Raw genomic sequence first — 52,316 nt, 5'->3', positions numbered from 1 at the left:
ATATGTGAAAGCCACCACGTTGGTAAATGACGTTAACACGCACACATTTATAGATTCACGACATTCACCACACATTTGACACGAACACAACGATAGGTTCACGACATTCACCACACCTCGCAGCTTGTAGGCAAACGTCAGTTGACCGCCGAGTTTCCAGTCTTGGTATTTTTTGTTTATGCTTCAGTGTTGACACTTGTCAGTCCAAATGAGATAATTTGTAGTGAAAACACTTTTTTGGAAATTTGCTAAATTACCTCATTTGGGCTGTAGTGAAAACAGGCTATTATTTGATTAATTTGTCATTTTTTAAATGCGAATTAATTTTTGTTTTATAAATGAATAAATTTGAAAATATTAAGAAAAGGTTTTTAATAGCCTGTTTTCACTAGAGCAAATGAGATGATTTCGATCAAATTTGCCAAATGAGGTTCGCAATGAGATAATTTCCCATACAAATTTCAAATTTGAAATGAGATAATTATCATCTCATTTCAACGAAATTAGCTAGGAAATTAAGTCAAATCGCCTGAACGCACATAAAACTTCATTGTGAATAGGCCACAATTGTGGCATTTTACGAAACGTCAATCTAAAAAAAAAATCATAGCGGTAAAATTAAATTTAAATTTGTGTATTTCGTGTCGGTAAATAATAAATAAATAAAAAAATATTATAAAGCATAATACTTTGATTTCCATCATTAGTTTCTACCTCTATTTCATTCTATGAAGCAATTAAATGTTAGAGGTATGTTTTTGAATAATAGAAATTTGATGATTGAATAGAATTGACTTTGTTTTTTTTTTTTAGATCTTTGTTAAAAAAGCTGGACGTGACCGAGCAATTACCTAGGAGTCGAGACTATCCAATATCATCCCAAGGATGTAAAACGTGTATATTTGTTTTTCGCGAAATTAAAACAGAAATATTTCATAACGAAAAACTGAAAAAATTGTTTGCCGACAACAGTCCTCAGCTGCAAGTACTGCGCCACGACAAACCACTGAAAGTGATGAAGATTCAGTCCCATTTGTCATATGTACCGAGTATATTATTTCAAAAGCATTGAAGCACTTGGCGTGCAAAACAATGTACAAGTCAACGAAGCTCCAAGCAGTTCAAGGGTTTTCTATCCGTGTTAGATCAACATATGAAACCAGGAGAAACCATTGCTCTGTTTGGATACTGACTACACCAAGAATCGTGTAAAAATAAAATAAAATCTTTTCTTTTAATTAATTTTTTATTAGTTTCAATTTTATTTTGTCAAAAATTATACTACATTTCGTTGGGCCTCGATTATTTTAAAAAGATTATTTTGAGGACATGGGTTCTCCCCTTGGTCATCGCCGTCGTCGAACGTCGCCTCATAAAAGTGATATACCTAGATCTGCTGTATGCTTTTCTTGTGTTTCTTTCGCTTCTTTGTGATTGTTTGTAGATTATCCTTGAGTTGGGTCAGTGAATGTTCGAATACAGCATTACCCACTTCTGTTTGTACTGTCGTCTGGTTGGTGAGCATGGCATATAGATTATATGTAGCTTCGTCTTCATTACCTGATGCGAGTTTCAACTTCAGGAATAGCGATGATGTGTGTCCCACTGACTACGATTAGTTTCTTCGGTGGTGGTTTTTGGGCTGGAGTCTTTTTTTTATTTTTCTTTTTTTATTTTACTTCCAAGGAGTGGTATTTGTTTTTATTCTGAAAAACAATTTGTTTGTATTGCAATTATTTTTAATAGATAATTATTTAACTTACCATTTTTTGCTGGCATTTTGATTTCCGTTTTATTTTAACATTTTTTTTTCATATGATTGACAGGCCTGTCAACAAAACTCATACTTCAGTGTTGACACTTGTCAGTCCAAATGAGATAATTTGTAGTGAAAACACTTTTTTGGAAATTTGCTAAATTACCTCATTTGGGCTGTAGTGAAAACAGGCTATAATATTAAACATTTCCGAAAATAACTAAAAATTTATTAATTTATCAAATAAAGATGAATATTCAAAAATTTGAATAAGAAAAGGAATATACAACATCGGTTCCAATTAGTATACATATTTTATTTGAAAGAAAGTCAGTATATGCATTTCAAAAAATATTTGCGACACTTAAATAAAAAAATTTAGGAAAGTACCAATGTTGAATTACATTATTGAGGTGTATTTTTCTTTAGCCAGCGCATATGCTATAAAAAAAAAAAAAAACAGAATTAGCAGAATTTTTTTGTTCAAATATAATGCTGGCAGAATTTTGAAAAGCAGAATTTTAAAAAGCAGAATTATGAAAAACAGAATAGAAAAAAAGCAGAATTTTGAAAAACAGAATTTTCGCTGAAAAAGCAGAATTTTGAAAAGCAGAATTTTGAAGCCAGAATTTTGACCCGATCCCAAAAAATTCCACATCTGAACGTTGATATGTCAGTTTGGAATTTTTTTCATACAAGTACCGTTACCTCTACCCGTACCGCTACCGCATACCCTCCGGTGTGGCCAAGCCTTCATTCCTTAAAGGCTGACCAATTACCACACTGGAAGGTATGCGGCAGCGGTAAGGGTACGTGTATGTTCCCCTTACACCCCTTAAATTTATTTTGAAAAATGTAGAAAACTTATGGGCGCTTTCATAAATGCATGGTTGCGCAAGTCTGACGAATGCAAAGCTTTCATTAATGCAAATGACAAATGTCAGGTGTTCATAAATGTAAAACGCAAATATTTGCAGCGCAAATGTGCAAATGAAAAAATTCTCATGCGCAATGAATTTAAACTTAAAGAAAGAAAAAACATGACGTAAAAGATGATACAGCTTTTCTTTGTTTCTCAATTCTGTCACAATATTAATTGGAAATTCAAAGTTCAAGTCAAAATAACAAAAATAGCCGCGAATTTCTTGAATATAATAAATTTGTAAATATTGACAGAAATGTTTAAAAAAAAGTTTTTTTTCTTAAAGAATGGAATTAAGATAATATATTGTTAATCTTGGAGAAGAGGCTGAATTGCAACTTAAAAATTTTGACAAATGACGCAAATCAGAAAAAGTGTTCATAAATTCAAAGTAAAATACATGCGCAAATAGTTTTTCTGACATTAGTCTGATCGCAAATGACCGCATGTAAACAAAGCAACCATGCAATTATGAAAGCACCCTATGTGTTTTGATTTCAAAATATAACGGCCACTGTTTTCGAAAAAGTAATCAGTGTGACAAGCCCTACAAAACGTGATATGTATGTGGTTGAAAAAAATGCAATATTTTGTGAATGCAGTTTTTAAAATTTAGCTACACAATTTAATAAAAAGATTGCAATTATTGACTTATATTTGAATTTTGCAATCACCAATCGTTTTTCGTAAAATGATTGCAATTTTTTTAACCATTCGTTAGACTGTATTCAAATTAATGCATTCTTTTGGGAATGCATGCAGTCTTTGCATTCTTTTTGCAGTCTTTACATTCCTTGGCAGTTCCCATTCTTTTGCAATTATTTGTATTCCGTAGCAGTTTTTTTGCATTCTTTTTTAATTCCGAAAGAATGCAAAGACTGGCAAGGACCGCAAATGATTGCAAAAGAATGGGGACTGCCAATAAATGCAAAGTATGCAAAATAATGCAAGGACACCTTTAGGTTAGCAGTCAAGCACTTCACCCACTACATCATGCATTATGCATCATTTTTGATACTTCCGTTGAAATAGCTTTTTTACGTTGTAGGTATGTATGTACACCCGCCATCAAAAATTTGAAAGCACTTTAAAATAATAAGAACCTTTTCATTTTCCTAAACAATAAACAAAAAATTTTACTGTAACAAAAAATATTGTGCATAAAAAAAAAGTTATTGCGTTTTTTGCTGACCTCCAAAGCTTTGAAACAGTTTTTCTCAAAACTACAATTTTGGTTTTGCCTTTGGGCCCACCATATTGAAGCTAATGTTGGGCCATAAGTAGTCAAAGTTGTAAAAAACTCGACGAATATTAAAAAAAATTTTATGCATTAATTTACTTTTTCAATTCCGTTGATTTTGGTCAAAAAACTTTGTTTTCGGTGGTGTTGTACATATCATGTTATTTTGAGTTAAATCTTAACTACATTGGCTCAAAAAGTAAAAAAGTACAAAATTGAAAATTTCCAAAACCATTTTTGTATACTTTTTCAGTTTGGAAAATTGAAACAAATGATTGAGAAAGCTCTTTTTTACAAACTAATTGCGTTAGCAAAAAAAAATATGTTCACTTTTGTATTTTTGCCAAAAGTGGCCAATGCAGTTAAGGCTTTATTCTGAAAAATATTAGAAATACGAAACAAATACAAACCAAACATAAATTTTCGTCAACAATAGCGTTCAACTTACATTTAATACACATGTTTTTCATTTATTTATCATTCTTCTCTATACAAAAACTTAAACAAGACATATTTAATTATATTTTTTTGTTTTTCATTTCTTTTAAATAAAAATCATAAAAATTGTATTTATGAAAAAAAAAAACAATAATATCAACTAAAAAAATTAATAATATATTTAATTTTATACAGTGTCATGTGGTAGTGTGTGTGTGATTTTATTTCGTCATTTTAATGATATACATAGTTATTGTATATATTTTTTATATTAATGATTACTTATACATAAATAATTTAATATCTTTCATTATTTTTTTATTTTATTCAAATACACATTTAGGCTATGTAAATTGTTTACTTTATTTATTTATATATATAAATTTTATTTCCGTACAAAAGAAAAAATACAAAAAAAAAAATAAAGAGTAGAAATGTCACATTTCTTTTTTTAAATTAATAATTATTTTCAAATAAAATTTGTTTTGTTTTTTTTAATATTTACATAAATATTCTCTTATAAAATAAAGAAAATAATAATATATTTGTGTGTTTTATTTTGTTTGTTTGATTTTTTCGATATTTTTAAATTTATTTTAATGTAATTTAAGGCAAATATACAAAATATTGCTGTAAAGTAACAACAATAATTAAAAAAAAATTGGTGATGATTATTGCAACAAAGTAATTAAGGAGGAATAACAACAAGAACAACAACAAAATGTGATATGATTTTTTCTATAATATTTTTTTATGTATGTCGCAATCAGTCACTCAGTTCCATATTTGTTTTTAATTCAATTTTTTTTATATATAATTTTGGATGACTAATGAATCAGGACTTATAAATCCAGAAATTAATTTTTATTTTGGAGAGTTTTCTATTTTTATTGGAGATTTATCTCTTTGTTTTGAAGAGTCTCTTTATTTTAGAGAGATTTCTTTTTGATTTGTAAATCAAATAAAAAATTGCGATGCGTTTGGTTACTGCGGCCTAGAAAATCTTGACGGTATTGCTTTTTGCCGAAAGAAAATCAGAAATTTCGACAAACAATGAAGAACAAAAAACTAAGAAGGCTTCCCAGTTTCGATAGATCCATAAATTGGTCTCATGCGACCAGAAAATTCGGTATATTTGCAAGATTTCAAATTATGTTTCTTTCAAAATAAAATTTTTACAAGCTTGATTAATGACCCAATTAATTCACTCTCCATTAAATTTAAAACCTCTTTTAAAATAGGAAACTTTACAATTTTTATGAGATTTGAAAGACTTGCCATTTTTAATGGCGACTTTATATATTTTGGAGAGTGAATAAATTGAGACAAAAAGCTTTTATGTAAAAGTTTTTTTTTTAATAGCTTTTTAAAAGCTTTATAAATTAATTGAAAAAAAAAATTTATTAAATCAAACACTCTCACTCCGCCGACAAAAGTTTTTCATAAAACCTACATCACCAACTCTCCACTGATCATCCCTCAGACTATATGCACCGCTCACAAATTATTATTTGAATCAGAACCTATCATTTTCTTTTTGTTTTCGTGAATCTTTTCTCGAGATTTCAATTTATTCAAAAAATTCTTTTAATCTCTTCTTAAAACTTTTACTTTTACTCTTCTTGAAAATGTTCGAGCCTTTCAATATAGATTCCATATTCCTTGTCTTCAAATTACTTTCGCTCTTCTCCATTAATCTGGCATCAAATGTATTATAAAACTCTGTACTAGTATCACACACAACATCACCTAGTTCCGTTTTATATCGATTATTAACATAGCCCCGAAACATTGATGTCTCCACAAACCATTCAAGGAAGAGTTTTGTATTTTGAGATTTGTGCGATTGTATAAATTGCTCCTTATCAAAGTATGCAAGTCGATAGTTACCAAATAATTCAATGAAAAAACGCAGGAATGCTTCACTAATTAGAACTGAGGAAAGCATTTTTCCTTTGTCTATTAGATCGACCATGGCTAGAGAAACTTTAAGGGATTTTCTCAGTGATGGTGGTATGATGGTACCCTCGTCACCGCAAGTTTGAATTATTTTCTTTGTGTCCAAATTCACAACAGCACCGTCTTCGATTTCAAATGGAAGAGGATCTAAAATACCAGCTAGCACAGGAAATGGCGCTTGACATATTTCCAACAAATGCGATGGTACAATGGTCACAATAGTATATGGCCACTGAAATGGATATAGCATTGTCTGTAGGGCCAAAATTGCTTTGGACAACAGAGATATATTACAACTTTGCAGGATAACTTTGCGTTCAAGTAGCAGGTTGGAGAAAACATCAATAAGCATTTCGGGACCAAGACAAATAAGCAGCTCACTTAATTCTGTATTTTCCAGACGCAAATCAGTCGGTCGTCGGATAAATATCTCATCATAGCGTGGATCCCTAATTAGACTTCGACTAACTAACGGATCAAATGGCTTCTCACTCCCAACAAGTAAGCTCCTCCGACTATCGTTGAGTGTTGCCGATGAACTAGTATCCGATAGTGATTCCTGCGAAGCCAATAATGAATCTTTAAGACTCTTCGAATTGGCTCCCAAACTCATATGTTTGGACGAATAAAACATCACAGGTCGTGAGAAAAGTGGAATTTTTATGTGTAAGCACTTGCCAGCGGCTGGAATATCAGCTCTTTGTAAATTGCTAAATAGCACATTCATTTCAGTCTCTGTCTGTCCATGTCGGGACTCAACTTCCTTCAACAGCTTCTGATAAAATCCCAGAGCTTTACATTCGCTTATAATACAATAACATAATGGAAGACATGTATCTGAATTTTCGGGCAAAACACGCCTACAATAGCCGTAGATTTTGTAATTTTGATCATCGGTCAGAATGAGACAATATTCTTGATTTTCCTTCCCCGTTCGCACGAGATCAATATGGGGGAAAACCAATTGTTCAATATTATCGGGAATGGCTTCGTTTGGCGGGTATTTCGATTTCAAATATGCAGTATTTGTGCTCATGTTGTAACCAACAAGCATACAGACTTGAAATAATTTCGGACTCTGTTGCGATTCGGCTGCTTCTTTTTCTTTATCCGCAGCTGCAGCTGCAGCTTCAGCGGCTTTTTTAGCCGCTTCCGTTGAATCTAGATGATCTTCTCCAGGTGGTTTGATAATTTGAGGACTATCTGTTGATCGTTTGGGACGCATTTTGATGTTATTATTATTCGTCTTCGTCGTAGTGGTCATCATCGTTGTTGTTGGTGGTGGTAATGTTTGTGTCGTCTTATTATCCTCGATGAGTTTGTTGAAATGTTGAATTCGCTGACTAGTCGCCGCAGACGCTGACGTTGGTAATGGTGGTATCATTGAAGGTTCGTCGTCGTCTTCATCACTGCTTGTATCACTCGAACCGTCATCGTCGTCCTCACCTTCCAATTTAAAAGAACTTAATATTGGAGCTTTTAAAGTTCGATGCAAGGTTCCGTATTTTGAGATTGATGTTAAACTATCGGGAATTTCTGATATCCTTCTCACGTAATCTTTACGTTTTTCGGTTAATGTTCGTGACAGTCTGACTGAAGATTTACCATCTGAATCAGTACTGCGATTGCCCATTTTTTGTTTAGCCTTGATTTTGTTTTGGAAAGCCGCATCGACAAGGATTGTTATCTAGAACAAAACAAAATGACGTGAGCATAAGGAAGTTAGAAGCTTCTAAAAATATACAAATTACCTCATCGTAGGATTTTCCAAGGGATGTATTGGTGCCGTCGGTAGCGGAACCTTCAGAATCTTCAATGCTGTCGTCGATAGCTGTGCACTGTGAATGGAAATAAAAATAAGTAAATTGGTAAATTAGTAGGTCGACGACGTTCATACCGTTGTTGTATACATACAAATATATATTGGAAAAAAGGTATTGGGTTTGGTTTTAGCTATCTATATTTAGATGGTTTAATAGAAGGACATTACAATATGGGTATGGGTGGGAATAAATGGAAAAAATATTGATTTAATTTATGTGGTTTGTAAATCAAAGGTGAAAGAACATTAATTTTTTTTTTTTTTTTTTTTAATTTTGACAGTACATTTTAATCAAAGATTTAAATGGTTGATGTGTAGTAATAAAGATAATCATAATAATCAATATTAATGAAAGGTTTGCCTTTCTTTTGGATTACATGTTAACCTAGATTCTTTGTTAAGGAAGGGTCGACCATGGTCGATAGGTCAAAGTAGGGTAGGTTGATGCACACTAATTATTCTGGAGACACTCCTAGAGGTGAACTAGGTTGAAGCGAAAGAGCGGATGAAAGGAATGAAAGATTGGACTTAAATTAAGGAAACGGCCAACCTCCAACTTTTCTATCACGAACAAAATCATGTCTTATTAAATGGGTCATAGAATATTTACGATTCACATGCTAACGAAACAATTATAAGAATAGATCAGATCTGGATGTGGAATTTTCGAATTGAAACAAACCAGACTTTGTTGTTATCGAGACACCAGGCGTCTCTTTTTAATTCTTTTAGTAGGTAAAAAATCAGCAAAAATAACAATGTAAATAGTGGCATTTTAAATAAAAAGATAGAACTATTAATTTCATAAGGTGAGCAAAATGAAACTTTTGGTTTAATAAAGTAGCTATACGGAGAGGTAATCCATGAAAGAAATTAGTAAGTCAATGCCGTAATCTAGGGCTAAAAGTGCATATAATTAGAAATGGAATAAATAACTATTTATAAATCCATGGCTTATGTCAGCATTCCTCGCAAATTGTGCATAATGCTGCTTTGTCAGAATAGGGAAAAATCGTATTGCCAAATGTCTTGACACTAAGAAAGTTTCATGACCAAAGTGAAACCTAATACACTTGCCAGAGACCAGAGGCATTGAAGTACCCCTGTTCTATTACTTTATCACTGGTGATACACATTTTTGAGTGCTATAGGAATAGCAAAATTTCTTTAAAATTAAGATTGAATGAATTTAGAAAATATGGTTTTGAACGAAATTACTTTTATTTCCATTGGATAAAATGGATTTTAAAGCCATTAAAAAAATACTTGCCAGTGATAAAAGTTTCAGAACAAAGACACAAATCTTTAGTTCTCTCAGACTTGATGGCCAACAAATGTAAAACTGGAGTTTCAATTCCTCAATCCACCAGACCACATTCGAAATCATAAAAATTGTCAGCTACAAAAAAGAAGAAGGACCAGTGACCAGCTACTTGTTGTTGAAAAAGTATTACATATTTGTATACCAAAAATTCTTCTTGGATTAGAAATCAGGATGTGGCTACCATCTACCAAACGGATGGTGTAAGGTTTTATAAAAATGAGCAACACTTGCTGCAAATTGTTCGATATTCTTTTAGAGCCTCTAAAAATGTTTTTGATTATTCGTTAAGTTAAGCTGAGGACCTTCAAGAAGGCCGATTGACTGCACTTACAAATTAACACTATAGGAATATTTCCAACCTGGGGGGTGATTTCATAACTCGATCTCGGGAACTATAACCGAGAGCGTTTCATATCATGTATCAGTCTTAGTAAGAACAATCTCAGGTTAATCACTGGGCTCCTCACGGGCCACTGTAAGTTAAGAAGGCAAATACATATTTTGGGCTTAGTAAATAGTGCAACATGTAGATTCTGTAGCGAAAAAAAAGAAACACCAGATCACATCCTGGGTAGTTGCAATGCACTAATACACCAAAGATTTAAACACATGGGTCGCTACCAAGTTGAAGAGGATAAATTGCACTCTTTGAAAATACCCCAAATAATCAATTTCATGAAAGGAATTAGGTTAGAGGAGGAGCTATAAAATGAGGTACTAACTCATATAGCTTAAAAGGGGGGTACAATAGATCTTACAGGTCGCAGTACATCTTACACCCCAAATATCAATCAATCAATCAATCAATAACCCGATTATCGAAGGAAATTTTCAATTAAATGCTTGAACATTTCGTCAAAACATACATTATGATTAACCAAGTGCCCAAAAGCCTTCTAGGAGCTCAGACTTGTACTTAAGAACAATTTCAACTAGAGAAAGACTTTGAATTTCACCTTAAAAGTTCGTTCAATTTCTGATAATATCGACATCGTTAAGATGAAAAGCTAGTAGTGGTATGCTTGTCAGTATTAAAATGCAAAACCGTGGAAACTGGTTCAACTCCTCCATTAGACCTTAATCATCCCGCTACTGTTTAAGGGTGAATAAGAAGATTAACAAAATGAAGTTGGTGAAAAAACAGATAGTACAACGGCCATGGATATATGGCATATGGATATATGGACATCGAGACATTAGCTGGCAAATCGTTGTTTTTAGCTCTCTGTTTCATAGGTCTGATAATATTTATTTTCTTAACTAAAATAGGTACATATAGAGTGACAAACAAAATATAAAATCGCATTACTAGTGATTCATATCTAATTGTTCAACAAAAAGACAGTGACATTCATTATAGAATGATAATTTGGAACATGTAACCAAGTTTTTAAGTAAATTATACTTTTTTTCTTCGTGATTCATCAACTTGTTGACTATACATATGACACGAAAAATTTAAATAGATGCTACGACTATTTCTCAATAATAAAAAAATACAAAAAATAATTCATTAATATTGTTATTATTATTGCACAATGAATAAAATCGATCACATCAGTCATTTTATCTTTAATAAGTTTTCCTTCATTACAAAATAACATTATATGACCTACTATTTTCAGATAACATTCGAGAGAGAAGGGGAAAACCTTAACCATAGCCAATGTTTCATCGTTCACAGCTTAGTGATTATTATTTATTTGTGTTTATCCCATTTCAAACTCCCATAGCAACTGTTGATAATTTTATTTTTTTTTTAATGAAAATAAAACCGAAAGTAAAATGGATAAATGTGCATGTTTTAAAATACTTTACTGATGTATTTTAGTAGTAGGTAGGTAGATATATACAATTTGTATATATAAGACCTTCATTTAATAGTTTGATTTGACATGCAAAGCTGGCAAAAACTATTTTTGAGGTATTTGTTATTTTTAAAATAATCGATAATATAGACCGTTAATTTTTTTTAATAAAGCACATTCAAAACCGATATACATCTTCTTGTGCCTTCAATTTACGTTGCAATTTGCAAAGTCAGTAGAACAAGGTTTCATAATTTCATATTTAAAAGGTTTTTAAGGCTGACTAGCTGTCTATTGCAATCAATAGCCTCTGAGGGTATGAAAGTATCATTCTATGCGTTCAATGTAGGGTACTTGAACTTAAGATCTGAATTTTCAGATCAGATATCATAAAAAGTTAGGTAAAATTTAGATGACATTTGACTCTGATCAATCAGAGCCTCTAAAAATATAAAACTTAAGTCCAAAAGACCTGTGTTGAACGCGGGCACTTTCATGAAAAAGTTTATCTCTGCTTAGACTTTCGGACTCGGAGGTAAATTTTTGGTCCCTTACATTACTGCAAATTAATTGCACGCAGACAAGAATAGTTTAGAGCTGTTAATCATTAGGAATTGCTCCTTCATGCGACCCCATTTGTCACAAAAGATCAGTCGTTCAGAAATACCAGTTTTAATTTTCAGCATGATTTATTTGGATACATATTTATGAAATTTTTATTCACTTTAACGTTTGTTTAATTTTTTTTTATTTTAAAGGGTGGTCTTTTTTTCAAACCCGGCATCCGGGAACATGATATGCGGAAGAATATTGACTCCCAGTTTTTAAAGTAGTGTACAATATACGTAAATCGTAGAATTAAAGAGGTACTTTTTGACCCAAAGTACACTATTAATCGTGATCATTTATTACGTGAGCCCCTAAATCGCTTAACTATGTAACCAAGGTACCACTCATATAGCTTATGTACAAGTTTATACGACTGATTGTGATATTTTAATTACGTGTATGTGCTTTAGCAATTACATTATTTAGTATTTTTTGTTGTTATTCAAAACATGGTATTAAATAATCGCATCGTATGGCTTTATACTTGTGCAGGGTGTGTTGTATGATCGTTTTCTTTTTGTTTTTGTATTTTATTATTCTCTCAAGCGACAGACACTGAAATATTTATTTATAACTTGATACTGAAGTCGTCGAACTGTAATCGCAATATACAATACAAAATATGTTATCATATATTTTTTGCTTCATTATGGCAATGAGCAAAATAATTGTTAAGTTCTTGGCAATTTACATTGACACAAATATTATTAGCTTTAATACAATATGAATTCAAAGTTTTTGTTTAGTTCTTATGTATTGTCAAGTTACATAATATTGTATAATATTTAGTTTGCAAAATTAAGAAATATGCACACGCACAACCGTGTGATCCAAATGTCACGTTTGCTTTTGGAGTAAAATAACAAAAAACAAAGACCTACTCAATTTTAGCGTCTCATGATAAGTCAAGTAATAACTCCATAATATACTCCCACTTCAACAGGGAAGAAATTTGTGTATGGTCTTAAGGTCGCAATTAGCTGTATTAAGTATATTTTTATGTTGCGACGTTTTTAGAATAAGTTCGTTTTGGAAGTAGTGTAATACTTTTTTGGAATAGTTATTAGGATTTTTATGTGCATCTATAATGTTTTAGTCAAAAATGAAGTGTATTTTTGTTTTACTTCATTTTGGTTTTTTTTTCACTTCAGAATTTCAGATGTATAGTAAGCTTAAGTAAGTTACGTTCAGAGGTTCATCATATTTATTATTCAAATAAATACCTATCCTTTTTTTAAATATTTGTTTGCGCATGAGGGAACTTTAAACATGAAATTTTTTTATTATTGCACAATGCACACCCGCAGTAGTTTCCAACACACAATGAAATTTGTAGTTCCTTCATTTTGATATTTAAATCAATTGATATTATAAAACCAAGGTTTTGTTTAATGAAAAAAGCCATACATGTAGGTATGTACTTTATTTATGTACAATATCAACACAATAACACGATATGACGAGTTTCAACTTTTTTGTGGTTCTACATTTTGGAATGTGATGTTTTGTTTTTTTTTTTTGGCACACGCAGTGCAGTTGATAAGAAAGAATTCCAAACATTTTTGGTGACCATATTTGAGGAGTGACTTTTGAAAAGGTGGATAAAAACACATTTTGTCATTTTTCAGAAAGTCGAAAAAAACCAAAATTGTAATTTTTAATACGATTTTCAGTTTTCACTGTTTTTCAGAGCACGATTTGTAGGATCAATTTGATGTTTTCATTTAATTTGAACTGGTTAAATTAGCATTTTTGAGCTTCACAGTAAAAATGTAAAAATGAAAAACATAGTAACGAAGTTATGAATATCAGAGTTATGCGTGTCAAAGGTATCAAAAAACGAAGTTATGAAAAGCCAGAGTTATGAATACAAATGTTATTAAGCGTGTTTTTTGGGTTGGCAACAACTGAAAGGAACGATATACAGGGTGAAAATTTGATCGTTTTTATTTGTTTGATCGGTATGCATGTTCATCTGATATCATAGCTTCTAAACTACCCATCTCAATTTGACAAATGAAGTATGTTTGGAAGCGTCTTACATGTCCGCTGGTTAAAGGCTATTTGACGTTGCATGAAGCAAGATGTTGCATGAAATGGACTAGGACACCCTCTAGAGGCAAAAAGTCATTCGGTATAATTTTTTAATGTACAAAGACTTTCAAAAAATTGGAACCGTACAAAAATATGTTAAAAAAAGTGTGAAACAAGAAAAAGTAGAAAACAAGAAAATATTTTAACCTACCCGTGATTTAAGAGTAGTCAAATTTAAGTTTTTAAACTTATTTTTTATAAATTATTTTTTTTTTAAATAAATAGTAAAACATCGTTTACCCAATTATAACACCTTTTTATATTGTTAATTTATGTGAAAGTTCGCGGTTTTGAATCATTTTTAGTACTGTATAGGAACGGAATGGTCACCTTAATGGTATCTGGAACGTCATGTATTGTAAAGTATTATTTGTTGATAACGTTTAGCACTTAAATATTTGTACTTTCTTGATGGAATGAAAAAAAAAAAAAACAACTTTCACAAAATATTCGAATATTACTTACAATATCAAAGGAAACTAACATATGTACATATTTGTTTTCACTCGATAAATGTATATTTATTTTTTGTGCAGATTGATTCTGGTGGGGGATTTTTTAAAAATTTTTAATCAAACGCAAACGAGTGCAAAGCGGGATTTTTATTTTATCTGCTTATTTGCATTTGGATATGGATGCCACATTTATTTTGATGTTATGCCAATATGCACAAGATTTTAAGCAATTGAATAAAGACATGCCTTGTGAGTTGTGAGTGATAAAGTTCATATTTATCGCCAAATTAGAATCAACATTTCAAAGATTTTCTTAAAAAATTGTTTATTTGCATTCAGTTGAAATGCAATTCTCTTGGAAAAAAATACATTTTTGATAATTTTTTTTGATTTTATGGTGGCAGCTGATGCTCTTGAACGATTGGAATATTGGTTCTTTTGAGTGCTTTATTGGCACCTTTGTATGAAGTTTAATATTTTACCATTTGCAATAAATTCTCAGAATTGGAGTTATGTATGTTTGAGGGGTATGATAGAAGTCATTTAATGGAAAAGAAGTAGTAAAAAAAAAAAATATATATTTGAATATAGCCGAAATTCGGGGTTTTCTTTTCATCTACAAATTCATTGATTTAAGGCTTCGTTACATAATAACAAAATTAATTTTCCCAGCTTAAGAATTTAAACGAAAAACATAAACAGAATTCTTTCTCATGGATCTTGAAATAAAAAAGAATCATCAAATTGGATCAACCAGTCGAAAATTCTGCTAAACGCTATCAAAAACAATATATCAAAAAAAGCATAACTTTCGATATTTTCTTATGAAATCGTAAAAAATATTTTATTTTTCTTGGGTACCTATGTACCTTTAAATTTGAAAAAAATCTTTATAAAACCCGGTGGAAGGTATGTAGTTAGTCATTCTGTTTTGCATAGAAAGTTCTTCTCTTTTACTTATTTGAAAATTATTACGATTAAGTTTTTCTACTGATTAATTTGAAATATCCATTTTTTTCGAAACTTATCTATCGTAAAACTTAAAAAAAAAGGTTTGTATATTAGGCGCTCATGTGAGCTCTTGGTATAATTGGCTCTAATAGCATTAACATGAGTTAAGTTTAAAAAAAAAACTAAATTCACTTTATCATTCAAAATAATTAAATTGTAAATGATAACATTGATTAAAACTTTTGATGCATTTATTCGTTTTATTTCTTTTCTCTGTTTGATTTGGCATCGATTTATGCATTCTTGTTTATAAATTAGATCATGGGCATGGCAGGGAAAGTTATTCATTTTATTGTTACATTCAGTTTCCCCTTAATACTTTCAAATTTCAATATGCATTAATTGGTTTTGTTTTAAATCAAAGTGCATTTTTTTCGAAAATTTCGATATCGTCACGCTTGGAATTAATTAAATTAATCATTTTCTCTTAAATTACTACAGCAAAGTCAGAGCAAAAAAAATGTGTCACCAGTAAAGTTATATCTTATTAAAGTGTTAATTTAATTCTAATGAAAAAAACACACAAAGTCACAAGCATGTGTTGATTGTTTGCTATTATAAAAAGTTGCTTAGAACTGAAATTTAAAGGTGTTGTAAACTGAAAGGTATAAAAAATAAACATAGTTAAATATTAAGATATCTGGGATAATGCACTTGAGATTTACAAGGAGATACATTTATGTTTAGTGTAGAGAATTGCAACAAATTCGTTTGAATAGCTCTTTAAATTCTGACTTTATCCCCGCTAAATATTTAACTTTAATAATTTTATAGGCTCATAAACCCATTCACTAATGAAGAATAATTAACATTATTATAAGCGCTTATAATAACAATAAGTGGTTTTAACTACTCTTAGATTATGATCCGTAACTCCGAACTTTTAAAATGGGTGACATTGATGTTATCGGAAGACCGAAGCGTTTGCTGGTTTGCTGTCGAAAATGGGTTTTAATATTGCTTCGAGAGAATGATTCTTCGGGTAATGTTCGGTCATTGTGCATCGACGTAGACGAGCTTTACGGGCGACATCGACCTGTTCAACCGTTTTCTTTTAGTTTTCTTTGGAAAAATTCACTTTGTTTCTAAACAATGAAACAGTTCAATCTCAACACTCGCCTATCTTAAAATTCTCAATGTTTACCCTTGGTTCAAATTTTTTAATCTCACTACTTAAATATGAAGAACTCTACTTGAGCGCACCTCTTGAAATCAGACATGATTTTAAGAACTGTGGCAACATTATAAAACAAATTACAAACGAAATATGCTAAATGTAAATCGATATTAAGACGTATGAAAACCGTTGATCTTTTAGTTACGATAAAGATAAAATGTTATGAATCGATATGTCTCTGAAGTTATTCTGCACACCAAATGTGATCAATAACAAAGACATACAAATTACTAAAACAATCTAATCAAAGAATACTAATACAATAAAAAAATGTAGATCAAATAAACAATAATGTCGATAGAGCTTATACTGATAACAGGTATTAATAAAAAGTAGATTTCTGAGTTTTGTTATTTGATGAATGACCAAAGATTAGCTATAAAATATTTTAAATTGCATTATCAAAGAAATAAACTTTTGGGATCATTATATCAAAGGTTATGCAAAAGCTTTTGTTTTGTTGTCTATGACAACCGATCTGGATCTATTATAACGTTATCAAAGTCAATGAAACGCAATCAACCCTTAAACAACTTTGAGACATCACATCAAATTGTAAACAACCATTGTCTTTGTAAATTAATAATAAAAACAAACAACAAATCAAAACTCAAAAGAATGTAATGCTCTCTGAGTGATGATGATAAAACTTTTTTTTGATTTATCAGCAAAGGCTTTTTCATATATGTTTTCTTGGAATTAGAATTTCCAAGACCATTTCATCCATGAATTTATGCACTCAATGAACATTCTTGACATTAACACTGGGTCTTTGATAAATTAAAAAAAAATATATACATACATATTTATATAAAATAAAAAAATGGAACACATTTTTTTCCGTTCATTATTTTTTGTTTTTGTTATTTACATATTATTAATTATAATCTTTAAAACAAACAACTCACGATGAATCAACCTAGATTGCGTGATGAAGTCTGTGAACTGCAATATAATTGTTTTAAACTCTGACGATGAGATGGAAGCGGGGAGGGCAGCTGAGACAAAGTTATTCTTTGTTTCAACTAGAATTTATTATTGATTTATTAATTCATCGTGGATTAACCACTCAAAGCTTATTAGAAGCTTTTTTTGCTTTTGAAGAATGAAATAAATCATTTTCTTCCAGCAAACTTATGTAAGTTCACTTTATGTAGGAGGGAACACGTTATGAGTGTTTATTTTTTTTTTTCATAAAATTGAATTGTTGTAATACCCAATAGAAATTGTCATGAAGATTATTTTAGATTGATAGATCATTTAATAGTCAATAGTGGTCTGAAGTCCGAATGAAGTGAAATGCACTATGCAACTATCAAAAACAATGATACTCTTGGAGGCCTTGCCAACAACTTGCGCAGTACCCTTAACAAAAATATCTGGGTAGTGCAGGCTGGATTTGAACGCAGAACCTCTGACGTGACATTCCATCACACTCACAATGCCCTCACGGGGTACTTCAATAGCCTTAAAAAGAACCAAACATAAAAATGCAATGTTGATGTAGTTTTTGAAATTGCTGATGGTGATCCGAGAGATTTGTTAGAACTTTAAGGACATCAATTTTGAGACATTGCGGCTAACAATTTTTATTTGCATTATAGGTTGATTTGCACTCGAGAAAACAATCAGACATCACATCAGAGTGAATGCAAAAATAATGGGTCCCTCAAGTCTTTCTAGTCGCGTGTGTAACTTTTGTCGTTTATGTTGCTTTTGTATCTCTTATTGCCTCGTTTTCTTAGTCGTTTTAATCGTTCTTTGCATTTTGTCGTATAAATAGCTCTAGCGACGTGTGTCATTTTATCGCTTTTGTCACTCTTGTCACTTTTGTCGCTAAAGACGTTCTAGTCGCGCCAAATATGCACCAACATTTTTTTTTCCTTTTACCACTTTTGTCGTTCCAATTAATTTTCTTGTCGCTTCTGTCGTTCTTGTTGTTTTAATAGGCCTTGTTGCTTTAAAAGCTCTTGTCACTTTAGTCACATTCGTCCTTTAAATCATTCTAGTCACGTATGACACTTTTGTCGTTTTTTCGCTCTTGTTGTTGTTGCCGCTTTTGTCGTTGCTATTGCTTCTGTTACTGTCACTTTTCTCGCTCAAGTCGCTCTATTCGCGTTTTTTACTTTTGTCGCTTTAATCTCCCTTGTCGCTCAAGTCGTTCAAGTCACGTGGGTAGCTTTTGTCAATTTTTAGCTTTTTCGGTCTTGTCGTTGTTATCGCTTTTGTCGCTCAACACGTTACGTATGTCAACTTTGTGTTTTTTGTCGCTCCTTTTGTCGATTTTGTCGTTTTTATCTCTCTTGTTGTTTTAATGGGTCTTGTCACTTTGGTCGTTCTAGTCGTGTATGTCACTTTTTTAGTTTTTTTGTGGTTTTTGTCATTGTTGTCGCTTCTTTCACCCTTGTTGCTCTTATCACCTTTGCCAATTTCGACACTTTTGTCACGTGTGTAACTTTTGCCGTTTTTGTGGCTCAAATTACTGATTCAAATTTTGTCCACGCAAAGCGCTAATTACACTGGCTTTTAAATGCAAATAAAAGTCTGATCTGAAAATTTCACCAATTTCGTTTTTAGTTGAATTTATTTAACAACAAAAATTCAACCAAAAAAATATTTTGTGAACTCAATTCAAACAAAGATTCAAGTCAGAGAGAGAAAAAAAAATAAACAAAAATTCGAACGTGTCCACGTGCAAATGTAGTTTTGCTGACCTACATTAAATTTGTTTAAAAAATTATGATTATTATCAGCAACTGTGCTTTTGCGCAATAAGCTTTAAAAAAGCCTCTTTCTTATTCTATCTGCAACTTGTTTGTATTTTTAAACCATCATTTACCTGTCTTTGATTTACAATCTATAAACTTTTTATTTTCATTTTTTCGCTTTGGATCTTATTGGCCTGTCAATGTCTTTAAAAAAAAAACCAAGTTGTTTCTTGTGTTTTTATACTTGTTGTGAGTTGCATTTGCACAACTTCTTTCAAGTCTCTCTTTGACTCTCTGCGTGACAATTATTATTGAAAAATGATATCCACAGAGCCAGCCAGCCATGCTGGGTAATCGGCGTATAAAACCGGATAGTTTGAGTTTTTATTGGTAAGTGGTTTGAAAAAAAATGTAAAAAAAAAAAAACAAAAACAGAAGAAGTCGCAGACCACAATTCTCGCCAAGTAGTAGTTTTTTAAATTTCTTTTTTTGTTTTATTTTCTGCAAAATTGAATGTAAAGTGGTGTTGTTGATTTGTTTTCTTTGTAGTAATTCGTAGTTTATTTTTTCTTTAAAGTGAGATAGTATTGGCTGCAAAATACGTTACGCTTCATGTTTCTTTTTGCTCGATTTCAGGTTGATGATTCATGAATCATCGCCAACGGCTTGTGATAAATCAATCTTGTATGCTACGAATAATAATTACGTTATAGAATAGAAGAAAGATGGCAGATGATTGTAAATAACATAATAATTACAAAAAAAAAACACGTTAGACCAGCCATTAGTAGTTTTAAAACAACTTCCCAAATTATATACGTCATTATGACGTGTGTATTTTGTTTAGATCACAGTGATATGAATGTTACCCACTACGTACTTGTTCAAGTGCAGTTTTTTTTTTATAAAATAAATAAAATGCATGACTTAATCGCATTTATAAACAAAAAAATGTTTTACCAAATCTAAATCTTGAGCAACTAAATAAGACCGCTTTATCACAATTGATTGGAACTCATTGATAATAGAAAATTATTTTTACGATTGAAAATTTGAAATCAAATATGAGTACATATATATGTGCTATTTAACATCGTTTCATCCAAATTATTTGAATGTACACTTTTGATTGTCATGACAAATATAAATAATCATGCCAATTTTAATCACTGTAGGTACTATTTTTTGCATTGCAAAAAGTCTAGCTTCGTTAAAATTTTCACCAATTTTAATATTTTTGTTTCTGTTTTGGTAAAAAGAGATTTAAATCTTTTCAATAAAGTATAAAACTTGTGATTTGCCTAAACCATCTCGAAATTGAATTTCAAAAATTCAATTTTTGCCAAGTTTTGGGATTGTTTTAAGCGGAAATACGAACGAAAAGTAATAAAAATGGATTTTAGTAAACTAAATACATTGAAACAAAAGCCGTATCCCAAAACCGGCAGAGTTGGTCATGGTCAGGTCCAAACAGCAATTTTAGAAAAAAATTTGTGCAATGGAACATTTGTTTAGATTTACATACAAAATTTAAATGATAAATTGAAGGATTAAAATATATAAAAATAAAACAATTTCAATTGTGTAAATTGAGTGAACCAATTTTGATAATTCATAGCTGGTGTGGTCCCATTTTAATTTCGTTCAGTTCTGGTCATAGGAACTATTAGAAAAACCATAAGACCCAGTTTTAGCCATGGAAGTCGGTTTAGTTTTTTGATAAAAATGATTATCTTTACTTTATTTCAATATGATTTAATGTTTGGAATAGTAAAAAATCTCAATGTTTAGAAATGAAGAACAAACAATAACATTCCATTACTTTGATGTCTTAGGTGTGAACGTGTGTGCGTGATACCAAACGAACAGTTTCAGAATCGTTCGAATGAATTCCGGAGAGTCCCGGACGACCAAACGAAAACGCTATTACTTGAGATTACAATAAAGCGACATTACGATGATAGAAAATGAGAAAAAAGTTGGTTGCAGACCTGTCAGTCTGAAAAAACATATATTTTCAACGATTCAATTGCAAAAAAAGCATCACAAGATTTCAATGCCTGTGGGGAAAATTTTAAAATTTTTAATTGATGCTATTTTTTGGAAGCATGTGTGTTCACAGGCATTGAAATCATTGTGATCCATTTTTGCGACTGAATAGTCGACTAGCCTTAGTCCTTAGCCGTATGCTGCCAAAAAGCAAAATGTTTTTTGTGTACCACTTTCATCCGGCCACTCTTTGTGGCCAAAAGATTGCCATGGTCTGTTATTACAAAAAACAGCACAAGAACATGACCACTTAACTAATTGTATGAAAATTGAAAATAGTCCAAGAAAATCGAAGAATCAGTTGCTACGTTCAGATCAATCTTCCGTTACGCACCGACAAAACTGCATCATTACTTTTCAAATGTTCATAATTCGTCGTTTAAAGTAATTCCCATAGGTTGCATTTGTATATAGCGATTTTAACAGAATTAGGATTACTTTTTCAAGGAAATCAGATATAATAGTTTTAAGTTCTGTGGGTGGGTAGTTTGGCATTCATTCGAATTTTATTATTTGACGCCAACAAGGCCAAGAACTTGAAATTTAACACATTTGTTAAGCTGGCCAAGAGAAAACATCTTTAAATTACTGTGCATGAGTATTTTGGCAGGGGCTGATTGAGGAGTTATTGGCTCCTTTCTAGCTAGGCTCATGTTTTTAAGTCTATTTATTTTCTAATGAATAATAGGTCCGTCCGGATACTGTATCAAAAGTTGACGGATTCTAGTTAAAATTAAACAAATTAGTTAGTCAGTTTCAAATTACAAAAAGTATTAGGTGGTCGGGTACTGGTACCAACGTTAACATTCACTTTCAATATTTAGGTACCTACTTTGTTTTGAAAAGTTAGTAAGCACCTATTTCAACAACTGCTTGATAATTTTTCTAAAGGATTCCTTAAGTTCTCAAAAAAGGAATATTGGTGACGTACCAAAGAACTACTAACACTGGCTGTTCCTACAAGTTATCATTCTGGCGAAATTTTCAAATGTATTGATGTTATAGTTTAAACACAATTTTTATGTGTTAACAAATTTTATAGTTAACTGAAGAATTTATATGAAAGCTCTTTGTAACAAAATAAAATTCACTTTAAAACTCGTCGCTTGACACAACTTATTTGATCGATTTTATTAAAATTTCAATTAAAAGGTCTGGAAACATAAAAACAAAACTTTTTTTTTGGTTTCAAGAGAGCACTTTTCTAACAATTGAACTCAATTTCAGTAGGTAGGTACACTTCCATAAACTTGTTAAAACAACTGAACTGTAGTACTGGTAGGTACCTAGGTAGTTTTTATTATTATAAATTTCATTAAGCTACTGAAAAAAAGAAAAGTCCTTATTGACTTCAAAAAATTAAATTTAGGGCTTTCTGGTTTACGATTTATAGAAATTTATTTACAGCCCACAAAAGGTACCAGTACCGGTACAACCACGACCACAACGACCACGACAATCCCTCATAAACTTTAATGTCATTGTAGGTTCCTATTTTCATCTTCCCATGCCTATCCCAATTTTATTTTTCTTCCTTTGTTTTTATTTAGCAAAAATTCTCTATTTATAAATCTATGTAGGTACTGTCTATAGAATACAAAAAAAAAAAAAATTGTGTATCGTAGGTCCATCGGGTACAACTAGGTTTCATCTAAAGTAGGTTAAACCAAAATAGATTTCAACAAGAAGTGAAAAAGTGATAATCTTTTCCTTTTGCACTTATTTTTAATCAGTACTTCAGTCTAAACTATGTGTACCCACTTTTTTAAGTGTTTTTTTGTTAGGTACAATTAAACAAAAATTAAAAAAAAAAATTCCTTTATTTATTCTTATCATGTACTGATAAATAAATAAAAATAAAGTAAGTATTCGATTTTTCCAAAACCATTCATCATACCTCTTTTAAATTCGAGTTGATTTTTGTATAATTATCCAAATTTTTTAAACAAAAATCATGGGAATTGGAAAATAATAAAAAATTTTCACTTTAAGTAATCCCTTCACGATCGCCCCTTCCGGTATGCAATCGGCATGTAATGACAGTTCGTTCTCTTTTCTCTAGTAGTTACTATATATTACGATCCACAATTCATTATTTCACTTTTACTATATACGAGAAACAAATACGTGGTGGGGAAAATCAATCACAACGTACATTTTAGCACTTCTATAGCTAAGCACTCTAGGTGTACAACAATTATTTCCAATCTTTATTTTTTCTTTATTTCAATGAACACACAAATAAATATATTTGTATTTTTTGTTGAGAGATTGATGGTTTTGATATGAAATTTTCATCAAAGGAAAATTCACAGGGTTTTCTTTTTGTGGGATTTTTTCAAAAAAAAAAAAAAAAAAAAAACACGTTCCACAAATTTACTTATGTCAAACACTGGTTTAGGTCAAGTAAAGGGTTAAATGATTCTTCACTGTAGGTATGTGTAAATTAGAGAGATGACGATGGTCCATTTTATGTACTGTATATATGTATTTACTATTTTCTCAACTCTAAAAATGGTAACCACAAAACAACTTGAAAAAAAAAAGAAAACAAAAACCCAACCAAACTCAACCTCTCGCAACGACAACGAGGCGACTACAATTTTATTAAAAATTCACTGACACTGCGTTTGCTTCTCACTCCATTGGAATATGGATGGAATCATGGGATTCGATTCGACTTTGTCGATTCCGAGCCGAGCAATGTGAAAAGTGAAGACAAAGAGCCCAGGAGAGTGTGAATCGGAGTACAGAAAACTAACGAAAACGATGAACAAAAAAAGAGGTATAGAAACAGTAGAAAAAGTGGATAAAACAAATGAAACGAAGAGGACAAGGAGAAATAATGAAAAAAAAAAAAGATTAAACAAATTGTTTAGATTTTGCAAATTGTACTTTGCCAGATAAATGGCACTTTAGTCATTTTTTTTTCTGGGAGTTTTTTGTATTACCTCTTCTTCGGCGCTGGAAGTGGAAGTCGAGGCCGAGACTGTCGCCATTAAGTTTGTTGTTTTTTTTTTTTGTATTTTTCTTATATTTCAATTTCTACTGTTGCTATTTTTCCAGCCAAAGATGACGACGAGTTGAGTTGAAAAGAAATATAAATTTTATCCAAAGTAAAAAAATTTCCCTTTTTTGAAGGGAAATTTTTTTTTCTTTACGTTCCACAACACAGAATTTGTTGTATTCTGGTGGGTTTGGTTCACTGATAAATTTATTTATTGTATTATTCCCTTGATGATGGTGGAATGGAGTGAAGAAAATAAATTTTTACTTTATTTGATATCTCTGCTGGGAAGATTTTTGTTGTCTGGATAAAATGATGGAAAAACCATTGCAATTGGATTGTTTTTTTTTCTGCACACGGTTTTTATGGATTCACGGAATACGACGGCGGATGGGAACAAAATAAAAGATGCGATGCAAGTGTATCTACGAATCAAACTAAAAATTCATTTTCATTTATCAGGTTTTTCTCCTGTGTGGTGTTCTGCTGATGCGGGAGAAGCATCATCATCGTACAATAATTATTTTCTTTTTTCCCCTTTTTTTTTTTGCTATTGTTATTGGTTACTTTGGGTATTGTTGTTGTTGTTGTCTTTTTGGGGGATGTAAACACATAGTTATGGTTGCCACTATTATTAAAACAAAAATACTCTTAACGCCATAATAACCCAGAGTCAAGTTTTTCTCTTGCAGTTTTTAAAATTAGGGGCTTTGGAATTCTATGAAAAAAAGGAAGTTTTTAAGTTGCAGGTGAGAGATTGAGAGTTCTTCTACTTCTCTTTTTATTTGCAATATAGGAACCATATTTCCAGTTGTGCATTAAAAACAACATAAGATAACAGTTAAACATGAAAAAAGGGTAGTTTTTGAAATTATTTTGGCTATCAAATACCAATTTTGGAAAAGTTTAATACTATCAAAATACGCTCCTAAGATTCTCAAAAAAAATATAAACTCTTCTAAAAAAATTCAATTTTAAAGTTCAAGTGATCTCAACTCCAAAGCGTTTCGCCGAGGTACGACAGTAAATGTATAAATTTCGCAACACTCCTTTTTTCATATTATACCATAAAAATAAATAACCACTCATAGTGGTAAAGTAGCTATCAATTCGATGGCTGAGGACACTATTCACATTAGGCTGTGCCATTTTGAGGCAACTTTCGTTTTTCAAATAAAAAAAAGGCTCAATATTTTCGAAAATATGAAGCAAATAGCCTCTCAAAAAATGAGCTCTTAATATTAATATTTAGAGGTGCCCTTTTCTAATTTTCTATTTTTCATATAAATAACATAGATGCATACATACGGTGACCATATTTCTAAAAGTGAAACCCGGGACCAGTAAAAAATTTGTTGGATCGTTTTGAAAACTTTGTTTTATCAAAAACAAAATAATAAGATAAATAAAATAAAATAAAATAAAATAAAATAAAATAAAATAAAATAAAATAAAATAAAATAAAATAAAATGCTTACTGGTAGACCAGAATGATGTAGCTGTGGCTTGTGTCTTGTGTCGCTGTCAAAGTTAAAAAGTATGAAATTAGTATATTGGTGCCAGAATACGTAGCTGTGGCTGTGGCAAGGAAATTCGCTGTGGTACAAGTCGAGTCGACTTTTACTTCAAGCTACAAGCGGAATGACTTTTGACGTTTCTAATGTGGTTACTCAGTTAAAATTATTTTTTTTTTCAAGGCAATTGACATTTTTGTACGCCACATAATTCTGTTCATCTTTTCTACATTTTGAGCGAATTTATTTGACATCTTGTACCACGACGTTTTTCTTTGCTACAAGCGAATTTTCATTCTGTTCAACCAGTTAAACAAACATTTTCGTTGAAATCATTTTAGTCGTTTACGAGGAAGTCAAAAATCAAGAAAACCATTTTATAATAGGATATGTTAATAACTTCTGGAAAATTTGTTTTATTAAAATTGTTAGAGCTGTTTTTTTAACATTTTAATTTTATTTTAAATGGTTTTGAAATTTTGTAATATGGAATTCAACTGTCCTTAAAAGTTTTGAAATTTAGCTGGGTTCTTTCTCATTCATATGTTGTTCATTATTCGACTTATATTAGTGTAGCTTTCCAAACTGACAAAAACAAGCTGGAATTAAATTATAATTTATGAAGAATTTTTAAAAACTAATGCTTTTATTAGAAAAATTAAAAAAAAACTTTTATTTTTCAACCACTGTTTTCTTGTTTTTCGTATAAAGTAATTAAAATATTGAATACAAAAATCAGAGAATGTTGAAATACGGGACAATCACGGGACACATTACAAAATACGGGACACTGATACGTCCCCGGTTTCCTAAATAAAAACTAGGGACAAGCTATAGAAATACGGGACAGTCCCGGGTAAACCGGGACGGATGGTCACCGTATGCATACATAGCGAAGACATTTGACGAATTCGATTTGTTAGAATCTTCTCCTCAGTCCAAATTTTTTACTTGCTCAATAGGGCAAGTATTGGTTTCGTGTCAAAAAAAAATTTGAGGTTTTAATCAAAACTAACATTACGATCATGGAGAAGTCCGAAAAAGTGGTTTTAGTCATGACGTCCGTCGGTCTGTGCGTCGTCAAAAAAAGCTGTACATGAAGCTGCAGCTTAAACGGGTGGACGGATTTTCTTGAAATTTGGTACAGATGATTTTTTCGTAATTTCCAAGGTTGGTTTTTAAGCTATTGCATAGATTTTAACGCAGGCCTGGGATGGGGTGCTAGCCAAAAAATATAGTAACGCAAAATGAAACGAAAATTTATTACGCCGCACACATGGATGGTTCACTAAACGTGTATGGTATGTGTGTACATGGTACGAATGTACAATTGTACGAAGCTTGCATGTATCGAGACGAACGAGAGCAAGCAAGCGCTGTTTGTGTGAATGGTTTCTTTCTTTTGTTTTGTTTTCTCTTCCCATTCTTCTGCATAGAGGAACAGGAAGCAGGAAGGAATACCTTCCTCTATGTTCTTCTGTTTCTTGTTCAACTTGTTGTGATTTGTGAACGAGTAAAGCGTTGCGTTGCGATTGTAGAGAAAAGAGAAAAAGTATTCTTGTGTTTTCTTATTTTTTGGTCTGGAGAAGTTTATGACATGAGATTGTGTGTATGCATGTTTTCAAATGTGACCTTGTTGTTGTAGGTGTATGAATTGATAGGTAGATACAAAATCAGATCATTGGTTTTGTGTAGGGTAGGTAAACAAATTATAATTGCATAAGTTGACAAAAAATGCAAAGCAATAGCTTAACCGCGGCAGTCCTCGAGTGCCACAAGTCTTTTTTTTTGTTTTTCAATATCTCGCTTAGAACATGTAGGTACCTCCCATACAACGTGTTCGAGGTATTGAAATTTTCTCGAAAACGGCTCTAACGGTTTTGATTAAATTTGACTCACGTTATGTTGAACGTAAATCTAACATAACTGCGTTTTTAGTTTTTCTCAAAAAATACGGAAAGTGGAAATATGATATTAATTTTTTTTTTAAATCGCTGATGTCGGCTCTTCCCGTACACCATTAATGAGTTATTGCAATTTTCTCGAAAACGACTCTAACGATTTTGATTAAATTTAACACACGTTATATTGAACGTAAATCTAACATAACTGCGTTTTTAGTTTTTCTCAAAAAATACGGGTAGCGGAAATATGGCGTAAGAAGTTATAAAAAAAAGATTTGCATATATCTGCATTTCTTATGAAACTCCTCATAAAATCAAATTATAATTAATTGAAAATATTTTTCCTAAAAAGCTTTGACATAAATGCTACTTTTATCATAAGAGCAAGTACGTGCGACCCCAGTCGTGCATTTTATTTAAATAGGGTACCAACCCCTAGGAATTCCAGGCCAGGAATTCTTAAAATCATTTTTTTTTGTTCGTAACATGTGACGTTATCTATCCGTTTCATTGTGCGATATGCTGTGTATAATAAGATGTCACCTACACCTTAAACAAATTTTGATTTACTACAGTATTTTTATATTTATGAAAGTACTAATTATCAAAACCCCTCATCAAAATTATCAGATTCGATTGAATTCCAACAATGTGGTAACCATATATCACATTGAGAGCCAGACAGACGTAGACAAAAGGAAAACTTGGGAAAATGGAGTGTAATGGCGCATGACCGGCTTGAATGACTGTCGGTGAACGGTGACAGAGATAGAATAAGGGATTTTATTGTACAAAGGCAAGGCAATAGCAGTAAGCAGCTGGTATTTAGTATATTACACAGGTAAAGAAGCGGGAGGGCAAAAGGGATGATAGAAATTGCACTCTCGGTGAACCTTGCACCTTGAGATCTAAATTCATTTGTTTGGAATTTCATTTTGATTCGCCTTTCTTTTTTGGTTTTGTTGTTTTTATTTTTTGCTTTTCCGGCGAATAGTGTAGGTATGTATGTATGTATGTAAGTACATAATATAAGTAAAATGAAACAATGTGGATTGGATTGGATTATTGGATGGATAGGCAAGGCATAGGCATAGTAAAAGAATATTACTCAATGAAAATCTTCCAAACTGAGTTTAATTTGTTTGACAGACACATGAGAGTACATAAGTTGGGTTTCAACAGTTTTGTCGTCACTCAACAGGGTTGCCGACTGGTAAAAATATTTTAAACATTAGGCAGATTTAATAAGCAGGTAGTTAAAGTATCTACTTAAAAACTATTTAACAAAGTAGGGTTTGAAAAGGTCAAAAATGTTATGGTATTTTCGTTTGGTAAAAAAATCAATTTATTTTTTTATCTAAATCTGTCAAAAAACTGTTTTTGTGACTACTTAATTGTAGTTGAACAGATCAAAAATTGCTTTTATGACAGATTTAGATCAAAAAAATAAATTGATTTTTTTTTACCAAACGAAAACACCATTAGTTTGAGGTTATGAAAGCTTGTTTTAAAATTTTTTTTCTGATTAAAACCAATTTGACATAACGGGATTACTCAGTTCAAAATAGCGCAAATTTGTGAAACATGATTATTATTGCTTATCGCATTTACAAAGAATTCGGCCCAAGGCGTAATTGTAAGTTGTATGGACTGTCACAACAGAGGTTTAGGGTTCAAATCCAAGGCCCGAACTATGGTATACGATAATGATCATACACGGAGAAAACAGACCACATAGAATTAAGCGGATCGCACTTTAATTTAAGCGGATTTCTGCATGGTTTTTTGCTAAAACGACTTTCACTTCAAATTAATTTCTTGAATGCGCAAATTAAAAAAAAAAACTGGCAGCCACTGGGGATTGAACCTACAATTGTTGGATAACTAGGCGAGTGCCTTACCATCGTGCTTTCTTACTGTAGAAATGATAAACTGCAACGAAAGCTAAAGTGTGGCTATAATTTAGAATTTGTATTTTTTGTCGGTTTTTTAAGATGAAAATTCACATTAAAATAAGATGAATTTCACCTTAAATTTAACTGAGTTTAAGTGGAATCACCTTATTTTAAGCGGATATCCTTTAATTTTAAGGTGGAGAAATTTAATGTGCGCATCATCTTATTTTAAGATGCCCTTATTTTCTCCGTGTACATGCCAAATAATGGTATCTTAGTTTGAGGTTATGAAAACTTTTTTTTTAAATTTTTTCTGATTAAAAATTGTATTTCAGCAAACAAATTTGACATTTACTCAGTTCAAAATAGCGAAGATTTGTGAAACATGACAATTATTACTTATCGCATTAACAAAGAATTCACCCCAAGGCGTATTAGTAACTGCTATAAAATGTTTTCTCATAGCAGGTGTTCAGGATTCAAATCCAGGGCCCGAACTACGGTATACGATAATGATCATAGATACGTTAACGTATTAACGCTTTATGTCTCTATCATTTTTTACTGGATAAATAGAGACAGCAAAAGTCAAAACATGAACGTATGATCGTAATCGTATACCGTTATTCGACTCCAGGTGATAAATGCATCTTGTGAAAAATTTTGTCATGAAAGAGCGCATTTTACTTAAGCGGTTTGAACTCGTCAGAAAATTATAAGGCCCCAGCATTTTTTTAAATTTATTTCAACTATTAATAATGGAAATTATTTTCATTTTTAAATTTTGCAAAAATCCACATACAAAATTAAAAGAGCATTAAAAAATTTATTCGACTCACTGTACTAATTAAAAAGTTCCCCCTTTCAAAGTAAATGAAAAAAAAAATTAGTCACGTCATTTAATGAATGCAAATGAATAAAATTTTATTGCACACATGTATGTACGTAACATTCATAAAGAAAGAAATAAAAATAGTTTTCTTTATTTTTATAAAGAATACCTCTTTAGCTCTATGACTAAGCTTAAGTCTCAAAGGTTAAATGGTAACTACATGAAATAACGTCGTCGCTATCGCTAGACTTTCATTCCTCTTCAAACGCCTACACATTCTGTGTTGTGTTTTTTTTTTTAAGAATTTCAACTCTTGATTGATATGCATTCAAATCTAAACTCATTTGAAAATTTTATCACACAATGGTGACGATCAAATCGATGATGGTTATTGACTTTTACTCGTTCTACTCCAAAAATATAAACAAGCAACGCAACGTTTTGGAGGTGTGACAAAACTGGTTTTGTATTTGCACGAAGGTAGCTGGCAAAACCATGTGACATCTTTTTTTTTCTATTTAAACATTTTAATTGACTTGCTTAACTATTTATTATGTTCAGTAGGTTAAATATTTATTGTGAATTCTAATAAGTAACGTTTTATTTTATTTTTTTTTTTTCTAATAAATATTTATATCTTGTATTTCTTGGTTTGTATTCTTTTTAAGCTTATGGGTAGGTAAAAACAAAGAGAGATTTTATATGAACCTTGCATTTGCGATATTTTGCAATGTAAGTGCACATAGTTGATTATATTTATCAATTGTTGTATTTTAAAATGCTTTATTATGTATTTTTTTTATGACACGAATTAGAAAATACTTTTCTTTTCCTTATTTTATTGCGATTTTATTTGAGTTTTTTTTTTTTATAAAATAAAACAACTTGTGTGTTAGTCCAGTGCATTTATAATTTGACCCAGCAGTTTGTACCACCCCCAAATTTGTTTGATTTTTCGCAGTCGCGAAATTCACCTTTCGGCCGCCATCTTGGATTTTAGTTTTCGTTGAATATCTCGATTTCTATTTATCCTACATAAAAGTTGTATGAACAAAAAACGTAGGCAATTAAATTTCGCTTTTATGTTATGAACATTTTTTCGATATTCTGAATATTAAAAAAGTTACAGGCCAAAAAAGTAAAAAAAAAACGAGAAAAAATACAATTTTAAAGTATTGAGAACTTTTTATCAAAATTATGTAGGATAAATAGAAATCGAGATATTCAACAAAAACTAAAATCCAAGATGGCGACTGAAAGGTGAATTTCGCAAGTGCGAAAAATCAGGGTAATGATATTCAGCCAATGCTCTATCGAATGAGCAAAAAAAAATTGGGGGTGGTACAAACTGCTGGGTCGTCCATATATGAACATCATAAATGCACTGGACTATGTTTTACCACTAAGTTTGAGGCTGGAGTTATAGTTTTTTTTTATGTTCAATTGAATTGAAAAAAAAACTTTTACTAACCTGGGATTTGAACAATTACAATAGCCGTGTTTTATTGGTAACTGATTTCTTAGCTAAGTAAAATTTTGCACGGGAAGAACAACAAATGAAGTTTTTTTATTTGCTTGTTTACAGAGATTTTTTTTTTTCTATACTCTTCAACAATAAAGAATTTTATTAATAATAAATAAAAGTAATCGTTTGTTGTTTACTCAGTTAAATACTGATTACCAATAAAACACAGCTAACAGCCCTATACTGTATTTGATTCCTTCGAATCAAAAGATTTCCTTCCCTTATCACGACAAACTGGCTTTGAAAAACCTCTTACTTTCAACAGCAAAGCGTTATTTCCGTCTGTTTTTGAAATTCTAAAGAAAAAAATTGTTTAAGTTTAATTTTATCGGTGCGGTGCGGGCCCGCAGGTTTCCAAAACACCGCTGGTTACATTTATCAATAAATTGACGCAGAGTCACCGAACTCAATCACTGGTTGAAATTGTTTTTTTTTATGTACGCCTTTTCAAACTCTTAAAATAATCTACAAAAAGCCGATTTTTCTGTAATGGCAGCTTTTTCTCAAGAAAGAATGCGATTAAAAGGTGCTATTGCTTCCATATCCCGACATTTAGAACATCTTTTTTTCTATGAAATGAAGTAATGCGATCAAGATTCAAGAATGAAAAATAAAATTTTATCGTAGAGGTTTTTCTCAAAATTAAAAAAAAACTTTAAAAACGCATTTTATAATTTTATATTAGCGATTCTTAGGCTAACTGACCACAAATACATATATTAAGTTAAATTTATTTTTTTTTTCTGGAAAATAACTTAGGTACCTACTGACTCTACATCCATTAAATTTGATATAAATCTTTTTGGAAAATATTAAAAAGTTGTTCGCCATTATTATTTAAGTTTATTTGATTAAAGTTACAAATTGTACTTTAAAATCAAATTACTTTAGAATTTATAAGGAAATATTTTGAAAGCAATCATCTCAATTTTCTTTAAAACTATTTTTTATCATTTTTTCATTATCGTGTCGAAATAACCTTTCAGAATAAATCATGATTTTAATGATTTTTTTTTTTGTCCATACACATCGTAAGTTTTTTTTTAAATTCATTTTCTATAGCTCAATTATTTTGATATCATACCAGAAGCAAACCAAACAGACCTTTTGTTGATATTTTATATTATTAAAAAATCGTGTTCGTGTTTACTGTCAATCACCATAAAAGAAACTGAGACAATTTTTAATTATCTCAATGAATATGAACTGGCCAATTAAGCCATAATGCTTCCTTCTAATATCAACAAAGAATCATGAAATTGCTTTACATTTTTTTTATTTGCAATTTTTTTTTAAAAGCTTGCAAAACAAAATGTACACAGTCGGTACTGAGAGTAATATCGGTTTTTTTTTTTCGTATATTTGACAAGAATAAAAGGACGCTTTATTTTTAATCAACTCAATACAAACAATTAACACAAGTTCACATGATCGTTTGGTTTATTTATAAATATATTTTTTTTTCTTTTCTCTAAATTAACACCCTTTAACCCAAGCACTTTTCATTAATTTGTGCGATTGACCCAGTTTGTTAACATGTCAGATGCACTATGAAAAGGCAACATTTACACAACAACTAGTTGTAATAAATATTTTAACAACTCTCATAAAAAAGAAAGTAAAATTTTATTTACTTGTAGAAATGTTTTATTATATCAGACTAAGTTATGATGATGCGCATAAAATTAACTAGTAGCGTCGGCGACGCTCCATAAAACATCTTAACCTTGAACTGTCCCTCATAGTTTGTTAACGACTACGTAAACTGTACATCATTCGCAGCCATAATGACGCAATTAAAAACTAAGTTCCACCGCCTAGTTTTCCTATATTTTTGTTTGAATTTTTCTTTATTTATGAGCTAGTTTTCGTTTCTGACCAGCTACTTCAAACGAAAACACAAAGTATGTAATATTTATAGGTAGTTCCATCACTCAAAACGAATTTTGATTGATTAAAAATAATGTTTTTGTTTTTGTTTCAATGCCACCATTTCCATTGAAGGAGAAATCTTATTTTTTTCCAAATAAATAATAATTTTCGTTTGAAGGTTAGTACATTTTAAAGTCTGAAAATTTTTACTAAAATCATAAATAATACACTGCTGGGCAAAATAAGCGTCACGCAGACAACATAAAATAAATTACATGTTTTTAAAAAATACTATTTTGCGAACTGTTCTTCGTGTTAAATGAGAGACCTTTTGGAAAAAATTTTTGTACTGGTTAGCCAAATTAAAAAATTAAATGCACCTTTATTTTTTAATGGAAAATAACTTCTTCGAGGGACTCAATAGGACTATGCTGAATAGCGTTCTGAGCCCCGGTACACATATGTGTTTTTTTTAAATTTCCCTAAAATCCCCAAAAATCAATTCGAGTACTTTACCTATACCAAAAATCATCGTTTGCCTACCCTCCGTTCAGGAGATATTCCAAAAAGAAATTTTCAAAATTTAAAAAAATACGAAATATCATTTTTTCTAAAATCTCAAAAATGCAAACGGCCATTGTTTTTCCACCTCGATAAATTGGTATAAACCAAAAATCGTCGTTTGTCCACCCGACGTTTAGGAGATATTCAAAAAACAAATTTTCAAAATTAAAAAAAAAAGTTACGCATACACCACGGTGTACCTACTGAAATTTTCAAAGTCCTTTAGATCCCCAAAAGTAATTTTTTTTGTTCAAACATTCAAACGACAAAATCATATGTTCACCTTGAGAAATGAATTTAAACCAAATATCAACATTTGTCTACCCTACGTTTAGAAGATTTAGAATTTTGTACTAAAAAATTTAAATTCTCTAAAATACCCAAAAATTTTATTTTTTTTTTAAATTCAAATTTCTGCCGTTTGTCCACCTCGAGTTGTTTACATTTACCAAAAATAGTAGTTTGCTTACTCTACGTTTAGGAGATATTCAAAAAACAAAATTTTGTACTGAAAAATTCAAAGTCTCATAAAAACCCCAATGTTTTCCAAAAATTTTAGAACTAAATCTTTTTCAAAAAGCTTAGGACTCTCATTTCAAGATTAACTTAAACTTATTATATGAATTAAATACAGTAGCCCAAAAAATTATACGAACAAACAAAATTCGTGATTTTTTAGTGATTTTTTAAAAGAAAAATAATAATCGTATCATGACAACATGACAACAAAAAAGTATGTAAAAACTTCATTTTTTTTTTTTTTGTTTTACGATTTTAGAACTTATTTCAAATGGTGAAATAGAAAAATCATTAGAACTATCCCAAAACCAAAGTTTTCCAATTTTTTTACTTGCGATATAGGTACTATAGGGCAAGTTTAGGATTCGTAAAAAAAATCGAACTCGAGATAACAATTTTACATGACATTACGATGATGGAGAATGCCAAAAAAGTGGGTCCGGCAATTCTGTCTGTCTGTCTGTCTGTCTGTCTGTGCGTCTGTCTCTATCTGGAGCTGCAGCCTAAACGAGTGAAGTGATTTTCTTCAAACATGGTAGTTAGCAGTTTTTGGTGATTCCCTAGAGGGGAAATTGAAATTTTTTTTTTATGACCAAAACTAACGGTACCTGCCATATAACGGAAATAGAAAAGGTAATTTTTTTCAAAAACGGCTCTAACGATTTTGATTAAAATTTTTGTGTGTAGTACTACACATAAGAGCCAACTTTTTAAATAAAAAAAATATTTTTTGTACCGTTATTAACGGTACCTGTCATAGAACGGGTTTTTTCATTTCTGAATATCTCGTACAACATTAACCCGATTTAAATGAAACAAACGTGTGTAAGTAAAGATAATATTAAAAATTTAGAAAATTTTCAAAAAACGCATTTTTGGATTTTTAAAAAATATTTCAAAATTTTTTTTTGAAAAATCAATTTTTTGAAAACGGATCAATGAAAAATTTTGAAATTTAGTATTTATGTGTAAATTAATTATTTCTTCAAAATGGCATACAAACTTTTTTTTTGAAAAATGTTAAAAAATTTTTATACATAAAAAATTATTTTTTTAAAAAACGGCTCCTACAATTTTCGAAAATTTTTTTCTGAAAATACCTTTTTATACAAGAAATAAAATGGCATATTTGTTTTTTGTTTTAAGATAATTTAAAACGGAGTTTAATTAATTATAAAAACAGATTTAATTTTTTTATACTACTTATAAAATATCTTCAAAATATCAAATTTTAAATTTCTTGAATAAAAAGCTTTAACATTATAGTTACTTTAAGCATAAGAGCAAGTACGTGCGACCCCAGTCGTGCAATTTATTTCTTTTTGTTCTTATTTTAAGGAAGTGGGAACATTCTTTTTGATAAAATGATTATTATTTTTTGAAAGCCTATTTATTTAGCTTAAAGTTTCAATTTGTTTGTTAAGTCTACATTAAAAAAAAAATTGTTCTTACCGAAAAATTAAAAATTTTCAAAAAAATGTTTCCAAAAAAAATTTTATGAAGAGCCAAAAATTTGTAAAAGAAATCGAGGTGGATAATCGACAGAAACATCAAGAGAAGTTATTTTATTCTTCGAAAAATTAACATTAATTGAACCTATACAAAGGGTATAGTTCTTAATTGCAAGTTTTGCCATTGTTATTTAAATAATTTGAATAACTTATACCAAAACGATTTTTTGAAAGGGATAGATTCTGTACTAAAAAATGTCATTTTGGGGCTTCAGTTTTTCGTACACTCCGTTTACTTTTTCAAATTCCTGTATCCAGCCATAGAGATAGAGTCGCGTAATTTTATTATGTTGAAAAGTATATCTAAAATAAGGTCTAACTAAGGGCTATATTAGGAATCGCGAATCGAACGTTCAACTCAAGTCGAACGACTTGCGAAACTACGAAGATCAGTCCGCAATGCTGTCAAAATAAAGAAAATAATGGGACAGTTTCATTTTTAAAACGCTAAATCGGTAATTATTAATTAATTAATTTTAGCGATTGCTAAATAATAGATAATAATAATAATAGATTTTTAAGACCGTAGGGCAATTTCTTGTTCACTGAAGATCAGGTACAAAATATTTGGCCGAACTATTATAGAAGAACGTCTAGCATTGACAATGAACTACAGGATGTTAAACATGTCTTCAAAATACATTATTATAAATTTTCAATGTCAAACTACCCAATTGATTAAAAATAGAAGCATTTTCTGTGAACAGTATGACGAAAATGTTTTTTTACTCTTTTTAAACTTAAATTGTCTTAGGCACCAAAGTACTTAATTACGAATCCTTAACATTTTGGTTACAACAAAAAACATGATAGTTAATATAATACTCAGAAAAATAAAACAATTTAACACACTTCTTATTTTTCCGATGAATTCAATTGCCCATTTCATCTGAAGACAGCAATAATTGACAAGTTTAAAGACGAATAAATTCGATCAACTATAACCCGGAACAAGAAGATTTCATTATTTCAATTATTGTACAATGTACACCGCCCCAAACTTCTTGTGAATAATTGACTCACCGTACATTAAACACCCATCATACAATTTTACAGTTGAACCTGATACTGGAGCTCGCGAGCAGATGTTCTTTGACAACGCTACCGGTGAAACGTGACGCGAATATTCTTTTCCCTTTATTCTATATTCTCTATTATGTTCCACATGCTCCCCGAGTCTTCACTCCCCATTTTCCGAGCGAGTGTACATTTTAAACTCTCCCCATTCACATTGATGTCTTGTTGATTAATTGCCAAGTATAAATTAGAATTTATGAATACTTCAGCACATCTCCTCTGTTCAGTTTTGTGTACAGAAAAGCGGTCAGCTTCAGCTTCCAGCTTACTTTTTTATTCACAATGGTATTTTTAATCTGATGTGATGATGGTTTTCAAACAAACAATGGCGCCAGAGATGAACAACCAAAACACTATACCACCATCATGTTCATCATCACTTAAGTTTTTTGAACAATTAGTAGAGTTTCTTTATAAGCTATTGAGTTGGCTTCGGAGAAAATAATAAATTTTATTTTCATTTTCAAAAAATTAATAAATTGTTATTAGCTTTATGCAAATTTATTTCTTTTTCTTTATAAATTCATGATCTTGATCAGCTTCAGCTGCTCCATCAAGCATCGAACTGGATCCACTGAATCTATACTATGAAATCTAGATTGGAGCAAGCTTAATTGAATAATCAAGAAAAACTCACTTAACCAAGTGATTGTTCCGTGTAACTATGTTATTAAGTAGAAAAGCAAGTGCAAAGGTCTTGAGATTCTTAGACTAAGTAATTGCAAGCCACTTGTCGTGTTTTGTGAATTAGCACAAGCCGCTTACTTTTTTTTCAAAAAAAAAAAAAATAAACAAAACAAAAAAAAAAAAAAAAAACAGATTTCTGTTTCTTTGTTGACCTTCGATGAAACGAAAAGTGTTAGACTGGTCCACCTCGATGGCTTGTTTAAGAGTGGGACGTGGTCATTAAGTTTCATATAGCATAGCGATAGTCTATATTACATCTATAGGGTAGGTATACTTGATTTGTATTTATTTTACAATTTGCAACGAAGATAAATTATAGAGACTATGTTTTTTTGTCAAACTGATGGGGAGTGTAAAATGGCAGCTCAACAACTGTAAACAAGCTTCTAAAGGCAAGGTCCTACAGTTAATCGTATTCAAAAGCGTTCTTCAAGCACGATTAATGGCAACTGATTTCTTTTCAGAAATTCTTTATTCAGCTTTAAAGAAAGGTTGGATGGGAAAAACCATGTTTAAATATGCTGATTCCTTACTACTTTCCCTCAATTTTCAATTTACATAATAATTTGTTCAAAAAATAAACTTTAAAAATATGTTACTATTCAGAAGCTTTTACTATTCATATATTTTAAGCAAACCAAAGCATTTTATAAATTTAAATTTTCAATTTATTTTTAGGAAAATAGTTCCTAATAAAAATATCATTATTATGTATTATAATAATCAAGAAGATATAAATGAAAGCCAAATTGATTTCTTCAAAAGAAAATATACAACAAAAAATATTTTCACTAAAACTATAAAAACAAAGTATGTAATATATTTAAGTTTCGTATGTTTCCATACTTGCAGTTTGGCTGCAAGTATATATAATATAATGAATATTCAGTTGATTATAATTCGTTTTAAAATGGTATAACTATATGTATTTTTGACATAAGCTTTGCACAAAATCCTCATTTCAAATTGCGAGAAGGGTCACATTACGGAAATGCTTAAAATTCATCTGCTGAGAAAAAACTTCATCATATCACTTTTCTGCTGAGCTTTAGGACTTAGTGAAGATATAACATCATTGCTCGCAACATCACCAAAATTAAAGAAGTAATCGATATTGTTCAAATCATCGTTTACAGAACGAGCTAAAGTTTTAAGTTTCTCCTATTTTTCCGGATCGAGGAGATTTATCAATGCAATGCTAAATCAAGGTTGCGTCCATCGCATCAAAAAAATTTTGGAATCGAGTTAATAAAGAAACTTAAACTTTTCAACTACAGGACCACTAAATTTGAGCCCTTCATTTTTACTTGCTCTATAGGGCAAGTATTGGTTTCGTGTCGAAAAAAAAAATTGAGGTTTTAATCAAAACCAACATTACGATGATGGAGAATTCCGAAAAAGTGGGTCCCGCAATTCCGTCCGTGCGTCTGTACGTCTGTGCGTCTGTGCGGTTGTGCGTCCATCTGTACACATTTCCACAGCCTAAACGGGTGGATGGATTTTCTTCAAATTTGGTACAGATGATTTTTATGGAATTCTGAAAGTTGGTTTTTTTTTGTTTTTTATATCTCGTTTAGAACGTATACCTCCCATACAAAAAAATACGATATTGCGAATTTCTCGAAAACGGCTCTAACGATTTTCATTAAACTTTGTATACGTAATATTTAAAGCAATGGCAATAAAATTGCATTTTCATTTTTTCTCAAAAAAGTCAAATACAAAAAAAAAAAATTTTATATGAAAAAAATTTAGTCTAAATGTCGGCTCTTCCCCAACCTCAACAAAATTTCTTTAAAATTTATTTTAGAGGCAGCTCGCAAAATCTACAAGTAAACTAACATAAAAGTGCTTTGAACTGCAAGAGCAAGTACGTGCGACCACAGTCGTGCATTTTATTTATCAACGATTCAGATTTCTTTTTTACCGTCAAAATAGTTGGCAGGAGATACCTGTAGTGGCAGTTGTTTTCACCTTGCAGAATATCAATAGCTTTAGCCAAAGGGGCAGACCAAGTAAGCTAATCAGCTTTTTATTCCAAATCGCTATTTGCGTAATGAAATCGCGAGGAGCTTATCTTTTAATTCATAAATTTGATTGTTTTTATTTTATAATGAGCAGAAATGTGACCTTTCAAATAACAAAAAACCATTTAGTATATGTACATATATGTTTCATATATTGCAGAGTTATCTCTCTTTTAGTTAGAGCTTGTGAATTGATTTTTCTTCAATTCACAATTCAATCAAAGTTCCTGAGAGCTTATATGTAAATTGAATCATTTTACAATACACAAGTCAAAAGAAGAAAGAATTAAACTTTTGTCTAATTGTGAATGAAATAATTTATAATTCAAAACTACTTTGCTAATAAGATTTGTTTTTTTTTTTTTTAAATCATTAAATTCTAAGTGCTTTCATTTCATTTTAATTCACAAGTCTATTATTTACTATAAAATTGAACCAGAGCCTAAGCTAAGAGCTTTTGCAACTCTGATTTGAAGTAATAGCAAGTACTTCTCGTACTTTACTAGCGATTTTCAAAGAAAGCCATTTTCAACGAAATCGAAGCAGTTCACAAAACCCAACTACTTGGGCAGAAGAAAGTCAGTAGATCTAGAATTAACATAAATATCTACTTATAAGTAGTTTATCATAGTGGTTTACACTGCTATCTTATTAATCCACACAACAATAGTCTCGTTTCTTTGGAGGTGGCAAATTACTCATAATTTAGTAGTGATTTTTAATGCAGCAAACTTTCGATGAAATCAATGCAATTCTCATCCAATCGGACAGAAGAGTATAAGTAGTTCTTGTAGTAAATTTACTAGATCAATCTACTCATGATATCTTTAGTATCGATTTTTAATGAAAAAAACATTCAATGAAATCAACGCAATTCTCATCTACTCAGTCAAAAAAACATAAGTAGTTCTTATAGTAAATATACTTGATCATCTATTCGTAAGTACTTTTACACTTTCAATTGAACGCGGCAATATGTACCTATGTCATATCTTAAAGTGCAACTTGGCAGAGTTTAAATTAAATTCAAAAAAGCTGTAAGTACTTTTTTAACATTCAATAAAACTTCCTTATAGGGTGCTTCACAATTCAGTTGAGCATTTATCCAGCTTCTTTTTATTTTTACAAGTTTTTTTTCTTTTTTTTTAATGAATGAACTATGGAACCTAACACAATATAGAGCTTATTGCCTTTATTTAAATAAAGATTAAAGACCTCAAGCACGTTGCACACAGCAAATTAAGTGCCTGTATTATAGTGAGACTTTCTACAACTCAACAACTCTCACGCATGGACATGGAATACTAAATTATATTTTTATTTGTACATTTACATTGCGACATTTTAATTTTTTTTTTTGCATTTTGAGTTCTATTTGTTGAGTGGTTTCTTTATAACCAACGCTAGTACTAGTATCTTGTGGATAAGAACTGAAAATAACATTCTCCCATTAGACCAGTGCCGATGCCTTCAAAAACATTAAAAAGTACAAAAAAATCATAGTAGGATGAAACCCATTGGAAAAGAAGGGGAATATGATAAGAATGAAAGGAAAAATAAATTACGGGCGAGCCGAGTTCGGGAAGTGGGTGGGTTGAGTTTTTAATGGTAAAAAATGGTATATCTCGATTTCCGGCAAAACTACAAATCCTATAGAAAAAAATTGTATGGCAAAGTCGTAGGTAATAAAAAGATCTACAACTTTTGTACCAACAATTTTTTCACTTAACCTCAAATTTTATGTGAAAAATTCAAAAAACCGAGTTTTTGGTTTTTTATTTTTATCTTTTTCAAAAACAAAAATTTTTCTACGAAATTTGGTGAAAACTTACCTTATTATGTCCCAAATACACTGTTATTTATTTGATTTAAAATATTAATTTGTTCACCTTATTTTGACTTAATACAAAAAAAACACCCTAATTTTCAAACGAAAATTCACGTGTCAAAATATCAGCTTTTTTCAAAAAGTTGGTGGGCATTTCGTTCTTTAAAATGTCTATTTTCTGATGGTGTAAAAAAAATTTTACATTAGTATACTATAGAACATGTTTTAGTAAAATTCAAAAAATGAAAAAAGCTTGAATTCGAAAAAAAAATGTTATCATTGTTTACAATTTTGGCCTATTTATTCAAATTTACACTTTAATTACTCAAAAAACGTAAGATTTCATGTAACATTGATTAATCTTACGTTTTTTGAGTAATTAAAGTGTAAATTTGAATAAATAGGCCAAAATTGTAAACAATGATAAAAATTTTTTTTCGAATTCAAGCTTTTTTAATTTTTTGAATTTTACTAAAACATGTTCTATAGTATACTAATGTAAAATTTTTTTTACACCATCAGAAAATAGACATTTTAAAGAACGAAATGCCCACCAACTTTTTGAAAAAAGCTGATATTTTGACACGTGAATTTTCGTTTGAAAATTAGGGTGTTTTTTTTGTATTAAGTCAAAATAAGGTGAACAAATTAATATTTTAAATCAAATAAATAACAGTGTATTTGGGACATAATAAGGTAAGTTTTCACCAAATTTCGTAGAAAAATTTTTGTTTTTGAAAAAGATAAAAATAAAAAACCAAAAACTCGGTTTTTTGAATTTTTCACATAAAATTTGAGGTTAAGTGAAAAAATTGTTGGTACAAAAGTTGTAGATCTTTTTATTACCTACGACTTTGCCATACAATTTTTTTCTATAGGATTTGTAGTTTTGCCGGAAATCGAGATATACCATTTTTTACCATTAAAAACTCAACCCACCCACTTCCCGAACTCGGCTCGCCCGTAATTTATTTTTCCTTTATTTTTCATCATATTCACCTCCTTTTCCAATGGGTTTCATTCTACTATGATTTTTTTTGGTTTCAAAAATTATCGACCCTGGTCTACATGGGCTACACATGAAATAAAGGCTTTGCTGATTTTTTTTTTGTAGAAAACAAGTTCAGGGAACAGGTTGTTTGATTACATGCAAAAATACAAAAAAAAATAAAAACTGACCAAAATGTTGATTTTTTTGTTTGTTATTCTCTCTTTTGAGTCGGTCCACGGGAAATAAATGTATCGGCATCAAATGACGCAATTTCCGTTGGGAATACAAATTTTGAATAATAAAACGGCATCTCTTCTAAAAGACGTGCTCAAGTATTGTTTACTTTTTTTTAGGGTTGTTATATGAGCTATGAGCACGTTGTAGTTATGAGTTACCTATTGTTTTAACACATTAGGTACCTTATATTGTTTGTTACTCAAATGCAACTGTCAAGTGAATGAATCATGAATTATCCAAGTAATAGGGGTTTGTAGGGTGTTTTCTTATTTGATGTATTTAAAATGTTCAATGTGTTTTTTTTTTTTATTCAGGAAGTGAGTTTTTTTTATTGTGGTTTCGGTTTGTAAACCTTACTAGAATCCGAAAATATTATCCGTGAAAAAAACAAACCAACATAAACAAGAAGCTGGTTTTAATGAGCGCATGTTATTATGAAAACATATACTTATGAATTTTGAGATGTTTGGGCTTAAAACAGATCCACATGGTTTAAATAATATTTATGATAATCATGGATATACAGTAAGGTGTAGTGAAAATCCATTTTTTGATATTTGCAAATTTAAATTATGCATTTGAAAGAGTTTTGATTTTTTTTTTTGATAAAGAATAGCATCAAGTTTGCTTTACGTAGCACAGTGGGAAAAAAGTGGAAAAAACTCATTGGTGTGATAGCTGGATTTTTTTATATGTTGGAAGTTTTTCTTACAGTAATTATGTTGTAGAATCAGGATGTGAAAGCATTTTTTTCAAAAAAAATTTCTAGATTTAGAAATTTGTATTCAAAGTTGAAAAATTATGAAAACTGATGTAAATACGAGTATTTTTTAAATGGTATAAAATCAGTTAAATTTTAACTTTTCAAAAAATTTTTTTTTGTAAATATATTAAAAATAAACAGTTTAACAATATCAGTTACAAGTTTAGCAGAAAAAAAAAATTTTCGATTTTTCATTTAAGAATACTTATAATTTTCCGGAATTTTGAGTTCAAAAATTGTTTTAACTACTTCCTCTGTTTGCCTCTGTGGGCGGACTCATATCACATGATAGTGTTGAATCTCAGCAACATTTGGCACCAAAAATCTCATCCTAGTTCGTCCTAATAAACTTTTTAGAGCAATTTGAAGCTAAGCAAATGTGAAAAACGTATTTTCTAAAAAAGCAGATTATAATAATAAATGGAAAGATTTTTTTAAAAATCATATGTTTTAATATGTTTTTTGATCCGATGAATTCAAATCTGACGTTAGTTTGAAAATACCTACATATTAAAAAAAAAATCGAAAAATACATAAATGGACGGTTTTCAACGTTTTGTGCAATTTATTTAAACTTTTCTGGGGTTTACGAATATTAGATTCACAGCCGTTTGCTGAATCAAAACTTAAGCATTTATGTTCTAAATAAACTCTTATGTAGCAGTTTACGCAGAGGAAAAAGTAGAGAATAGGAGCTTATGTTCAACTTAAATTATTTAAGTTTCGTTTCAGCAAATGGCCCTCAGAGCACAAAAAAACTAAAATAAAGATATGACTAAAATTAAAAACTAAAAATTGTTTCTTAAATTTCTTCCTAAGTCTTAAACAATAATTAAGCTTGCAAGAAAATCTTATTTTGGTTCCCTTGCTTTTAATAATCTTGCTGGAAAATTTCATTAAAATCGGTTCAGTGGTTAAGGTTTAACTGAGTTTTTTCCAGTTCCCCATACAACGTGAATAACGGTTTCTATTAGAACTATTTTCCTTCTTTCAAGACCTGTTTAAATCTTTTCGATATCTTTTTTATTTCCCGAGATATCTTAAAATGTAGTAAGTGGATTCGGCTTCATATATCATAAAGGAGATAGTGACGGTATAATTTATATGGTAGATATACCATGCCAAACAACTCAAGATATCTCAGGCAGTAAAAAAGATATCGAAAAGATTTAAACAGGTCTTGAAAGAAGGAAATCAGTTATTATATAAACCGTTACTAAATATGTTGAGACAATTTTACTTATATAAAAGAATAAGGTCCGAAATAGTCAAGAAAAAACTTTTTTTTGCATTTTCTAACGGTAATATTTCAAAAACAGGAGCTGATTAGTTTTGTATGCCTTCGGATTCGATTTCAAAACATTGAAAACCTTCAGAAAAGTATATTTTGGTACTGCAAGTCACGTTGTCTTCGTTAAATTTCATACAAAAGTACTAGTTTTCGACTTTTTTCAACTTAAATAGCCATTTTTCACTTTAGTGGGCGGGGCAGTGGGCGGAAATTACTGGTGTTGATTTATCTTCTTATTTCCTATTATTCCTGAAAATTTCATCAAAAACGGTCCAGTAGTTTAGATTTTACGGAGTTTTTTCCACTCTCCCATACAAGGTTCCCCACTGTGCGTAGTCCCGACGGTTATAACTTCTATTTTCATGACGTTAAAAAAGAGGAAATAACGTTGGATAAAAGGCAAAGCAAGAGAAGCGGTGTGATAGTATGGGGCGCTCTTAGCTATTACGATAAGGTTGAACTACTACAGTGAATTAAAACCAAGTTTAGTATGGTGGGCACAATTGGACTTTGCAACCAACCAAAGTCTCCATACATACCGCCAAGGTTAATAAATGCTGAATTCAGTATAAAAATTTTGAATTTCTGACTTAAAAAATTTCTGACCTGATAAAATTGGTTAACGTCTAGCAACACCAACGATTTATTAGGAGAATTCAAATTTTTCTCTACCATTTTATCATTGTATGACCCTTATTTATTTTAATTTGTTCTTTTCTAAATAATCCAGGTTATGTTCCGTGAATGAAACACTGGTACTCAATTTACATGATCATTCAGCATTAAAACAATCTCTTTATCAGTTGGTGACCAAATTAGATGAACAATCTCACCAGAGTTTCATCAACCAGGCCAAATCATCGCAATATAGAGATTTTTACAGCAACCTGCAGTATGACCTAGGACCTCTTAGTTATTTTAATGATAAGAATCCTACAGAAATGATATCGCTGATACTACGAGCTAGAGGGGAAATCCTTCCTCTTAATTTCATTCCACATAGACCTGATTTGCCTCTCGAGTGTGACATCTGCAACATGCATGCCAGAGAAAACGTGGCACACTTTCTAGGATCATGTCCAATTCTCCAAGAAATGAGACGAAATATTTTTGGAAAAAAACATTTGACATCAGAGGAAGTTATTCAAATTTTAAATGGGGCACAAAGTTGGGAAAATTTGTACAAATTTGTTCGTTTGGCTCTAAGTTATAGAAAGAAAATACAAACAGAAAGCTTTTGATCTATCAGTTTTGATTTTTAAAATAAGAAATTCAAAGAAAAAAAAAATTGTTCTTAATATTGTAAACTATTATATTCTATTTGAAAAATTAACAAAAAACGCATTGTATAAAATATTATATTATATTCTGTCAATCTGACCGACGGTTATATACCAGGTCGTAATCGACTTGTGTTTAAATATTGTATTTATAAATTTATTTTTTTTTATGCTTCAATAAAGTCTAATCTAATCTAATCTAAAATCTAATCTACCCCTGCATCTTATTTTAAAAGGCTTTAAAATTCTTTGGTGCATTTTTTTGTGTTTTGTTATTGTTTAGCAAGTCGAAAAAATGCAACAGTATTATCAACCAAAAAAAAGATAAACCAATTTTAACAATTCAAGGTCTGAAAACAGATTATAAAATAATTTTTATTTTTAAGAAGAAAAATTTAAAAAAAATGGAAGCGGGTGACGGTTCTTTCCCATAATTGTATGCAATACTTGGTATAGTCTCCTCTAGCGCATATGACAACCTGGAGTCGTTTGTCCATTCCACTAATTAACTTTTGAAGGTTTTGTTTTAACACTTCTTTCACTGAAGTTTTCAGTTGATCAAGACTGCTTGGAGTTGGATTTCGGTCGCGAATGCATCTTTTCAATATTTCCTACACATGTTCTATTGAATTCAAATCCAGATTTCTGTGTGGTTAATCCGAAGCTGGAATATTAAAATCTTGAAGATATTCTCAAACTACTCTAGCATGCATTATCGTGCATCAGACTAAACTGTGGACCAAATCTAGGGGTGATTGGAACCAGATGCTGTTCGAGAGCATCAGTCAAGTATTTTTGGGTACTTAAGTTAGGTCTAGAAAGGCTCGCTAACTCCGTAGGTGTTGTAAAGCAGATTTAACTGCATGAAATTTTATGACTCTTCTTTAAAAGGCTCGCGGGTTAACAGACAGACTTCAGCAAATCTCTCCCCAAATCTTCCCGACAAACATATTATTCCATACCTTTAATTTAAGATCACTATTGTCTCATTTGAGAAAATAACCATGATGCTGTGGCATAAAGTAATAGCAGGACTTTACTTTAAAATAAATAGGATGTGCGTTAAATTTGAGCAGGAGTGTAGTAATGGTTACAAAATAATTGAAAAAGACTGTATTTAAACCAATAAAACGAAGTGTACCTATACATTAGGGTGTGTCACTTTTGTATGGCGAAAAAAAAGTATTCTAATTTTGCAGTGTTAGAAAAAGAGGGGTAAATTTGGCGCAACATCCAGATCCAGAAAATTGATATAAGATCAGAAAACAAGTCAATTTTTTTTGGCAAAACGAAGGCAAAAATTGTCAAAATCAGTTTTTTGACAGATCTTAATTAAAAAATAAATTGATTTTTGTACCAAACGAAATACCCATAAAAGTGCCTCCATACTATTTCACAAAGTATAAACATCTGTGAGATAGAAATGACATAGTGTAGAGGTACTTTAACCGATTTAAATTTCATATTAGTACCTATGTATGCTATATCAGTCCGCCATCGTATCCTCTAGCACGAAAAGCTATTCAAAAATTCTGCTAATATATCAGTTATTCGGCGTGCAGAATACTTTGGACACGTTCGTTGAATTTGTTAGATATCCGTTTGCACCAGTATGCTGTATATAGAAATGTCTAGTCAATTCTCTAAGATATTTTCGCTCTTCTTTTAAACGTTAATTCAAAAAAATTCATCATTTTTGTTGTAGTTTGAAAATACTTCATACTTATTGTGAGTTTAAGGTAAAAAAAAAAAATTTCTCCCGAAAAATGTTTGGTAACCCGGAATTTAAAAGGCTATTGCAAGTTTTACCCGAGTAGAACTATTATTTTCCGCAAAACAAATTTTTTGTTTGTTTCGATAACCTTGCATTTATTCAATCTCAAAGGGTTTTGAAAAAAAAGGGGATATTTCCCGAACGTGAACAACTTTTAGCCCACAATTCAAAATAAGGGAAAATGAAATTCAATTTTTCTACCTGAAACTCACAATAGGCTGATTTGTTTTCGATTGGGCATTCTTCCAACTATTCTCCTAGTATGTATTTGATATCCTTATTTTTAGAATGCGCCTGGATATCTTTCTTGGTCACTATATTTAACTGTTCAAATTCAAGAGATCGTTTTAAGATAATTTCGAATAACCCTAACTATGTCTTCAACGCTGATTAGCAAATTTAATCTGTTTTGCTATACTTTCATAACCCCTGATTTAAGCATCTCTATTTTTAATACAAATTTTTTGATAAGAAGATTTTATCAAGAAAACAAAAAGAGAGAAAAAACAAGAAATATCAAGAAAAGATAACAAAAATCAAAAACATCTAGAACACCTAGAATGCAAATGAATCATTTGAACAAAAACAAACAAAACGAAGACTAACAATGTTTGCCTTTTAAAAGCTGTATATATTAACCCAGTCAAATGAATTTTTAGCTTTTGTTTTTCAAATACCTCTTACCCAGAACCCAGCTAACAAGATTAATAAAAAGGCGTATATTCTCAATTAAAGTAAAAGAAAAGAAGCCCCATACAGAACAAAAAAATAAACAAAAGGTACGGTAGCAATAAATAAAACCACTCTTCATACGAAGTAGACCCAGTCAGTCAGTATAGTAATCACATTTTACACTATTCTACGTGACCACAATATTCCCTTAAATAGCTAAGAGCTGCCTGACTGACATTTCAGAGTCAACAACAATCAATTAAATAAAACCTTAACAAGACAAGACTATCAGACTAAAAGACTATGTATACCTCTCTATAATATATTACCTATTTGCTATGCCTAGTTAAGTTGGAGCAACAAAAAAATAAAAAAAAGAAATAAATAAATAAAAAAATCAATATGTGTCGAATCAACTTACCATATAATGCACATCGCTATCTCCGCCATTGCAATGATGTTCCGGGCATGCACATTGCCTTCCACCGCTATGGCTATGAAGAGATTCATCACTCACACTACTGTCTTCAGTTGCCGATGATGAGACGGCATCCATATCTCTTCCATTGAGTGTTGTAGTTTTGTGCAACCGTTCCTCTACTTCATCGATTTTCGTGCAACGATTATTACTATCCACCAACAATGTTGTTGTTGTTGTTGACTGTTTGTCGACTTTCTTCTTTAAATGTGCAAATGGTTCCATGTAAATGGGTTCATCTTTCTGCACCGATGCTGATGGCCATACAGAGTTCGAGAATCGTTTAATCACGTTCGTCGAATTGGAATTAGAGTTCGAATTCGAATTATTTTGGGTCAGGGGTTTACGTTCATCGGGCGCAACCGAATCGTAAATATTGGCAACACTTTTGTGGCACGATAAACAGTCTAAGAGATTCGACGATGATGTCCTCGTATGAAGGACTAATTCGGTTTTGGCTTTTTGTAGTAAATTATTCGATTTTTTACCATGTGGTAATAGCTGCTCCTGTTCTTGTTCCTCATCTTCTTTCGATTTCTTCCTTAAAGCTAATTGATTCTCAAGAAGTGAGAGTCTTTCGTGTATTTCACGCTCCTTGGGAGTACTGGTCGTGGGTATTCCACAACTAACCACTCGTGGTGGTTTCCGAGGCGGAGGACCACTCGGTAATGGCCTCCGCAAAGCTGCTCTTATCGAATCAGTCAGACCAGGCTGTTGCAATCGATCAATATCACTGGCACATTTCCTAACCAAGAAACTCTCAAGTCTGGCAGGCTTCTCAGGCAACAGTTCCTTAGGTTCCAACGAATTCTGTTTGACAAACACAGCTTTATTGTGTTTGTCACCAACTCGAAACGCTGGACTACGCTTAATACTACTCCTCTTGACCGGATCACTCGTGTGACGCGTCAGTCGCACCTCAGAATCTAGCGAGGCGGACTTGACTTGTTTGAATTGTGTAGCTCGCGATAGCTGAGTGGGTATTCGAGAATTTGAGCAAGACGTTGGCACGACAGTTATACATTTTAAGTTTTTTGGCTTCTCTGGGATGTCCAGAGAGGTGGCTGTACGTTGGAAGAGGAGATTTTTCTTATTACTATTGGACGATGATGGAGGCACAGTGGAACCACTAAGATTTTCAAATTGTGACTTTATTGCGCTCACTCGGCCGCAAACAGGTGGTTGGCAGGACATTGTTTTTTGTACTTGCCAGCCAGTTGTAGTTGCCTGCCAAACAAAATGACACTATAAGAAATTGAACAAAGAGGAAGGAAACTGAGAAAATCACTCAACCACGACCGAATTGTGAGCATTTCAAGAGTTGATTCGAGTTGGGGTAAACCTTTAGAGCTTCCTAAATACAACAGAATTTTTTTCTCACTTGTGGAACATAGGGTAGATGGATATTTTTAGATTCCCACTAACGCACTCTGTTGATGATTTCGATTATATAAAAACTATCTAATAGAGAAAGAAACACACGCGTTTTTTTTGGGTTGGAAAAGAATATTTGGCAGAGACAAAGAGGAGACGATAGAGGTTAATCCCAGCTAGTTTAAGAAGCTTATGCCTTTTGGAACTTATTTGCAAGAAACTAAGACTACAACAATAAGAAGAGACCAAAAGCAAAACTAGAAGCAGAGAACACACAAGACACAAATCCGAACCGAACGCACCATTGCTCGACTTGCAAATGGAAAAGTGGACAATAAGCAAAGGTATACTCTGTACGAGGAGAACGAGGGAGAGCTCTACAAATAGAATATAAATTAATTAATTGAATTGCTTTTGTGTTTGTTTTGTTGCTTTTTAGCCGTCGCCGTTGCTAAAGCTTGATAATATTCTTTGCAATCGCGGGGACCCTATGAACTGTTTTTTTGAAAAAGCATCAACACTTATGGCTTCTAGTTTTTTTTTGTTATTGTTTTCAAGTTTCACAAATGGAACGTAGGTATATCAATCCGCACACAGTTCGTTGGTTCGTTGGATTTTGGATTTTTCAATTCAAAAAAAGAATATAAAAAGTAAATAAATAAGAAAAATGTGTGGTGGCCAAATGTATGAGAAAAATGAGAAGAAGATGAAGTAAAAACTGGGGAAACTTGAAATTGATGGTGGTTGGTGGTAGTGGCGGTTGGTGGATGTTGATTTTGTTCTTCTTCTATGCACATCATTCGTTGTGCAATACATTGAAGAATTTTTGACAGAAATGACAGTAGAAAGATGAAGTCGTGAGATTTTTTGCAAATGTAGTTGTGTAGTGCTCATTTTTTTTTTGAAAAATAGTTGTGAGGGAGTAAGATAAAGTGCTGCCGTTGTAGATCTTAAAAATGTACTCTTAAAAATTCTATTTTTTTTAATGAGAATTGTGCAAAACAAGAAACTCCGATTATTTGCCAAAATCAGTGTATCCCAAATAAAAATTTTAAAAAGAAACAGTATGAAATTGAATATTTTTTGCTCGTTTATAGCGATCATTAACGAACATATTATTCACTAGTTTAAAAAATACATCTGGATGTAAAATTGTCAAAAAGTATCAAAAATAGATCCGAATCCAAAATAGTTAAAAAATGACTATTTTTTCTCTGTGTGATAGTGAAAAAAACTCGGGAAAAAATCAACTACTAATTAAAAAGCAACTACAAAGAAAGTACAAATAATATTTTGAACATTCCGGTAAAGCCTAGTACGCA

General features: G+C 31.0%; 1 protein-coding gene and 1 long non-coding RNA gene across 2 annotated transcripts; one reads left to right on the top strand and one right to left on the bottom strand.

Annotated features, from left to right (window-relative positions):
* Nucleotides 1–4,886: 4,886 nt before the first annotated feature.
* On the bottom strand, nucleotides 4,887–51,576 carry LOC129921362 (uncharacterized). The gene is made up of 3 exons (XM_056003162.1): nucleotides 49,564–51,576; nucleotides 8,067–8,153; nucleotides 4,887–8,002 (listed from the first exon to the last, which is right to left on the bottom strand). Exons 1-3 carry the CDS (start codon nucleotides 50,812–50,814, stop codon nucleotides 5,927–5,929), a joined length of 3,414 nt encoding a protein of 1,137 aa, XP_055859137.1. The 5' UTR covers nucleotides 50,815–51,576; the 3' UTR covers nucleotides 4,887–5,926.
* LOC129921370 (uncharacterized) lies at nucleotides 38,391–38,887 on the top strand. Its single transcript, XR_008773508.1, has 2 exons — nucleotides 38,391–38,676; nucleotides 38,744–38,887. It is a non-coding gene; the product is annotated as an uncharacterized LOC129921370 (long non-coding RNA).
* Nucleotides 51,577–52,316: the final 740 nt, after the last annotated feature.

This window comes from Episyrphus balteatus, chromosome 1 (genome assembly GCF_945859705.1).
Source record: "Episyrphus balteatus chromosome 1, idEpiBalt1.1, whole genome shotgun sequence".
Taxonomy (NCBI): Eukaryota; Metazoa; Arthropoda; class Insecta; order Diptera; family Syrphidae; genus Episyrphus; species Episyrphus balteatus.
Note: the sequence above shows the minus strand (reverse complement) of the source record. Positions and strands in the feature narration are given on the sequence as shown.

Coding starts and splice junctions, on each gene's coding strand:
- LOC129921362 (XM_056003162.1), bottom strand. CDS start 50,814: ATGTCCTGCCAACCACCTGTTTGCGGCCGAGTGAGCGCAATAAAGTCA. Junction 8,154..49,563: donor ATAGCGATGTGCATTATATG/GTAAGTTGATTC, acceptor TTCCATTCACAG/TGCACAGCTATCGACGACAG. Junction 8,003..8,066: donor TTGGAAAATCCTACGATGAG/GTAATTTGTATA, acceptor GTTTTGTTCTAG/ATAACAATCCTTGTCGATGC.